The sequence below is a fragment of the Miniopterus natalensis genome, chromosome 14 (assembly GCF_054644295.1).
Source record: "Miniopterus natalensis isolate mMinNat1 chromosome 14, mMinNat1.hap1, whole genome shotgun sequence".
Lineage (NCBI taxonomy): Eukaryota > Metazoa > Chordata > Mammalia > Chiroptera > Miniopteridae > Miniopterus > Miniopterus natalensis.
Genome location: NC_142094.1, coordinates 35,697,957 through 35,770,045, shown reverse-complemented (window position 1 = coordinate 35,770,045; position 72,089 = coordinate 35,697,957). Strand labels below are relative to the sequence as shown.

General features: G+C 42.3%; 2 protein-coding genes across 2 annotated transcripts; both read left to right on the top strand.

The window, feature by feature from the left end:
* The first annotated feature begins 14,111 nt into the window (after window positions 1-14,111).
* LIPA (lipase A, lysosomal acid type) lies at window positions 14,112-42,019 on the top strand. The gene is made up of 10 exons (XM_087824431.1): window positions 14,112-14,215; window positions 17,022-17,134; window positions 18,078-18,195; window positions 26,883-27,081; window positions 28,167-28,276; window positions 28,545-28,681; window positions 32,433-32,579; window positions 33,406-33,477; window positions 39,642-39,713; window positions 40,536-42,019. Exons 2-10 carry the CDS (start codon window positions 17,030-17,032, stop codon window positions 40,767-40,769), a joined length of 1,194 nt encoding a protein of 397 aa, XP_087680557.1. The 5' UTR covers window positions 14,112-14,215; window positions 17,022-17,029; the 3' UTR covers window positions 40,770-42,019.
* Window positions 42,020-48,938: 6,919 nt separating this feature from the next.
* On the top strand, window positions 48,939-50,287 carry CH25H (cholesterol 25-hydroxylase). The gene has a single exon (XM_016220754.2). It carries the CDS (start codon window positions 48,939-48,941, stop codon window positions 49,749-49,751), a length of 813 nt encoding a protein of 270 aa, XP_016076240.2. The 3' UTR covers window positions 49,752-50,287.
* The last annotated feature ends 21,802 nt before the right edge of the window (window positions 50,288-72,089 follow it).

Sequence of the window (72,089 nt, the reverse complement as noted above, 5' to 3'; positions counted from 1 at the left end):
GCAGGGATTGTAAATTTTTTTTAAGGGCCAGATTAAGAACTGTTTTCAGTGTTGTGGGCAACATGGTCTCTGTCTCAACTACTCAGCTCTGCTGTTGGAGTGCAAAAGACACTGCGTGTTCCCATAAAACTTCTATACAAAAGCAGGTGACAGACCTTTTTGATTCATGAGATGTAGTTTGTGTATCCTTGCTCTGTGGCCCAATAAATCCTTCATGTTCAGAGAGCATCTTGAGGAAATGGCCCCTAATGCATCCACTCTATCTGTTTTTACTTCAAGTTCATGTTCTTACTACAAATGACCTACAGCTCAGGGATATCTCATTGAATACCCCAAACATGCCATCTCTGTCTATACATTGGCCAAATACTTTGACCAATTTATTAATAAAGCCCTACCATTTGTGGCTTTCTCCTCACTTTAGCAGGCTCCTTGCAGCTCCCCACTGTACAATATTTTTCTTTGCAGACCTCTTTCCTGGGTGTCAGAAGTGTTAGTAGTCATCAGCAATGTTTTCTTAGAGTCTTTATTGATACTTTAAAGAAGCATGGGTAAATTGGGTTAGACATGGTTTCTTAAGCAGGAAACAAAATCACCAACCATATAAGAAGACTTGGTGGCAAATTACTTGCTAAGGTTGTTTATTAGGTGTGGTGTGCTGTGAGGATTTAAATAAAGAGGTGATCACATAGCATTCTACATGGCATGAATGTTTAGAAAACTTTGCTGTAGAGGCAGCTCTTTGATGCTCATTGAAGGATGCTGGGATGTTATTGGGGTGGTAGCAATGCTGGAGACTTCCAAAGATTTGCATGGTGATACAAGAACAATGCAGGCTTTATTTGGGGATCAGAGAACATTTCCTTAGGCCGAGCTTCATGTTACATATGATTGTTTAGAGCCAGAGAGAAAAGTAGGAAGCAAATATGGGAAACTGTGGGTTATCCATGAAGGGCATTATAAGAGAAACTGCCTTCATAGGGTGGGTAGTATGGCTAAACCAGGAGGAGCAAAGAGGTTTCATCCTAAGCACTGACTTCCACATATGACAGTGAAGAATTGAAATGGTTTAATAAGAAGGATTCTCAGGTCATGTCTGCACAGTGGAAAAAATTCTGCCATCAATTTGTGATGTCTGCCATGGCCACTGGAGGCAGTAGTGCTGTACATTCCCCAGGTGTTTAGATAAGTGATCTTCATGGGCCCTTCTAGTGACAAGATTCTAATAATTGATGCAACTGAAGAACATGTGTTTTTGTTATTTCTTTATTCTTTAGGTTACTTTCCATTTTTATTTTGTTGCGAGTATAATAGCCATGGAGTTGATTTGGTCTCGAGTATCTTAACTCACTAAAATTCTGTTATAGTATGAATGTGCAAGAGAGACGGAATCTATTGGGAAAAGGTCAATTTGAGTTGAATGAACTGTTTGAAAGCACCTGTATTTTTCTCTGAGATTACTGTATGTATTGCATTACCTTCAGCAAGTGGTCTAGGAAGAGAAAAAGGAATCATGTTGCCCATGGCCACTCCATTTATTCTACTTGCCACTGAAAGAGACCTGCTCACACAGGCACCGGGACTCACATCTTAACAGAAACTTCTGGCAAAAAAAAAAAAAAAGCAAAGGAAACATTTATTTCCTCCAAAAAGGTTCTGGAAGGTAGTTCTTGTTTCAGTTGCCAATGAAAGAAGCCTATTTTTCATTTAACAGCTCAATTCTTCAGGTATCAGAAATGTTAGAACAATAAAGTCTACAAAATTGTGGACTGGGTGAAATTGTGTGCACGAATATCCTTTGGGTCATTCAAATTCCAAATAGCAAGACGTAAGTTTTTGTCTTCACATTTTTCTCTAGTGGTACTAAGTTCTTTCAGAATTAAAACGAGACTTTCAAAGGGTCCACTTAAAGTCAAATAATAAGGTATATCAAGGACGCCATTGGAAAACCTCAGCTTGTCCCCTCCTTCTATATCCTCCACCCCTCCCCACACCCACTTTGTGCTTCAGAAAACAGAATAATGGCCAATACAAAATGCTCTTGGCAAAACCCACTGGGTGTCGTACACGAAAAGAATCTATGTAAGTCCAGTTACCTGGATGCAGGAATCATGAACGCTCACCTTCCTCGGGGCTCGTCTAAGCAGTGTGGGAGCAGATTTAACTGTCAGCTTAGAATGCTGCTTCCCCAGGATGGGAGAGGCCTGATGGGGTGAGGGAAGAGCTCCAACACTTAATTACATTGTGTGTGTCCGCCCATTTCAAAATCTTGTGTTCACTAAGAACTTGTACAGTGTGCTCGACACTGCTGCACAGATGAGACCTGAGGTGTTCTGAAGCCCTTTTGTCAGAGGACACCCAGCCCCCTACACTCCATCTCTCTCTTTCCTATGCCAGGGGACAAGATGTCCTCTCACACTGAATCCTGAAAATGTGTCAGTTTATGTTTCTCAAAAAAAGAGAAAAAGAAATGAGAAAATGAATATGAAAAAAAAAAAAAGCAAAAAAAAAAGCTTTCCCCCCACAAAAGAATTTGGATTCCAGCTGTTAGTTTAATTAAAAAAAGAAAATTCAACTCATTCCACACTTAATTGTTAAGGAACCCCGGTGTTCTGAGACTGTGGGTAATTTTTTTGGGTGTTTTTTGGTATTTTCTAAAATTTCTGTGTGTTCTTTTTCAAATAAGAAACACAAAAGAAAAATGGTGGTGTTTTTTTTAAAGCACTGACTTCTGCAGAGCCTGGAGAAAAGGCAGCTTCTGTGGAGGAGGAAGGTAGACTGGCCTCCACAGACCAGCTGGAAGGGCAGGTGAGTAGGCCAAGCTTGCCCCCTAGTGGGACAGCCTGTTAGCTCCCTCAGCTCCTCTAAGGCTCCCTTGCAGAAAAAGCTTCTTGACATCAGTCTTGGCAATGACTTTTTGGATATGATCGATCCATCTTGGCAATGAATTTTTGGATATGACACCAAAAGCACAAGCAATACAAGTAAAAATCAACGAGTAACACTACATCAAACTAAAAAGCTTCTGCACATCAAAGAAAACAACAAAATGAAAAAGGCAACCTGTGGAATGGGACAAAATATTTGCAAACCATATATCTGATAAGGGGTTAGTACCCAAAAGATATAAAAAAGCCATACAACTTGATAGCAAAAAACACAAACAAGCTGATTAAAAAATGGGCATAAAATCTGAACAGACATTTTTCCAAAGAAGACAGGCAGATGGCTAACAGGTACATAAAAAGGTGCTCGACGTTAGTAATCATCAGGGAAATGCAAATAAAAAACCACAGTGAGCCCTAGCCAGTTTGGCTCAGTGGTTAGAGCATTGGCCTGTGGACTGAAGGGTCCCAGGTTCGATTCTGGCCAAGGGCACGTACCTCTGTTGCAGGCTTGCCCCAGTTGGGGAGGCAACGAATTGATGTGTCTCTCATATCAACGTTTCTCTCTCTCTCTCCCACTCTCTTTGTAAAAAAAAAGAAAATCACAGAAATCATCTCACACCTGTTAAAATGACTGCTATGAAAACAAAACAAAACAAACAAAATGAGAGATAACAAATGCCTTTGTGAATGTGGAGAAAAGGGAACCCTGACACTTTGTTGATGGGAATATAAATTGGTACAACCATTGTGGAAAATAGTATGGAGGTTCCTCAAAATACAAGAAATAGAACTGCCATGTAACCCAGCAATCTCACATCTGGGTATATATCCAAAGGAGATGAAGTCACTATCTTGAAGAGGGACCTGCGCCCAATGTTCACTGCAGCATTATTCACAATAGCCAAGACACAGAAACAACCTAAGTGTCTATTTATGGGTGGGTGGATAAGGGAAGTGATATATATATAATTTAGCCATAAAAAGAAATTCTGTCAATTGTGACATCATGGATGGTCCTTGAGGGCATTATGCTACATGAAATGAGACATAGTGAAAGGCAAATACTGAATGATCTCACTTACATGTGAAATTTAAAAATATCGGACTCATAGAAACAGAGTAGAATGGCAGTTGCCTGGGGCTCAGGGGTGGGGGAAATGGTGAGATATTGGTCAAAGGGTACAAACTTTCAGTTGTCAGATGAATAAATTCTGGGGATTTAATGTACAGAATGGTGATCATAGTTAACAATACTGAAAGTTGCTATGAGAGTAGAGCTTTAATTTCTCACCATAACTACAACAACAAAATGGTAATTATGTTAGGTGAAGGATTTTAGTATGCACAGACCCAGGGAAAAGCTCTGAGATGGAAAATCTACCTCCGTAAGTGGAGGGCAGGGAAGGACTAAAGAAAGAGGCTGACTTTTCCAGTCTGTTAATTAATAGAGTTTATCAAGGAAAACTTACCTACAAGGCATGTCTTGGGGGCGGGGGCGGGGGGGCGGGCTACAAGACAAAATAGATTCCCAAAGTTCTTTGCAGGTGTCAAATAATTACCTAGGGCAAAAAGGGGGTAGTCATGTATACTAGTATGTGAATGCTACCAGGTATGGGGCATTTTACACCCTTGACCAGATTAGTACAATGGTCTGTTTCAAGAACCAGCACATAGCAGGAGGTGACAGACACAATGAGCATCAATTATGATCAGTCTCTAAGTGGGGTTTGCAGAAAGCAATCTTTGCTTGGCCCTTGTCTAGCTTGTGGGTCTGGCAGCAGTCACATCATGAAATAGTCTCTCCTCCACAGATGTGTTAACTAACCAAACTAGTAAATATTTCCCAATACATATGTGTATCAAATAATTTTTTATTATTTTTCTTCTCCTTCTTAAAGAAGACCCTTTAACATTTCATATAATGTTGGTTTGGTGGTGATAAACTCCTTTAGCTTTTTCTTGTCTGGGAAGCTCTTTATATGTTCTTCTATTCTAAATGATAACTTTGCTGGGTACAGCAATCTTGGTTGTAGGCCCTTGTTTTTCATCACTTTGGATATTTCTTGCCACTCCCTTCTGGTCTACAAAGTCTGTCGAGAAATAAGCTGACAGTCTCATGGAAGCCCCCTTGTAGGTAACTAACTGCTTTTTTCTTTCTGCTTTTAAGATTCTCTCTTTGTCTTAACCTTTATCATTTTAGTTATGATGTGTCTTGGGGTGTGCCTCTTTGGGTTCCTCTTGTTTGGGACTCTTTGTGCTTCCTGGATATGTATGTCCATTTCCTTCACCAGGTTTGGGAAGCTTTCAGTCGTTATTTCTTCAAACAGGTTTTCAATTTCTTGCTCTCTCTCTCTTCTGGTACCTCTATGATGCAAATGTTGTTACACTTGATGTTGTCCCAGAGGTCCCTTAAACTATACTCTTTTTTTAATTGTTTTTTCCTTTTGCTGTTCTAATCAGTGTTTTCCACTATCTTGTTTCCCAAATTGCTAATTTGATCCTCTGTTTCATCTAATCTGCTGTTGATTTCATCTAATGTGTTCTTCATTTTGGTAATTTTATTGTTCATTTCTGACTGGTTCTTTTTTATTTTCTACCTCTTTGTTGAGGTTCTCAGTGAGTTCATCCACTCTTCCCCTAAGTTATTGAGCATCCTTATAACCAGTGTTTTGAAGTCTGCACCTGATAAATTGTTTGCCTCCATTTTGTTTAGTACTTTTTATAGAGTTTTGTCCTGTTCTTTCATATTTGTTTGTTCCCTCATTTTGGCAGCCTCCCTGTTTTTGTTTCCATGTATCAGGTAGATCTGCTTTGTCCCAGTCTTGGCAGAGTGGTGTCCTGTGGGGCCCAGTGGGGCCCAGTGGTGCAGTCTTCCAATTCACCTGACCTGGTTGCTCCTGGGTGCCTTCCTGTTGTAATTGATTATTGTTGGCCCATTAGTAGGTAAAAATGGCTTTCAGGCTGACTGTTTTTGAGAACTGGCCATGACTAAAGCTGACAAGCTGTTTGTGGAGGTTGACCCCATGGAATGTTATTTGTTTTAGCAGGGCCTGGCACCTGCCAAATCCACATTTTGGGTGTATCTATTGTGGAGTTAATTGGGTGATAGTCTGGTGCGATATGAAGCTGGCTATCAGGTGTGTTGGTTCTGGGGCCTCTTGGGAAGGGCTCCAGTTAAGGCCAAGGTCAGTCGCTGCCTGTGCCTGGCCAGGAGCCATCTGATAGGGGTTACACAGTGATCTGTGGTTGGTAGCTATCTTTGCTGGGTTAGAAGCATCTGGGAAAGGCTGTGCTGCAAACCAAGGCCAGCTGCCACTAGTACCAGGCTTGAGACAACTTAGCAAGAGATACAGGGATGCTGAGGCCAGCTGAGGCTTGTTTGGGGTTTGTGGACATTTGAGAGATTTTAGAAAAGTCTGAAGCATGAGCTGAGGCTGGCTGTTTGTGTGGAACAGACACTGAAAGAGGTTCTGGCCAGACATGTGAGTTGGATGGAGTGGGGTCTAAAGGGATTACCAGGGCTGGGTGATCAGAGTTAGCCAGGTTAATGGAGACTCAGGTTTGATGCATGCCTTTGCCTGCTGGTTTTGGAGGGAGGTGTGGGGGAACAATGGTGCCTGCCAACACTTCTGCTGGGCCTCCTAAGCTGTGCGGGGGGAGCGAGTGCTCAATAAGAAACAATGGCCTCCTTAGCACTTCATTCTCAGAGAGAGCTGCCCCTCCAGCACTCACCCTGAAGCCAGACAATTTGGTTCCCCCCTCTATGTCCCTGGCACTTTTTGAGCTGCTGTCCCTTCACTGGTGAGTATTTGTGAGTGAATGGATCTGTGCTGGGATTCTCTAAGAGGATGTCTGGGTCTATAGCAGCCCTGTGTCTCACCTGCATGGAGTCTCTGCTGATTTCCACAAGCAGATGTTGAGGGGATTCCTCTCCCCAGCACTAGTGCTCTAGGCTGGGGAGCCCAGTGTGGGGCTGGTACTTCTCACTCCCCAGGGAGGACCTCTGCAGCTGAGATACGCCCCCTCAATTCTTTACTGCTACTTTACTTCTCTACCCCTCCTACCAGTCTCAATGTGGCTTCTTCTGCATGTCTTTAGTTGTAGGACTTCTGCTCCACTGGTCTTCAGGGCATTCTCAAGGGTGGTGGCTCTATAATTTAGTTGTAATTTGCATGTGGTCATGGGAGGAAGCAAGCTCAGTGTTTGCTTGTTCCACCATCTTGACCAGACTTTGAAAACAGAATTTTTGATGGCTGAGAGTCTTTAAAGCTATGGGGATGAATTTCACTAATGTGCTTAAAAATATCACTTGGGAAGAATTTTAAAGAGGCAGGGGTAGGAGGGTGAAATAAATAAGTCACACAAGGAAGACTAGACATAGCAATGTATCGATCAGTGAAGGAGAAAACCTAAGACTCCAAGTGGGGTTTGTTTATTTATTTATTTATTTATTTATTTATTTATTTATTTATTTATTTATTAACATATGAAATCAAGCTTGTTTTCAATGAGCTCCAGCAATGACAGGTTTTCAATAAATGTAACTGGTTTTATATCCTTTTTGTCACCAGTGTTTCCCAGATCATGTTAGTCCGGAGTCAAAACCAGGGTCATATTAGAAACAGGAGTAACAAAACTCTGTTCCTCTAACTCCATTTCTACACACAAAAGCAGAATTCAGCTCTGCCCTAGCCCAGCCCTGGCCCCCAAATACGTCAGGGAGCTCTAAGGAGTGTGCGCAGAGTATCTCCTCCCTGCTCCTTGTGCCATGGCCATGCTCCTGCCACTGCTCCCTCCAAACCCTAAGTCAAGCCTGGTCCTTGGCCAGGCCACCAGCTCCCCAGGGAAGCAAAGGTTTGCGTTAACTCTCTGCATGCAGCCAAGTTACCCTATGTGGAAACTATTGACAGTGGAGCTTTAGCACACTTGTGAGTCCCCATTCTTCAAGGCTCTGGCTCAAGTGCCTAGGACAAGGAGGGACAGAAGGCAGATCTAGAACACAAAATACTCCCAAAGCCTCCCCTAACCTTGGACTAAATTTGTGTTCTCCCATTCTCTCTCCTCTTACTTCCAGTTCTTTCCCAAAAGGCTCCTAGTAATTTCTGCAATGGCCCCCAGGAGGGTGCACGCATTCGGTGACACGGCATTAACAGTTGGTCCTTGAATGCCCCAATGGCATGGTGCAGTCAGGGAGACGCAGCTTAGCACAGCTTAAGTCTGTGCTTGCTTGCTATTTTCTTTTTTCATTTTTCTTTATTCTTTTTCTTCACTTTTTTTACTCATTTCATTTTTAGGTTGTATTTGTTTAGTTTATCTTTATTTTTGTCTGCCATCATGTTTTGATTCCATTATAAAGAGCAGCCCATCAGGTGAACTCTGACCCGGTTTTCTTTGGAGGTGATTCGGACCAAGCTCCTCACCAGCTTTTCCCAGATGTAAACTGACCTCCGCCCACCCTGACTCCGAGCACGGCAGGGAGCCTGTGCTGCGGGGCCTCCGGGCCACCTCTGCTGCGGGGAGGCTCATGTTGGCAACAGTCCGCTCGAGACCATCGGCACCGGTGGCACGTCCTGGCTGGGAAAAGCGCAGCCGTGAAGATCACTGGGGGGACCCCGCAGGACTCCTGCAGCCTCCAGACTATCCCGCAAAGCGGGAACCGTGAAGCCTGGGATCAGCCCCGCAGTGAATCATCTAAGTGACGGAGGAAGGACTCTGCTGGGGGAGAGGCGTTTGCCTACCTGGTGACTCAGGGCAGCGGGAAAGGCTCAGGACAAACTCCGCCAGTTAGTGTCTGCTGTGCAAACTGTCACAAGAATATCGTATGTAGAGACTTAAAGGCAGAAAACCTGCTCTTGGATGCTGGCGTGAACACCACACTGGCATCAGCAACAAATTCACCTTTTCGGACAAGCCAGATCCCTTCTGTGGCAGCCCCCGATGCTGCCCCGGAGCTCTCCTGGGGTCAAAGTAGGACCCAGTGGGTATATGGAGTCTGGGGGTTAGTCTGTACACACTGGTGTACGGATTCACAGACCTTCAAGGAGCTGTGGGAGCAGCTTGCTAGATGTACCTAGACTCACAGGCAACATCTATGAGTCTCCAGTCTCTCAGAATGTTTAACACTAGCCCTTGCACATAATGAGTGCTCTACGGATATTCCATTGACTCAGTGAACATTTTTTTTTAAATGTAAAAGAAAAATAAAATAATGCAAGTCCTTGAGAACGAAGGCACTCTTTCTGTAGCTCTCGGTTCGTGCAGTTTAAGGCTCTTTACACCTTGTTCAAAACTGGCTTTCTGCTTAAGGATATGTTTACTGTTAGCACTCCTTTAAACCACCTATGCTTCTCAAGTAACTTCTGGTTAATCATGACTTTCTGTGTATGCTTGTTTATTGCCTTTGCAAGGTATGTTTGGCAGGGTTAGAGGACAGGAATAGTATCTACCATGGTAAACAGGAGGAATCTCAGGGATCAAGCTGTTTCCCTGAACATAAAACTAACCAAAGATCCAAGCATATTGAACTTGTTATCTCTGGTTATTTGGTAGCAATCCACCAAAGATCTTGGGTATAAATGAAACATTTATAGGTAAAGTCCAATACCAATACTAATAACAATAAAATTGTGAGACTATTTTTGTACATCTCAAATCGAAACAATGATTCCTGGATATAAAATGCTTAATAAGTTTTTGTCATAGTTTGAGAGTTTAAAACAGGCAGACTCATGATGAGTGAATCAATGTAGGAGGGTGGGTTGGAGGAATGGAGGAACTGGATTAGGAAATTGAAGTCTCAGACAGAAGTGTCATTCCTAAACTGGTGCTTCTAAACAAGTTTGTCAAATGCAAGATGATCATGCGTGGGGGTTGAAGCAAGAACTGCTACAGTTGGGCTCAGTTTCAGTACCCACACCACAATCATGATAATAAACATCATCACTCCCTTCGAAACTTTCTTCGTTTTCTGTGTAATCCATCCTCCTCTCCCCACCCATCACCCCCAAATTTCCTTCCCAAGCAACCACTAATCTTTCTTCTGTCAATGTGAGTTAATTTATATTTTCTAGAATTTTCTGTAAGTGATATAATAGAGTATAGATTATTTTTGTCCATTTTATTTTTCTCAACATAATTACTTTAAGAGTCTTACATGTTGCTGTGTGCATCAATAGTTCATTATTTTTTATTGCTGAGTAATAGTCCGTTGTATGGATATACCACAACCTGTTTACCCATTTACCTGTTGATGAGCATGTGTGTTGCCTCTAGTTTTTGCCTGTTACAAATAAAACTACAAAGATCATTTGTGTGTACAAAGAATTTTTATTTCTTTTGGGAATTTTTATTTGTAGTTAGGAGTAGAGCAGCTGGTTATATGGTAGGCATATTTATAACCTTTTAAGAACCTTTCAAATTCTTTTCTGAAGTGTTTGTCTCATTTTACATTCCCATAAGTAATGTGTGAGATTTCTAGTTACTTTGCATCCTTGTCAACCCTTTAATTTTAGTCACTCTCGTGTGTAGAATAGTGACATCTTATTGTGGCTTTATTGTACATTTCCCTGATGACTAATGATGGTGAACATACTTTCATGTGTTTATTTGCCATCTGTATAACTACTTCGGTGATGTGTTCAAATCTTTTGCCCATTTTTTGATGGGGTTTTTAGTCTTTTTATTAAATTGTAAGAACATATTATTTTTATAAAGCTTTTAAAAAGAGCTTTATTGAGCTGTAATTCACATACTATACAGTTCACCCACTTAAAGGGCATAATTAAATGACTTTCAGTATATTCAGTGTTGTATAATTATCACCACAATTATTTTCAGAACACTTTCATCACCGAAAAAAAACCCCTACACCCTATAACCGTCAACCCACATTCTCCCCATCCCCCACCACTGTTCCTAGGCAACCACTAATCTACTTTCTATTTCTATAGATTTGCTTATTTTTGACTTTTCATGTAAACGGAGTGTTTTGCTTTTTGTTTTTGACTGGCTTCTTTCACTTAGCATGTTTTTAAGGTTCATCTATGTTGTAGCATGTATCAGTACTTCATTTTTTTTATTATGCAATCATATTCCGTTGTGGCTATCTCACATTATTTATCCATTCATCAGTTGATGGATATTGGCTTGTCTCTACTTTTTTGCTATTATGAACAATGCTCCTATGTACATTGATGGACAATTTTTTTTTACGTGGGCCTAAGTTTTTACTCTTGGGTAGATACGTAGGAGTAGAATTGCTGTGTCATATGGCAACTGTATATTTAGCCTTTTGAGGAAGTACGGACGGTTTTCTGAAGCAGCTGCACCATTTTATATTCCCACTAGCAGTATATGAGGGTCCCAATTTCTCCACATCCTCACCAACACTTGTTATTATCTGTCTTTTTTATTATAGTCATCCCAACGGATATGAAGTGGTATCTCAGTGTGATTACAAAGTATCTGTGGAATAACAAAACTTTTTAATTTGAAAAAGTCAAATTTGTTGATTGTTTTTTCTTTCATGGGTTGCGGTTTTCATATTCTATTTAAGAAATCTCTCTCTCCCCCCTCCCCCTTTATATCCTCACCCCCCACTGCAGCAGTCTCCCCTTCCCCTCACGTCCCGCCCCCCTCCCCTCACCTCAGTCTCCACTTCAGTACTTCCTTAGGCTTCCTGAATTCTCATCTGCTCTCTTCATTCAGAAAAACCAATGGATTTTGCCTAGGTTCCCCTCTCAATGAACTGCAGCCTGGAAATTCTCTCGAGTCTGCTATTTGGGGCAATTGCAGGGCTCACTTCTTTTGTTTTCCTTTACTCAGGAATGGCTCTCCTATACTTTCTGGTACCCAGTGTTGCATACTTCTTTTCCCTAGTTGTTTAAGGCAGGGGAGTAAATCTGGTCTTTGTGACTTCATCTTGGCTGGAAGCAGAACTGCTATTTGTAGTGTTGTTTCAGTCTCCAGTCCACTAGTCTGGCTTATAAAGTGCCCACCACAAACTCTCTCTCTCTCATACATACCCACACAAAACACCTTGTACCCCCTGCCTTCTGTAAAGCTTTATAATAAAAGTATGGCTCATGCACTGTTCACTGTTAATTACAATGGCCCAATGCAGGACACGGGGAAACTCCCCCGTACCTGGGTGAAGGAACTTCTTGGTTGCATCTTCATTTATTTCTTCATTCCTTCATAGATGACAGCCTGGATTTAATTTGCCTGGCTTGCATTTTGGGCCAAAACACTTCCTACCTTTGATTTGGAGCAATCAATTTAACCTTTCTAAGCTTTACCTGTTAAATGAGGATGTGGAAGTAGCTTTGAAGATTGAATGAGACACAGTGTAAAGAGTTTAACAAGCCCAACGCCTGGCATTCAGAAATGTTGCTAATCTGATGCTAATTTCTCAGTGCTTACCTCACTCAAGCTATCACTAGTGCTGGCTCAGGCTAATAATTTTCTCTCTTGAATTTTTTTTTCTTTACTTGGTGCCAAGTACAACACTCTCAGTTCTCCTCCAACTTCTCTGTCTTCTCAGCTCTTTCATCTTCTGAATCTCCAGGTGCCTACTCCATAGGAGATCTCATCCAGTCTCATGGCCTTAAATACTGTCTCTAAACTGATTATTCCCAAATTATATCTCTAGCCTGGAATCTGCCTTAGAACACTAGACCTAAATATCCTAGTGCTGATTTTTGCCATTCTGTCTCCAGATTCATTCCCCCTCCTTCCTCTGCTCTATTTTGTATTATGGAGGGGTCCGATCCCTGCAGGCTGCATTTCTTAGGCTCCTGGGTCAGCCAGCTTCAGGTTACATTTGACCCACAGGGTGGACTGGTGGGAGACTGAAGGAAAGGAGCAAGGAAAAGGCACGGTGTTTTTTAGCTCTCCCCTTTCATTTTTGGGCAGTGTGTCTGGCAGAGGCTGCTGCTCAACATTACCACCTGTGATCTCTGTAGACATTACCTTCCCCCAATGCCTGAGCCCTTCCTGCTGTTGCTAATCTCTATGGGGCCTGCCTAAATCCTGTTGCATTACCTGTGTAACCATTTCCTCTGTTTGGAACACCTAGAGTGGTTCTGTTTCCTGATGGGGCCTTAGCTGATAGAGTTCTCTAACAGGCAACCCCGTTTTACTAAACCCATTAGCAGCATCCTTGACGCCACTTTCCCTCTCGTACCTGTATCCAACCACCAGCAAATCCTGTTGGCTCAACTTTATGAACATACCTAGAATGGAATATTTTTCTCCACCTCTATTACTCTCACGATCCTAATCCAAGCCATCATTAACTCTCACTTGGTTTATTGCAGTAGACTTCCAACTAGTCTCACTGCTCCCATAGTTTACTCTGGCAGTTAGAGTGATCTTTCTAAACTCGAAACCAGATTATGTTGCTTTTCTGTTGAAAACTTTCCACTGGCTTCTCACCTTGTTCAGAAGAAAAAGCATGGTCTTTACCATTGGCCCCCAAAGGCGGCCAACTACCTCCAGGACTTCTACCACTCTCACCGAGCACATTCTGTTCCAGTGACACTGACCTCATTGCTCTGGCTAGAACCAATCAGGGATATTACTGCCTCAGGGCCTTTGCACACGCTATTCTGGCACCCCAGAGTGCTTTTCATCCAGTATGGACATGGCTCTCAATCACCTTCCTGTTTGTATTTAGATGTCACTTCAGAGAGTTCTTTTCTGATTATCTTACATATAACATTGCACCCTTTTCATTATGCCTTTACTCTTTTTTCTTTCTACTACTTTATATTATATAGTTATTTATTCATGGTGTGTCTCTTCTCATTAGAATGAAAGCAGGAGGGCAGGACATTGGTTGGCCGCTGTACCCCTAGTGTCTCAATAACGCTTGGCATATTTACTAGTAAAAATAAAATGTACAGCAAGATTGCTTTGCAGCAGGTGCAATGCTGAGTGCTTCACGGGGCGCATATAATTTGCAGCAGACGCTGCGGCCGGGCAGGAGCTCCTGGCGCTTTGCTGAGAGACCCGGCGGGGGCCGCGCGGGTGGGGCGGGGCTCGGCCGCGGCCGAGGAGGCGGAGACCCGGCCGCCGCGCCGCTAGGGCCCGCCCACGGCGCATGCTCCGCGGGGCGCGGGCGGTGTCGGGAAGCGCCGTCTCCAGCCGGGGCGGAGTCACCGCCGCGCGCCCGGCGGCTCCGATTCGCGGCGCTGGAGGCCCGAGCGGGTGGCGGACGCCCGCCCCCGGGTCGGCCGGTCTCCGCCCCTCCGAGTCCCATCTCCTAGCCCCCGCCTCCGCCAGCGGGCACTGCAGCTTCGGACCGAGGCCCGGGTGCGCGTCTCCAGGTGAGTGCCGGCCCCGCTGCGCCGCCAGGTGCGGGCTCCGAGGGAGGGTCGCGCGCCGCGCCCGGGGCCTCGGCGCCGCAGGCCCGCAGCATCCTCTGCGCTTGGCCCGGCTCGTCTCGCCTCAGCACCTGCGGGTGGCCCGCGGCGCCTCCCGGTGACCCGGGAGTAGGGAGCCCCGTGAAGGTGCCTGCCCCGCCCGGTGCCCCCCGATTTCCCGGACAGGCGCGGTGGCTGCCCAGCCAGCTGCCCGCAGCCTCCCGCCGGCGGTGACAGGAGGATTCGTGATTCCCGGCTCCCCTTCCCCGCTCGTCCTCTGCTCCCGTTAGCTCCTCGGGCAACCCGCCTCCCCTAGCGCCCGTGGTAGCTCGTGGCTTGGTCCGAGTGGACTTTAGCATTGGTCCTGGTGAAAATTAAGGCGACGCTATTTAACCAGTTGTCACTTTGCTTTCAGGACTTAACTTGGGTGAACCTCAGTATCCTGAAAAAGGGATTTAAGGGGACTGCATAGAGTTGGTAGAGGAGTTAACATCGTAGGTCCTAAGACCTCATAGCAAGAGATTGTTATTATTATTATAAAGCTAAATGACGAGCTGCTTTGGAGCTTTTCTTCAGCCATTGAACTGTTGGACTGCCCCATTCCATGTTGCAAAATTTGTATTGTGCATCTTAATATGCCAGTGGCACTTGGTTGGGCCTTGGGGTTCAAAGTTGAATAAGACACTCGCTTCGCCTTCAGTCTGGGGGTGTACTGAGGGCAAGTAAGCACTTAACTGGATTGTTGCAACATAGAAGGTAAGTGAGATAAAGTGGCTAAGGGAGCCCGGAAAAGCACTGGGAATCCAGCCCTGGAATGTTGCCCGAAAGGGGCTTTTTCTTCCTTTACACTTGTCAGCCTTCATCCCTGTAAGAATCACTTGACTAGCAGGTTGAGAAACTTGCTTAGTGTTGTGTTGGAAGGAAAGCTTAGCTGGGGGGTATTTCCTTGAGTAGCTTCAGCTGTTACCCCTCGGAGACGCCTCTGTGGACAGCTGGTCCAGGCTCTGCAGGACAGGTGCTGAATGGAAGCAGCTCCTGCTGGATGCCTCCTTGTTTTAAATTGTGGTTTTAACCTTTCATTTTTTCTTTTCAATCTACTTCATATTCCCTAGTAATAATGGAGTTTTGGGAGCTTGTATTTATGATAAAAGGTAGCCAAGGACTTTACAGCCCTTCTCACTACTATAAAGAAATACAAACTTTTGAGTAGATACAAGTGGGCTTGCTTTGCCAGTGCAGACCCCAAAATAACATTCCCTCTATCTACAGGCTCGGGGTTCACCACTGCTTGGAGAAATAAGTCCAGCACCAGCAAGAATTGTATTAACAGGTGTCAGTCTACTTTTGCAATCTTCCGAGAACCAATTTCTTAAGATTTGTGGAATACAGGCCTACATTGGAGGTATTTTGGCTTTGGTTCCAGACCGAATAAGTAAAGCTCTCTTGCCATACTTGATAAATTGCTGTGGTCTGGTACCAAACCCGCACTACCACTGAGGTATGCCTATACCCAATTTAAGCCAAGTCTTAAAAACAGCTGTATTGTATTATTGACATACAATAAAAAGACACTTTAAATGTACAACTTTATAAGCTTTGACTATGGACACACTTGTGAAGCCATTAGTAAATTCAATTTAATAAACCTATCCATTACCCCCCAAAGCTTCCTTGTGCGTAGCCCTTTGTATCCCCTTCTTTCCACTTCCTTTCCCCCCCAGAGAGCCATTGATCAACTTTCTGTCAATATAGATTAGTTTTATATAAATGGAATCATATGTAGTTATTTTTTTTGGGGGGTGTCTGGCTTCTTTCACTCACTGTAATTAGTTTGAGATACCTCCATGTTATTGTGTTCATTGTTCTATATTGCTGAATAGTATGTAGATACCATAATATGATTATCCATTCACTCATTTGGGGCATTTGGGTTTTTCCTGTTTGGGGCTATTACACACAATCTGTTATAAACATTTTTGTACAAGTCTTTGTATGGGCATACACGCAGAGTTCTTTATAAGTGATTATATTTAATTTAAAAAAATCTAGGAACCTGGGCTGTAGACCCAGCCTTGCCTCTAACCATCTGGGTGTGTTTGGGAGAGTCACTTCACTTTGCCTTTAACATCCATCCCCAAGTCTTTGCCATGCTGGGATTTTGTGCCCATCACTGCCTAAAACTAGATGGTCTTTGTTGATGGTTGGAGGGGCTCAGAAGGAGAGAGAGATGATCTTCTTTCCCTCTGTTTCTCTTTTCATTCATTTTACTTTTTTCTCTTGGGTGACAAATTTGAATCCTGACATATAATTTTGAGCAAGAATGGAAGTGAGTAAATAGTGGGGGACAAGAGCTAATACTCGCTAACTGAAAAATGTTTAAATCACAATTATAGAGAGGAAAAGGTGGGAGGCTAACAGGCTTGGGACTTTTGAGGATGTTCCTTTTTCTCAACCTACTTTCTTCCAAGTCCTCTCTTCTGTTATTTCTCCAGGAACAATTTCTTTAACCTTATGATGAAGTGGTGAGTGAGTGTGCTAGGTCACATATTAACTGGGGGTGGCTGTTGGGGAGGTTTCCTAATAAAAATGAATTCCTCTTTTTTTTTTTTTTTCTTCCAGATATGACTGGTATTATTTGTTTCATATTTGCCCTTCACTTAACTTTTACTTGCCCTAAACCTGGTCCCAAACTTTTTATGGGAACATTAATCTATCAACATAATTATGTGTTGTGAAATTTGGACAAATAACAATAGAGTGTTTTATACAGAAAGAAAAATGCGGCTCTTGAGTTTGGTGTTCTGTTTGGCACTTGGGATCCTGCGTACCCAGACATCCAGAGGGAAGCAGGCAGTTGTGGATCCTGAAACAAATATGAATGTGGTAAGTTTCTCAAAGTCACCTGCTTTTAAAATGCATATGACGAATGTTAAGTATTTCCTTAAGTTCAGTTATGTGGGCTCCATGGAGCCTCAAACTCTAATCTCTTTCTGTCTCATAGTGTTTTTTATCTTCTCTGAGTCTTAGATTCAGTTTGCTAGACTTTCCTACCAAGTGATGTGTATTTTATAGATTGCATCCTATTGTTAAAACTGTATACTTCCTACTGAGATACATGATATTTAAGCATCACTAAATTTGTTTAAAGAACAATAAAAAAGTGCCAAAACTTTGCAAGAATGTTACCAAGTACTGTTTTACAATACATCAAGCAAGGATTGCGATCAGCCATGTCCAGGAGGCACAGTTTAATACAAAAATGAAAATATCTCAAAAAATTTTGTAAGAACAAACAAGCAAAAATAATCCCTTAAGTAATTAAAACATCTCAAAGTTTTTAATCTTAAGTAAGCAATAAAGTCTGGAAATACCTGACTTATGCATAAAGTATTGGGAAAATAGAGATTGCTAAAAAAATAAAAAAACAGGATAGGACCTCTTAAAATAAAGATAGTGGTAGTTCACAATATTAGCTGGCACATTTAGAAAAGAAAGAGAGAGTGTTCATTTGTACCTGGGAGCCAGGATGGAAACAAAGAGGCCCAAAGGTATGGTAAAATTAGTCACAATTGTAGAACATGCCAGAATGAAACCAAGGTTTAACCAGACACCTGTGTGTAGAACACATGGATGAAACAAGTGGAGGATTTGTCTTGTGACAGGTGTGCTACTCGATGCAGCAGGCTAAAATTTCAGTCACAACTGATTTCTTAAGCAAAGCCAGGAGAATGCCATTGACATTGCATCTTCTTTGCCTGTAAATACGGGAGATCTTGTCAGATTCTGTCCATAGAATTTTCATTATAATTATTTTTTTTCTCCATAGAGTGAAATTATCTCTTACTGGGGATTTCCTAGTGAGGAATACCTAGTTGAGACCGAAGATGGATATATTCTTTGCCTCCACCGAATTCCTCACGGAAGGAAGAACTATTCTGATAAAGGTATGGGTGTTTTCTGTGTCCAGATAGGACAGCTTGGAATTTGGCCAGTCTTTGTATCAGTAACCAGGTTAAGGATTTTCTAGAGAGATGACTTGAAATTGTTAAATATCAGAATAAGGGTCTGATTTTTAGTCAATCATCTCTCCAGATGTAGCTTAATCTTTAACATTTTCTGTTTCTAGAAACTTTCCTTGGTTGGGGTTAAGGTAACAGGATAACTATCTCTTCCTCAATTAAATTTTTATATGAGCAGAAGGGCCTTCTTTGCCTCAATTCCTTCCTAAATTATCATTCAAAGCAAACTTAAAAACCTTGTGTTAATGTGAGCTTTATTTCATGATCTGTTTTTTTTCTTAATATAATATGATTTATTGATTTCTTCTCTCATAAATTCTAATTATAATAAGGCTTTTAATAATGCTTAAAATGGTTCATGCTCTTTTTGAAATTTAATTTCTAATTCTCGAGATATTTATGATTTACAGATACATGCTATTAAGCTTCTTTTTAATAAGCATGTTATAAAAATGAGTAGTGAGCTGGAGTGAGGGCTGTTTTTTTTCTTCTGCTCAAACTACACAAAACATATATTTTATTCCAGAGTGATAATATGGTCTTGGTTTCCCTTTTTTTTTAAAGTAAATCCTGTATACTGATTTCAGATCCCATATATAAAGAAAAATATGTATTGCTATTATTTCTCTTAAAAGTGGTAGTTGACTAATGTAATTACTAATGTGAGTCACTGTGAAAAGATGCAGGGATCCTCAGTAAAAACAAGCTTAGAGAATGTGCTTCCTCTTCTGTCTTTTCACTACCTCCAGGCTTTTTTGTCCATGCATTTAAGCAGATAGTGCCACATGCCCTACATGTATGTATTACAGCTATTGCAGGGGAAGGTGCTATGTGCTGAATATGAGGAAAGTGAGCATAAGTCTTGATTTGCTCCCAGGTAGTAGGAAGAAGAGTTAGGAGGCCTCATGCCAGGTCTGTGTCAGCCCCTAAGGGCATGTGTGGTTTCATACCTGTGGACCTTGGGTTCTTCATCTGTAAACATAGTCATTTGGCTGGGGTGATCTCAAAGCTCCCCTTCAGTCATTTATCATGGTTATATGGGCTATAATCTGTATCCTTTTTGTTTTGTTTTGGCAGGGGTATGGGGCAGTGGATACCCTTGGTCTTCAAAATGGGGAACAGAGGCTGAAAGTACCCTAAATCTGGTCATAACCTCAGGTCCCCATCTTCTTCCTCTGTCCTGCAGAGGCCTCCCCACAGGGGATCAGTGGTGTGTATGTAAGACCTGCTGCGAGCTAAGCTCAGAGGGGAGTTTTAAGGAAATCTTTGGCAATTGGCTCAGTTATCTAAAGGAATCTGTGGTTTTCCTGAGCACTGCCCATGCTCCAAGGCAGAGGCTCTTCATTGTCTCACTCATATTCAGGAACAGTGTTGCAAGTGTTCCTTTGGCTCATTTAGGACAAATAGACAAAGAGAATTCATAAGGTCTTTCACACAGAAGTTATCTTCTTCTCGTTCATGCCACTTCCTCTCCTCCTTCCTCCTCTGTGACTAACACCATTGTCCCCCTAATGACCTAGACGAGAAACTGCAGAAGCACCCCTGACTTCCATCTTCCAGTGGCTGCCAAGTCCCCTCCAAGCTGCTCATGTGATGCGGCTTTGGCTCATCTCTTCCTTCACTTTGCCAGGAGACCACCCTACCTTCTTCTTCTTCTTTTTTTTAAAAATTTTTTTTATTGATATTTAGAGAGAAGGTGAAGAGAGAGAGGGAGAGAGAGAGAGAGAGAGAGAGAAACATTGATCGACTGCCTCCCGCACACTCTGACCGGGAGTTGTACCGGCCACCTTTTGGTGCAAGGGATGATGCTCCAACCAACTGAGCCACCTGGCCCTACCTGATGTTCTTGTTACAATTTCACTGGATGCCTAAGTAAGTTCAGAACCTAAGTAAGTTCAGAGAGAGGCTTGAACCACTTCTATTTTTAAGGCTTCCCATATATTAAAAGAAGAAAGAATTTCAAAACTGGAATATGAAAATTCAGTCTGCTTATCTTTTAAGAAATTAGTGCTTTTATTTATTATTTATTTTATTTTTTAACCTCACCCAAGGATATTTTTTCCATTGCTTTTTCAGAGAGAGTAGAAGGGAGAGAGAGAAAAAAAAACATCGATGTGAGAGAGACACATCGATTGGTTGCCTCCTGCACACGCCCTGACCAGGGCCGGGGATTGAGCCTGCGACCCAGGTATGTGCCTGTGGCTAGAATTGAACCTGGGACCCTTTAGTCAGAGGGCCAATGCTCTAACCACTGAGCAAAACCGGCCAGGGTAAGACATTAATGCTTTTAATACACACAGAAATAACACCATAACACCATAGTATAAGGACTTGTACCATTTATAAGTCTTTGTAAGATACATTGAAACATTACTCATTTATGGGGGATAAGTGAAACTGTTCCTCTTCCCCTTTTCAAAGTGTTTTTTCTCGTGTTTTTTTTCTTTTTCGTTTTTGGCTGTACTGTGGTGCTGCCATGCCCTGAATTTACAGCTGTATGGTGAGTGTCCTTCAGTTTGTCACAGTGTCCTCTCTGGTTGTGTGTAGAGACTCACTTGGAGATTATTGGAGTCTTTATGATCACAGGGCTTAGCCACATGGCTCCTATACACATGCTAGCTGCTCTCTTTTCTGCCAGCCTCCCTGTTTTCACCCATCTTATGTAGTTTTGCAGGATTAAACTACTTAGAGCCCAGTCATGATTATGTGATATTCCCATTCTGCAGTTTACAGGGACCTGCTAAATGAAGATACATACCTTTCCTTAATATTCTGTCCTGGGTGCTGCTCATACTGTTCACCCACATTCTGTACAGCAGTAGGCCTTTGATGTTCACCATGGGTACGATTCCCCAAATTAGTGAGAACAGTCCTAGGCTCTGGTGTGTCGGTGCCTCCATAGAGTGGGGTAGAGTACTTCTTTCATAAGGCTTTCGAGGAGTGCCTAAGAAGTGGGTTACCAGCTGTGTTTACCCATCATCTAAGAAACAGTTATCATTTATCAACTGCATAGGTTTAAATTGGCACCATAGCCATAATAGGAATGATATAATTGAACTTGTGTTTATGTTAATAAGTATCAAAGAACTACTTTCAGACACACAAATCCAAATGAATTCTTTCCTTTTTGTTAAAGTCCCCCTGGAGTTCACCTGGTGAACACAGCCTCTGGAATGCTGCTCACCCTGCCCACTGTTTTCATTTCTGTATATATTTTAAAAAGAATTCTTTTCACCCTTCCAAGCCCAGCTTACCTGCCAGCTCTCCCTGATTACTTAAGCAGGAGGCAGACACACACTTTGCCCGGACTCCCAAATGCCTTGCCAGTCCCCCTCTGGTGGTGCTTTTCTTATTTTGCTTTGGGTTGACTTATTTTTGTACTTCTCTCTCCCCATTGTCCCTCCCTCAGCCACTCTTTGAAGGCAGAAACTGTGTCTTTGTCATCTTTGTTTCCCTCAGAGCAACTAGTAGTACCATGTCCACTGCATGGTCAGCCTGAGTGGCAGTTATCCAGGGCAGTCTTCAGAATTGGGGTACATAACTGGATGAAGGCAATGAGTCTTCTCTCTAGTAAAATAACACACCTGTGTGCACACAAGTTTCGTATGTATTTGTAGCAAGTTTATGGACCCAGTAAAGAATGCCCTGATTTAGACAATCAGTTTGCTGTCTGGTCAAACTTCTACTAACTAGGCAGCTTAGCGAGCTTGTTTAGAATCCTCTTGGTGACTGTGAAGGATGTGCATGCTCTCTCTCAATGTCTGGAATACTTTTCTGTCACGTGTTGAGTTACTGCTGCTTTGCATTAACTCCAGGAGGAAATTGAAATTCAGAAATTCATCATTTATGGGGAAGTGGTCTGTTTTTATCTGCTCAGCCTTATTTCAGAAAGTCATGGGATGTTAGCACTAGAAGGATCTCAGAGTCCTGCCCGGGCTGAGGATTTGGAGAGCTTTCATTCTGAACATACTCTCCTGCAGATTCCAAGGTAGAATCCTTGGGTTTGAGAACCTGTGTTCTAGATCAACACCCTCAATTTACTGGGTGAGACAGCCAAGTTCAAAGAGGAAAAGGGATTTTCTTTAGGTCAAAGGGTAGCGGGTCAGGCAGTCTGAGTCAGTGCTCTTTAAACTAGAGAACCTGGCCTATGTAATAAGTATTGAGCAAGTTAATCCCATGGCAGAATATTTATATGACTTGGCTAAAACAAGGAAGTACTTATAGGCCTTGACTAAAGTATAGGAACAGAACAAGGCAGACTTACTCTTTGCCTAAGTGGAAAACAAATTGTCCAATAAGGCAATCATCAAATAAAGCACCAATAGTATCTGATCGCGTTCTGGGATATGAATAGCTGCCTTCAGCATGCACAGACAAGTTTTGTGAACTTTGCCTTGGAGACAACTCCCCAGGGGCTGCCCTTTGAGGGCTGGACATATTCCCCTTTGAACACACCTATGGATGGTGTGTTCAGAAGGGTGGAGGGAGAGTGTCAAAAACGGCTGCATCAGAAGAGTGGAGGGAAGTGTCAAAAATAAATATTTCCAGGCTTCCCTAAATCAGAACCAGGGCCAGAAATGTGTATGTTTTCTCAGTGCCCCAGGTGGTTTTAATATGCAGCTAGTTTGGGGAAATAGTGCTTGGCTTACTTTGAAATACCTGGAATACTTATAAGCACACCTCCCCCACCGCTTTGTTTTCTAATGAATTTTTCTTTGAAGTCATAGTTAAAAGCAAGGGCTTTAGAATGAGGCTGACTTGGGTTTCCATTCTGGCTCTCTGCTAGGTGAATCTTCTAGGGCAGGTTAATTTCTGGTTCCAGGAATCAGTTCCCTTACCTTTAACATGGGGTGGATCTTAACAGCTCCTTTGTAACAGTATAATTTGTGTGAAATGAAGTATTTGCATGATCAGTGGCTGTTAGTCACCCAGGTGCCAGAATAGGGTTTATCTTTTTTTCTTTTTATTTTAAATACATCTTTATTGATTTCAGAGAGAGGAAGGGAGAGGTAGAGAGAGAGTTGGAACATCAATGATGAGAGAGTCATCATTGATCGGCTGCCTCCTGCATGCTGCCAACTGGGGATCGAGCCCGCAATTCAGGCACGTGCCCTGATCTACTGGATCCTAGGCTGATGCTCAACCACTGAGTCACACCCGGCCAGGCGCTAGGGTTTATCTTAAGTAGTTGGGGCAGGTTCAGGAAGCCTCCCAGGCCCTGAAGTTTTTGGTGATCTAGAGCCAACAGGGATGATTGAACCAGCCCTTGGACTTTGGGTTTGTTCAAGCCGGGGGCCTGAACAAGCTGGGTGTCCAGCTTCCTTGAATTGTCCAGTCTCATGGATGACTATAGAAAGGTCAAAGTGAGGGGTGATTCGGCCTTTGCGTTATTCACTGTGAAGTGGTGGGAATGCTTTTGTACCTTAAGCTAAGTCCTTGATGCCATTTCATCTAGAACCTGCCTTTGCAGAGGAAAGGGGGCCCTTATGCCCCCTAGCCTAGCTTCTAAGAGATCCTGAAAGACTTTTGGTTATGATAGCTCCTTCCAGACTAAGGTGGAGCCAGTCCTCTCTCTTTTCTTTAGGCCCAGGGGCCATACTGCTGCCTCTGAGTCCTGGTTCAAGATCGCGGACTGTGCAGCTGTGCACAGATTGCTTAGTCATGCTGTGCCTCAGAGTCTTTATTTGAGAAATGGGGATAAAAACTAGTCCCCAACTGTATTAGTTCCCTGTTGCTGCTGTAACCAATTACCACAAGCATAGTGCCTTAAAACATCACACATTTATGATCCTGTAGTCCTGGAGGTCAGAAGGCCTAAGAGCAGGGTGTTGGCAGGACTGTGTTCCTTCTGGAGGCTCTAGGGGAGAATTTGTTTTCTTGCCTTTATCAGTATCTAGAAGCTGTCCACATTCCTTGGCTTCCTTCTGGTTCTTCTTTTGGTCCTTCCTTGTACCTCAGCTGATTTCTCACACTGTTTTAGAGCCTGACCAGGCACTGCCTGGTAGAGAAGGCCAGTCACATGGGAGGCAGGAGGAACTTCCCCATCCACGTGGTCATCTTCCTCTCATGAGACTGTGGACCCAGCAGATTAGTTTTTGGAGCCTGAGTAATCCCCTTCTCACTTCCACCCACGTTTGGGCCTAATCAGGCAGGCAGTACTTTTATGGGCTGCTTCCCTTTGCTGGCTCTGTGCTAACTATTTAGGTGACCATGATAACACCACTTGCCTTCTCCGGTCCAAGATGCATTTAGGCCTGCCTCTCAGTCTCCAGCCCTCCTACAGCCATTCTGGGACAAATAAACTAATTGTAGGGCACAGCTGGGGAAGAGCCTTTTTCTTGTCATTAGTTTGTTACTCAGACACACCAGAGCTTAGGTGCTGGAGTGCATGGACCAGGCTGGTCCTTGGGAGAATTGCCTGAGCGGGTAAGGTTGACTATCATGTCCCTGACTCCCATTCTTTATCCCTTCACCTGCCAGACCAGTCTTCCAAGCGCTTGGTCCAACTCCCTCCAAAATAGCTTCCCCTCTTTGGGCTGTTATTTTCTGAGGGCTTTCTGTGTGGTCTAGAATGATTTCTCTCTGGCTAAGCTTCTTTCCTATAGCAAAGCAGTTACAATGATGGACCCTGGTATCAGACATACTGGGATTCATATCCCCACTCCCCCGCTTACTAGCTCTCGGTCAACAGTGATCAAATTACTTGACTTCTCTTAACCACAACTCCTTGTTTCTAAATGGGAATAGTACAAACTTCACAGGATTTTCACCACAGTGCCTTAGTGCTTATAAGCATGCGATAATAGCTAACTATTATTTCAATTAGCTTTTCTCAGCAAAGTGAGAAGAAATCTGATTAACAGAAAGAAAAGTTTGTCAATTTACTACCCATCTGACTATCCAGTGAATCAGTCTTCTCAGTTTTCTTTGATATTTTACACTCCTCATTTGCATACATCATTGCTACATGGCTGTGTTGCAGAGTAGTCTATAATTTTGTACTTTACTCTTTTTTCCCCCTTCAAGGCTATGTTATAAGTTTTTCTATGCCGCCACAGTCCTTGTCATTATTGATAGCTTAATTATTGCACCAGTTAGATTGCAATGAATTATTTGACCACTCAACCATTAGCTTATTTCCAGTGTTTCACTATTATAAAGAATGGGAAGGTCCTGGCTGGGTTGCTCAGTTGGTTAGAGCATCATCCTGATACACCGAGGTTGTGGGTTAGATCCCTGGTCAAGGCACACACAATCAACCAATGAATGATTAAGTGGAAAAACAAATTGATGTTTCTATCTCTCTTTCTCTCTCTAAATCAATAAATTAAAAAAATTTAAAAAAAAAGAAAAAAAAGAATGGGCAGAAGGCAAAGGGAGTTCTTATTTGTTCATTTTGACCTATTTGTTGGTCACTATACCAGACACTTAACTATCTAATTTATTCCTCTGAACAGCTCTTTATGGAACTGAGACTCAGACAGGTTAAGCAACTTAACAATGTGATCTAATGTTTATTGAACTCTTACTGTGTGTCAGGCACTTTGCTAAGAACTTTTCATATAATATTTCATAACTCATTACTCCCTGTAAGGTACATATTACATTTATGTGCTGCAAGGGATGATATAAATCTCAGGGGATGTTGAAAACTGTACCCAAGATGGCATATCAGAACTAGGAGATGATGGATTTGAACCCAGGTGTGTCTGACTCTAAAACTCATGGTCGTTATGATGTCAGCTCCATGAGGTGTTTTTTTTCACTTTTTTCTGTTCTCTGCTGTGTCCCCAGCACATAGCTGGGATGCTTGGCACATAGTTGGTGCTCAATAAATGCTTGTTTAAAGAATGACTGAATGTTTTTGACACTATGTAAGCAGCTGGAGGTTAGGTTTCTTTGACTCCCATGTCTTTGTTTTTTCTACTATGTCACTGTTTCAGGTACAGGTGAGTAGAAGATAGTTCTATATAAATATATATGTGTGTATACACATATGCATATATTTGTGTATATATTTATGAATTTGTGCATAATAATTTTTTTTCTTTTGGTTTCTTTTGTTAGGATACATTCTGAGAAATCTACTGGAGCAAAGTATAGAAACATTTCATATGTTCTTAAAAATATATTAAAAATATTTCTGATGATTAAGTTAATGTGTCTTATTACTAGATATGCAAAGATAGACCAGTTTCACTGTTACTTTGCCAATACTGTTTATTTTTTTTAATTTTTATTTTTTAAAAATATTTTTTTTATATCTTTATTGATTTCAGAGAGAGGAAAGGAGAGGGAGAGAGAGAGACAGAAACATCAATGATGAGAGAGTCATTGATCAAGCCCACAACCCAGGCATGTGCCCTGACCGGGAATTGAACCCTGATCGCCTGGATCCTAGGCCGACGCTCAACCTCTGAGCCATGCCCAGCCAGGCGCCCATACTGTTTAAAAAAATATTCTTTACTCATGTTATATAGGAGTACATTGCTCCCTCAAGATTTTAATTTGTTTCTAGTTCATTATTTGCTTTGAGATCTTTTGTGCATTATCTGTATAGCAAGATGCCATGTTTGTTTTGAAGCTAACACCTAAACATAAATATTTTTCAGGTCCCAAACCAGTGGTATTCCTGCAGCACGGCTTGCTGGCAGATTCTAGTAACTGGATCACAAACCTACCCAATAGCAGCCTGGGCTTCATTCTGGCAGATGCTGGTTTTGACGTGTGGATGGGCAACAGCAGGGGAAACACCTGGTCTCGGAGACACAAGACCCTTTCAGTTTTCCAGGATGCCTACTGGGCCTTCAGGTATATCTGATTGATAGTAGCCGTAATGCAGACACACAGGGTGGCAGATAGATGGGTAACTCAAGGTCATGTGAGAGAGGAAACTGATGGATCATGAAAGATATTAAACCTTTTTAGAAATTTAATAAATAGCAGTAAGGTAAACTTTAAGTAAATAATTACATTTAGGAATTAAATTCAATTAGGAATTTTTAGTTACTTTGGCATTCCTGGTGGTGTGGGAGCTGCTGGGTAAATTGTGTCCCAGAACCTTCTCCCTTCCTTCAGAAACACACATTCTAAATACTCAATATTCTATGGGCAGAGGTTTTCCTCTTCTCTTTTTTACTCTTGGGTCTACCAGTTAATCACTGTGTGACATTGGGCATGTCACATAAGCCCTCTGTGTCTGAGTTTTCTTTATGTAAAATGGGGATAATACCTGTCTTCTAAAGTTATTGGTGATTAAAGGAGAGGACACGGAAGGAACCTGGTACATCGTAAGTGGTGGCGACAATTGGCTCATCCATCTCTTGATGGCAACACTCACATGTGCATGGACCCAGGGCTCTGTGTTGGTACATCAGGCTATGGATCCTCCAGAATTGCTTCCCATTGGTAAAACCAGAGCTTACCTAAGGACCTGAACTGCAAGAATGAGAGCTTTTATCAATGACATGTACAATGACATGTCACTTTATTTGTAATAGTGAAAAACTGGAAACTACCAAATGCCCATCCACAATGAATGGAGAAATCAAGTGTGGTATATTTACACAATGAACAACCTACAACTGTGTGTGACGGTTTGGATGTAGCCCAATACAGAAGAATACATATTGTGTTCTCATTTATAAAAAAGTTCAAAAATGGGTAAAACTAATTTATGGTATAAAAAATGAGGATAATAGTTACCCTTGGAAGCACGCTTCAAAGGGGGCCTAGGGAACTTCTGCAGTCCTGGCAATTCTGTTTCCTGTGCCTTCTCATGGTTTACCCAGCTGTGTTCAGTTTGTGTTAAGTCATCAAGCTGCACACTTACTGTTTGTGTGCTATTGCATTTGTATGTGATGTCTCAATGAAAGAGTTCCATTTTTGGATTACAGTTATGACGAGATGGCAAATTATGACTTACCAGCTTCAATTAACTTCATTCTGAATAAAACTGGCCAAGAACAATTGTATTATGTGGGTCATTCCCAAGGCACTACAATAGGTATGTATGTAATAAAGATTGGAAATTGATATAATGTGTTATTATAGAGTTTGCATTTGTTCTGAAAAGTGAAAAAAAAAATGTTAGCTCAAATAAACTTTTATTTATTATTATTTTTAATACCAAGCTGAAATAATGATTAGGGCAAAGGCAAAGAATTTTGGTAATATTTTGTCTTCTCTAGAGGGTGTCACGCCCAACTGCCCTTGCTTTTTCAGAGAAAGTTCCAGACGATCAAATTTCTGTTACTTTTCTTTTGTTCCCACAGGTTTTATAGCATTTTCACGGATCCCAGAGCTGGCCAAAAAGATTAAAATGTTTTTAGCCCTGGGTCCTGTGGCTTCAGCCCAGTTCTCTATTGGCCCGATAACTAAATTGGGACGATTTCCAGATTTTCTCCTTAAGGTACTTAACCCCCCCCCCCCCCCAATTGCCCTTTCAGAATCTGTGCTTTTTCTCCTTTATGTTTTGCTATCAGTGGAAAATGGTATTTCTTCTCCCCATGGCTTTTCTCCTCTCCTCTTCACCCTTACTTCCAGATCCTGGGGAGTCAGGGAAGGTTTATCATTAATTCTGCACCTGAGCCCCATGTTCTCATGGTTAACATATCACTGCAGATCTCCACTGAGCACACACAGGGAGCACAGGAAGTCTGGGAGAAGGTAGCTTGAAGCTTGGTGGAGCTGCCTTTTATTCTACGCAGTGAGTGGTGCATTGGAGTAGGCAGGAGAGCGGAGAAAAATGCACTCTTCCCACGTGCCCAGCCCTCACCACACCGAGGGTGATCTAAACACAAGCCAGTAACCTCGTGGGGACCTAGCCCTAGAGCTGTGTGACGCCCCCAAGCTCTGTTCAAGGAAGAAGCAGCTTTTATGAGCTGGAGTTGAGAGCCAGCTGAGGCCAGATGGTCCATTATGCATGCGCTATATAGTTTTATGTAGGACACGTTTCTACACACACCGATAGGAAATCCTATTCAGGAATATATACTACAAATCAGCTATGGCCCATCTACTGGCCATTTAAGAGATGTTCACAGGAAATACAGACTGAACCCTGAGCTTAGAATCTGATTCACATAAAATGGGTTTCTCTGCATAGGTTACCAGACATGCAGATAAGATGTGACTTTCTCAAACCTAATTAACTTGTAATGCCTTGGGTAATAGAAGCATCAATTTTCATTATAAACAATTCAGAGATTACAGATAAAGTGCCCTTTAACTACCTTAGCTTCCCTTAGTGCCTTCACAAAACTAAGCACAGTGCTCAGTTTAGTGTCTTTTCCAATAGACCTTGTGTGTGAATTTCTGGAGAGAAACATATTGCTTTGTTTTAATGTAGACAGTATTCAGCTGTGTATGTTGTTCTGCAGATTACAGTTTTCACTCTTGAAGAGCTGTGATGTTAATACATAAAACTCTACCACACTGTTTTTAACTGCTGCATAGAACGTCTCCATTATAAAGAACTGCTCCTTATTAAACCAGACACCTCTGGTTAAACCAGACCTCTGTGGTGGATATTGAGGTTGTTGCTAATTTGCTGTTGCTGCATCCTGTGCCCTTTTTTACTGAGAACTGAAACTGCTTTGTCAGAGGAATGTTTTCAATTTAATCCTTGGAATTTGTGATTTAGGAGCTTTGTAAACATACACACTCCCCCTCCCCACCTTGGAGGTGTTTTGTTAAATCTGGAGTGGGGTCCAAGATCTGAGGTTTTGCCAAGCACCCTACATAAGTCTAATGTAGGTCAAACAAACTGGTACTTAGGAATTACTGTTCCAGACATGGGTGTCTTATAATATCCTGGGAGAGTGACAAAGTGAAAGAGTGTATGTTCATAAAACCTTTGAATTTGCTGTTCTGGGAAGTATGTATTGCTTCCATGAACGTTGAGTGTCATAACTCTTTCTCAGAATACAAAGGTATATATATATATTATAATACATCAGAATTGACATGGGCAGGCCTGTAAATGTCAGGTGAATTTTCCTTTTTTGTAATACTGTACTTCTTTGATGTAATTTTCAGTGGAGTTTTCATAATTTTCAGAATTATCATTCTGAAGTATAAGACAACTTCGCCCCCTTTGTCAGTCAAAAGGAGAGCTTGGCTTGTTGTGATTTAAGTTGCTGATCGTATTAACTTGTTTTTAGTAGAGAGCCTTAAAAAGATATGTTTATCACATGTGACTATTATGTAGACTGAAAGCCAGGAAATTTAGAAACTGATGCCTTTTCATGACCCGTGACCTTCTCTGTATGTGGTATTTACTTCCTGATTCTCCCCAGCTAATTTTAGTGTGGCTAATCTGGGGGAAATGAACATTCAATGAGGCCTGGTATCTGCCTTTAGGTATTCATTGCTTGCCTTGTAGAAGGCAGATCTCAAGCTGTAGCAGACCAAATTTGGCCAAAGAGTGTTGAATATGGCCTATGCCCTGTTTTAAGTTAAATTAGTTGCACCTTTTAAAAAATTGGAATATTCAACATGGAAACCTTGATAGTTATTTTTTGGGGGAAAGACGAAGCCATGTACCACAAAGCAATTGCTCACATTACGCTGCACATAAGCTTCCTGGATCACCAGTTCTCAGTGTTCCCTAATCATCACTCTGGGCAGGGTGGCATGTTCCACATGCTGTTTTATCATTTATGTTTACATGCCTGCCTGTGTTAGTTTGTTAGGCTGTGAAGAAGAATCTGTTCCATGACTTTCCCTGGCTTCTGGTGGTTTGTCTGGCATTCTTTGGCTTGTGGAAACATCACCCCAAGTCCTGCCTTTATATTCACATGGAGTTTTCCCTGTATGTGCTCAGATCTCCCTCTGTCTCTGTGTCCAGAGTTTCCCCTTTCTAGAAGATCACTAGTCACATTGCTTAGAACCCACCCTAACAACTTCACTTTAACTTGATTTTCTCTGAAAATACCCTATTTCCTCCAGATAAGGTCCCATGATGGCATACTGGGGACTAGGACTTCAATGGATCTTTTTTGATGGGGGCACAATTCAACCCATAAAATTGCCTTTGTTGGCCTGTGAATTTTTCACTCCTGCTTGTCCTCTTAGAGGGTGGGCATCAGCAAAAGTGTAAGCTGTAAAGGGACACATTTGGGTTTGATGTAGGGAAGATCTTTCTGTTATTTCCTGGTGCAGAAGTACATGAAGATCTGCCCTGAGGTCAGTGATTGCCCCGAAATACCTGGGCACAGGTTCAGTGGCTGTCGGTTAGCACTGATGTAGACCAGGAGTCAGCAGACTTTTTCTGTAAAGATCCTGATAGTAAATATTTTTGGCTTTGTGGGTCATAATGGTCTCTGTTGGCAACTACTTAACTCCACCCCTGTAGTACAAAAACAGCCAGAGACGATGTGTGATTGTTCCAATAAACTTTATTTACAAAAGCAGGCAGTGCTGGTAAAGGAGGAACGGGGAGTCATTGTTTCATGGGGACAGAGCTTCGGTATGAGATGTTGAGGGAGTTCTGGAGATGGAGAGTGGTGCTGGTTGTACAATGTGAATGTACTTAATGCCACTGAACTGAACACACTGCTGACCAATCACAGTTTTGACTCTTTCTCAGAAGTCACTACTAATCCACGAAAGCCAAGTGAAACTCTTTGGGATTGGCCCTGGGATAAGTGATCATTAAGGCCCTTTCCCACTGTAAAAGTCTGCTGCAAATTTACTTGATTTTCTGTCCCCTTTTCTTCATTTGAAACTTTAAATACACATATATAACATCTGCTATTGCTTTAGTAAACAGAGGGCTTAAGTATTACAGATATCTCCCTTTTTTCCCCCATTGACCCCCTCCACCTGGCTCCCGCCGGCAACCCCCTCCTTCAGGCCTTCACTCCGCTATTGTCTGTGTCCATGGAGTATGCATATATGCATATAAGTTCTTTGATTAATCTCTTCTCTCCCCCAACCCCCTTCCGTTTAAGATTCCTCAGTCTGTTCCATGCTTCCATGTCTCTGGTTCTATTTTATTCGTCAGTTTATTATACTGATTAGATTCCACTGGCTACCATTTCTCCCCCGAGGCCATCCGTGGAGACATTTGACACATGTCTCTGCTTCTGAAGTGATCATGGGTGCCCGTGTATCAGGATGAAATGCTGAGGTGTTCTTGGGTTTCTTTTTCTTTGCAGGACTTATTTGGGACGCAACAGTTTCTTCCCGAGAATGCATTTTTGAAGTGGCTGAGTCTGCATGTGTGCAGTCATGTCGTCCTGAAGGAGCTTTGTGGAAATGTCTTTTTTCTTCTGTGTGGATTTAATGAGAGAAATTTAAATATGGTATGTATGTTTATAACAAGACTTGCTTTAAACTTTCAGTGATTTTATTTTATCTGTGAATATGCTTATATGTGTTGGAGGATGCTGGAGAGGTAGGAATGACATCATTAGAACTCTGATGGGTCTTTCATTGAAGAGGCACAAGAATCAGCTTCAGCAGGTGCCTGAAATACCATGTGCTGCTCTCCCCTGGCCCGCCGTGGCCAACTTCCTGCATTGTCCTTACACGGAAAGTATTGAATGAGGAGATCTGTCATCACTAACATCTTGATATTTATATTTATTCTAGTGATTTGTTTCTTTTAAAAATTATTATAATTGTTTAATTTTGGAGTGATCATTCACACATATGTGTGTGTACCTTTATTTATTTTAGAAAATATAACCCCTTGGCCAGCAATATGCTGATGTTTCTAAATATATTTGTAGTTTGTAATGTTGCCTTTTGAAAACAGGTTTTAATATTCTGGAATGAAGGTTCTAGGGATTTTTTGAAGTCATAATAATTTTTCTTGTTTCTGATGATAAAAGTAAGGTATAATTGTTATATAAAATTTGGAAATTCAGAAAAGCATGAAGAATAAAAATGAGCAGTTATTGCAATCCATATAATCCCACAGTTACCCTGTTTTTATGTACTGTGTGTGTGGTTGTACATATTTTTCTATGACATATTTGTAGTCAAAGAATTTTTTCCTGCTCTTAATCTCATATATTTGAGATTGTGGCTCTGTGGCTTTTAACACTTTGAAGTGCAAAATTTATTATTAATGCCTCTTTAACACTGTTTTAAAAAATTCTTTATTTCAACTTTTTTCTCCCCCAGTCTAGAGTGGCTGTGTATATGTCACACTCTCCTGCTGGGACTTCGTCACAAAACATGATACACTGGAGCCAGGTAGGCATTCCAGGAATGCAGTTGGGGCAATTTGTGTGAAATCAGCGTTAGAAAGATCTGTGTGTCCCATGGAGCACCTCTCTATGAGCCCTTCCCAAATGGAAGGACAGTCTTCTTACCAGTCTGAGCTGGTGTGCGTCCCCAGATTCTCCGGCTCCTGTCTTTGTGTGTGTTTTGCTTTTGTTACCCTCCCTGGGACAAGTGGTACTATGTGTGAGTTCACCAGATGGCTATTGGGGTTGACTTTTTTCCTTTCCTTTTCCCTCCTCTCTATCAGTTTTTCATTAAGTCCCAGATTTATTTTATTTCTGTGTTGCTTCATAAAACAAGATTTTTAGAGCTGCTTTGGAGACAGAAGCTGCTATTTCAGCATTAACCCATGAGCATAATATGCTGAAACAATAGTGGAAAAACCAGAGCTAAGCCAATCATGGAGGTAAATGGGAGCCGCCAACTTTTAAAACAGTTTGTTTTATCACATATCACAAAAGTAATGCATGTTCATTCTGGAAAATTTAGAAATTACACAGGCAAAAAATAATAAAAATTCTCAAGATTAAAAATAAAATTGTTCTATAATCCTACACAGAGGTAGAAAATGTGTACCCAGGGATTTGAAATGTCTCTGCATTCTACTCTCTACGTCTTGCTGCATATCATTTCAGAAAGCAGTGGTTAAAGATATATGTAGAAATAATAGTTGTAGAAGTAGATTTATTTTCTTTCACTTACTCTTTTGTAACGGCTTTTTTTTCATCTAACAAAATGTCAGGGACTTATTTCTACCTTAGGACCTATTTTTGTACAATTTTTCTCCCTAACTTTTTAAATATGAAATAACTTACCATTTAAGCTCCAAGCCAAGATGTGGCAGGTGGCTGGATAGCAGTTTTCAAACACTGGGCAGTCATTGCCTGCATCAGAATCATGTTAGTTGCTTTAAAAGTATACCTTTTAATAAAATATTGTTTAAGAAAAGTAAGGGTGTCACCAGCAGAGGGGTTGTTGCCCCCACCGTCCCAAGGATAGAAATCAAGAGAGGAGGTGAAACCGATTCAGAAGAAAAGAGGTTTACTAAAAACTGGCTGAGAGGAAAAAGGGAGAGGGCAGGAGCTCCATGGGTGAAGGAGGCGCACACGGACAGAGAATGGCTCCCGGCTCGGCCTGTCTCACGGGGAGTAGAGTTCGAGGCAGAGCTGTTGGATTGGCTACAATCCAAGCTTTTAAAAACAGACTCCTGGGCCCCATCCATAGAGATCCTAATTTAACTGGACTGGAGAACCTCTACTTTTATTTTTTTATAAACACCTTTATGGAAGTGTAAGTGACATACAGTTTTTAAAGTGTACAATTTAGTATGTTTTGGCATAGGTATATGCCCACGAAGCCTTCACAGCAATCAAGACAGTGAGCCTATCATCCCCCAAAAGTTTTCTCGTGCCCCCTTTTAATACCCTCCTCTTCACCCTTTCCACCTGTCAAACACCCACCAAACAACCACCGATCTGCTTTCTTTCATTATAGGTTTGCATTTTCTAGAATTTTGTATAACTGTGATCATACAGCATATACTTGTTTTTGTGTGGCTTCTCTCAGCATAATTATTTTGAGATTCATCCCTGTTATCGTGTATATGTGGTTCATTCCTTTTGCTCCGGAGTGGTAAGGATTTGTATTTAAAAAAAACCAACTATGTCCAGTAGATTCTTTGCCGAACTGGATTTGGGAACCATTGATCTGGGATGTCACTCATACTTTAGTATCCTTCCCCAGTTGTTGGGAGTGCTGGAGTTCACCCCTCTCTGGGCTGGACCCTAGGGAACCAGGCAGGACTGTGCCTGAGGCTTTTAGCAACTTGTAGTGACTGTAAGACCCCATGTTACATGTCAGTGACTGAGTGCTAGAGTTCCCTGGGGCTTAGAGGAGGGCCATCTGGAACACAGGTAGTTGATTCGCTGAAGAGCACGCCTTTACCTCTCAAGGAGTGTCCTGAAACCTTCAGAAGTTCTCAAGTTCACAAATGTTCATTCAGGCCTCCTGCTTTTCTACTCAGACACATTGCTATTTATGGTCACTTGTTTTCTTTGTACACCCTGTCACCAACATAACCTACCTTTTGGAACACGTTATGCCCTCTTACCCAATGGACAATTTTTAAAAAGACCCAGTTTCTTTCACCGCAGGAGTTAGTGCACTTTCGTGGAGAAGGTGACCTGCCGAGTTGAGGGCAGATGCTAAACTGCCCACCTCAGTGACTGGGTAGTTCACGTGCAGCCCACGTGTGCTGTGCCACGTGCCTCAGCCAAGAACAAATGACCCCCAGACTTCACCTTTCGGGGGCCTCTGGGAATGTGGCTGCCTAGGCTGTCAGACCACCCTGTTGTGTATTACAGGACAGCGTTACTCCCCCGTCTGTGTGTCACAGTGGGTGTGCAAAGGAGCTCTTGGATCTGCAGCAGTCCCAGCTTCTGTTCTCGTCCCAGCCCCTTTTATCTAGCAGCTGGCTGGGGTCAAAGGCCACAGACTGAGGCTCAGAGCCCTGCTCTGGGGCCAATCGTGGTTTTAGGTTCTAACCACACTGGAATGTGCCTCGTGAACATTTCCAAAGTCCAAATCCACTGCAGAAGGCAGCCCTGCCCTTGGCTCTTGTGCTCGCTGAATCTTTTGTCAGGAGTAGCGCTTCGTGCAGCTGTCCCCTAGGACCTTGTCCTTGGCCCGCTTTCCTCGGTGTTGGCCGGGCCGCGCTCCGCCTGTCAGGTGCGCCCTGGAGCAGGCTGCCGGGGGCCTGGGCTGGCCGGCTGGGGGCTACCATTTGGTGTGAAGTTTAGGGGTTCATGCGGTAGGAGTTTGGAGGTGCTCTACAAGCTCATTTTATTCATAGTACATTCAGAAGTTTACTTTTTGTTCCAATAATTAGCATTCTATTTCTAAAAAACAGTTCCAAAACGTAGTTGTTTTTTGTTTTTGTTTTGGCATGTAACTGTACAAGTTTATTTTTTTAATGTTCCCTACTTTTTAAAAATATATATTTTCAATTATGGTTTACATTCAATATTATTCTATACCAGTGTCAGGTATACAGCATAGTGTTTCGACAATCCAAAACCCAGTTCTTTACTGGGCTTTAAAATTTAGCTTATAAATCTTACTCTCTTTATAAACCTTGACAGGTAGGTTTTGGAGACACCCGTATCCCCAGAGCCAAGCCTCCTTTCGCCCCTTTGCTGACCATGCCCAGAGCCCAAGTACTGTCTCCTATTTGAAGAAGGCTGGTCCTAACCTATTTTTACAGAGTTGTTCAGAAATACTTTGGGTGATATAAAAAATTCAGGTTCTTGGGCCTACCCATGACCTGTTGAGAGTTCAAATTCCTGGACGTATGTCCCTGGGATCCACATTTTAAGAAGTTCCTCATATGATTCTGATGTTCTCTATTGGTTGAAACCTAATATTAGCTTAAAAAAATAATGTACATTAGGTAGGCTCTTTAAAACATTGTAAAAAGACAGTTAGTATAATTTTCATTATACATGTAATATGTGTTCATTATGAAGTTTAAAAACATATGAAGGACAAAGAAGAAAATAAATCACCCATATGTCCACCACCAGGGATAACTACTATTAGAATGTTGGTATATTAGGGGAGGTTAGAATTTTTCTTGCCCGGCCGGGCGTGGCTCAGCTGTTGAGCGTCGACCTGGGATCCAGGCGATCGGGGTTCGATTCCTGGTCAGGCCACATGCCCAGTTGCAGGCTTGATCAATGACTCTCTCATCATTGATGTTTCTGTCTCTCTCTATCTCTCCTTTCCTCTCTCTGAAATCAATAAAAGATATATTTAAAAAAAAAAAATTTTTTTTCTTTACCCTCTTAGGGTTTCTGACTGAGACTGACATAAGACAACAGCATACGAATTTTATTTACATGTACGTGGGAGCCCTCATAAGAAAAATGAAGACCCAAAGAAGTAACTAGGCCTAAGCACTTATATACTAGGTTGAACAAAGAGTAGCAACTGTGGGAAAGTAACTAAAATAAATACAGGAGACTAAAAGAAATGAGTTATTTTAACCAGGCCTTTTTGTACTTTAGAAAGATTGAACCTATTGACACTTTTATTACCATTCAAGACATAAAAATAACTTTTAAAATGTCACTTTAAAAAGTATCCTAATACTGTATTTCCTCCTGATCTTTAGTCACATGTGATTATTTTATAACTGTAACGATAGAGCTTGTTCACTTTCATTTTCTGACATTTTCCCATTTCATATTATTTATAAACATTATTCATATTTCTCTTTCTAGTTTATTATATTTATATTTACAAAAGTGTCATACTGTTGTGTATATTGATGTACCATGATGCATTTAACGAAATATCTATTACTGGACTTTAGCTTATTTCTGTGTTTTTGTTACTATAATCATCTTCACATTTCCTTCCTTCTGAGATCCCCTTGCAAGTGGCTATGACACTGAGCACAAAAGTCAAGTTTAGAAATTTATTCTGAGCCCTAGGCAAGTTTTTCCTGTGGATCCCATACTCACTCTGGGTCTTTATATAAATGCTGAATGACATGTGTGAGAAAGTGATATACCGTCTACCGTGACAGAACAGCTTGCATCAATCAGTACTTTTCACTTTCAGCTAGAGCTACAGCACAGATACACTAGCAGGTGCTGTAAATCCATATTTTGTTCTTGTTAAATATGCTGCAGGTATTTAAAATCTGCCCTTTGCAATGGGCAGAAGCAGACGCTAACATTTCTCCTCTAGAAATTCCCCGTAGTTTCTAATCTCACACTGTCTTTTATTACATCAGACATTAGAGTTTTATTCAGTTGATAAGAACTGAAACCTCACATAAATCAAAAGCAGCTCTGACAAAGAATGTTTAGGTTTTTCCTCTTTACCAGATGCCACCCTCTGGCCAAAACTTGAACAGTTCATTTGACTTGCCGATTTTGGATTTAATTCTTGACATATTTCTAACTTGGGGATATAGAGGAGGTATGAATTTGTATCATTAAAAATTTTAAAAATAAATGACTTTTTGTTAATACTTTTACATCATACTATCTATGCATAATTTAAACTTTATATACAGTATTATTTCATGACTCTAGTATCCTCAACTAGTCAGAATTGTGCTGGTGTGCAGTACAATTTGATTATACTGATACTGGTACTCAAGAAGTGTTAAATTAATAAAATCATTAAGCCCAGCCAGGCATGGCTCAGCAGTTGAGCATTGACCTAGGATCCAGGAGATCTCAGTTCGATTCCCAGTGAGGGCACATGCCCGGGTTGTGGGCTCGATCCCCAGTAGAGGGCTTGCAGGAGGCAGCTGATCAATGACTCTTTCATCACTGATGTTTCTGTCTCTCCCTCTCCCTTCCTTTCTCTGAAATCAATAAAGATATATTTAAAAAAACAAAAAAAATTATTAAAATATTAAATAATATAACTAGTCAAGTAGAGTGGATATATAGAAACTATGGAGATTATATATGCATATGTAAATATCTTACTCCATATATAAATAGACAATGATTCTATTAATCCATATAAATATGTGATATATAATTTTTATATTATAATACGTTATTAATCCATATAAATACCTATTAATACACATATATATTAATCTATTTGTTGTATGTAATATATATATCTTCCCCAAATAAGATAGTTACCTCTTTGAAAAGTTTAAGGTTCATATTTCAGTAAAAAATGTCAGTATAAAGTTTATCCAATGAGTATAACCATTGATCTAGTACAGTGTGGGGCAAAAGTAGATTTGTAGTTGTGAATAAGCAGAGTTTATTCTTGTATTATTTATTATTATATTATTTTGCATATGAACAACTGTAAACCTGCTTTTGCTCCACCCTGTATAATTCACATTGTGTGTATAGCTGCTTTATTGTCTCATGCAGTAGCTACTTTCCAGTCATATAAGGAGAAATTGAGTCACGTAGTAAAGGAGAGTAAAATAATGTCATTTATCTTAAATTACAGTTTGGAAATGAAGAGTAAATCTGGGTATTGGTGTAAAATTGATTTCTGGGGACTTGGCTAACTCATGGAACCTGTGATGTTATCTCAAACATCTGTGCCAGATAACTTTCCCCCCCCCCAAATTATCTTCTTTTTAGACTTACAAGTTGAAAAAGTTTCAAGCCTTTGACTGGGGAAGCAGTGCCAAGAATTATTTTCATTACAACCAGGTAATGTCTTCAAAGTCTTTAGAATTAATGGGCTCTCAAAATGCATCAAGGAAGCCAGCCATTATTAGGATTCTGGCTGGGCTCAGGGGCTGTGGAAATATTTGGGAGAGTTGACTAGATAGTGTTTCAGTTCCAGAACAACCCAAGCTATGTGGTTGGCTTTGTCGACTGGGCCTTCCCTCTTTGTTACTTCCATGACCCTGTATAACAGCTGTCACTATTACTGTTATATATGACTCATCATGATCAAGAACACAGAGTTCAAGGTCAGACAAGCCTAGGACTGTTACCTGGTAGCTGGAATTCTTGGCCAAATTACACTCTCTAAGCCTTTCCTCTCATATACCATAAATTTATCATTTTTGAGTGTAAATACTTTAAAGTGTAAGGCACTTCACCATATTTTACTTATTTGATTCTCACAACTTCCCTGTGATGATTAAAGACAAGGAAACTGAGGCTTAGAGAACTTCAGTGACTTGTGTTGTACCCCAGAGGGAGGGAAAGTAGGAGGGTATGGACTCCAAAGCCCCTTTCCAACTACTTGGTTCTGTTGCTTTGAATCGACTACCTGGGAGTACACCTTCCTCCCAGGGGATTAAAACACTTGTTACCATGCCCAGCCTGTTACTATAGTAACTGTTCTTTCTCTGTGGGTTAGGTTTCTTTTTGTTCTGGTAATAGCGACTTGAAAAGTAAACAGTGATTTCCAAGATTTAGCCTTTTATTCTCAATGAATTAATTGGTGTTTAATGGAGATTGTAGACTGTTTTTGTGAATTAAAACAACCACGACAAAGCTCTCTCTGGGTTTTTCTTACAGACTAACCCTCCCGCTTACAATGTGAAGGACATGCACGTGCCTACTGCTCTGTGGAGCGGCGGTCAGGACTGGCTCGCGGATGTCAACGACGTCAGCATCCTACTGACCCAGATCACCAACCTGGTGTATGACGAGTGCATTCCGGATTGGGAGCATCTCGACTTCATCTGGGGCTTGGATGCCCCTTGGCGGCTCTATGATCAAATGGTGAATCTAATGAAGAAGTACCTGTGAAAGCCGGATGGAGAAATCTACCATCAAATCAATGATGGAATCATGTTCAAAATATGTTGACTTCATTTCTCTAAAATACTTATTTTTCTTTCCTAGGCCTTTTGTATTTTTATATTCAAGAAAATTATGATGTTGAAGATGCCCATTTCTCCAGTTAGGGTTAGAAATGCACTCACTTTTTTGTTTGTTTAATCATGGCCAAATGTGCAGCTCGTGTCTCAACCGTAGGGAAGTTTAAGTCTTCTAAAAATATCATTGACTTGTGAAAGGTCATAACCATTCTGATTATCCATAAAATTTAAAATATACTGTATTGCTTTTTTTACGCCCATGCAGGACACATTGACATCTATGTTGGAATTTTTAAACTGTGTTGTTCATTGGTAAATAATCTGACACTGACTTGAGGACAGCTCAGTATATAAGTACCCTGTTCTCATCTCTTGGCCTTAAAAGGCTCTCCAGGGGAATGGCCCTGCATTTAGGGATGTAAACAACACTGGCACTTATTCATGTTCTCACGCACTAAGTGCCAAGTCCAATCCAGTGACACACCGGTTGTTTTAGTTATAAAGATTCTATAATGAATTTTATCAAATCTATCAGCAAGTGTTTAAATTGCTCACATGAAGCAAAATAATTTTCTGGAGTCCTCAGAAATAAATTCCGCTCATTAAAAAACAACTGTATTTTAAATACTTGAAGACTGATAATGCAGCCATTCATATTCATGAACTCTTCACTGTGAGGCAGGTCATAAACCCACTTGTTTGAAAAGAAAGGTCCTGTGGAGAGGTGATACCACTGTTTTTCCTGAAATTAATGTACTCTCTTAACCAGCTGCTCTAGCTCAGCAATGAGACATGTGAGGCAGAAGCCTTGAGGCTGCCCATGAGGAGTGTCCTAATTCATTTCCACACAAGAGAAATGTGACTATGAACGCTTTCAGATTGCAGCTCAGGGAATCGCTTTGTTTTTTAGTTTTGTATGTGTACATGTTTTACTCCTGATTTGTGTTCCTGTGTCAGGAAGCCCGTGTTCACTTGCTTTTCTTATAGCCTTGTTTCCTTTCAGTACTGTCAGGTGGACAGAATAACATTGATACGTGGTTCTGATACAGTTACTCCAGCTGCAATAATAAACAGTACTTGGCATTGGCTAATATGTGGAGACAGCATACTACTACTTTGTAATATATAAAAAATCTCATTTAAACTTTTCAATAAAACTCGGTGAGCCTCATAGACTTGACAGATTGTGTGTGTGTGTGCCTGTCTTTATTTAATAGCCATTCTCTACTTCCCTTTCTCTTTTGGTAAGACTTAGGCTTTTCTTTCCCATCTTCCCACCCTCTTCCTTACTCCTTTTATACCTCATGGATCAGCCTCTCCAGTGGGGAGCAGAGAGTAGTCTCAAGCCTAAAGATCATTTGGGACAGTTTGGAAACACTGGCCTTCACTGTCACCCTTAGGGTCCCAGAGTGAGGCTGAGTGGGGTTAAGCAGTGATTAACCCCATCTGCAGGTAGTGGCCTGTTATAGGCAGGACCATGGATTCAAGGACTGTCCATCCAACTCCCTCCATGAATAAATGACACGGCCGAAGCTGGCAGAGATGAGTCATGCTACAGGGCCCCCCAAACCTAGATCTGGGGGTCTACTGTGATCTCTCCTACAACTCTGTGAACTTGACGGCAGAAGATACATATCTTACCCCAAACATAACATACAGCTTCAAATATAATGAATCAGTAAATGTGTGTGGACTGACAAAATGTGTGAAAAACGTGGACTTTGTCATTTAGCTGAGTAAAATTAGATGCACAGGTAACACCTGGGACTGCACATTTGGTGGAATCTGTTTTTTTTCACGTCAACCACAGAAAGGAGTAAAACTACTAGATGCAAAGGATATACATCCCCTTAGACCAAGGCAAACTGGTTTGGTCAACCAGGTACAAGATTCTTTGCTAGGGCTAGAAAGAAAGGGCCAGTGAGTAGGAGTTTTTGTTTGTTGGTTTACACCAGTAGCGGGAGAGAGCTCACTGGAGAATGGCTTCACTGCCACAGGTGGCTTGGTTTCTCTTGCTTTGGTTGTGCCCATGGAGCTTCCCATAGATGACCTTGAAAACCAGTGATGGGAAGTGCCAACCCCCCGGACCACAGAAACGAGCAGGGGCTTCATTCTATAGCGCCTACCTTTTATTGGAGTGTTTTTCTTTCACCTCCTTTCCAAATCTCAGGATTTTTCTTCAGTGTGTGGGTCTAGAGGTGGGAATGCTGCACAGCCATTCTTGTCGCAGTTGGGCTACATTGTACACTTGCCTTTGTTGGTGGCCTCTTGCTCTTGACAAAGCTGCATAGGCTCTTTATAGACTTAAAAAATACATATCTTTATGACTTGGGCTGTGTTAATGTAGTTTTGTTTCATCCTTGGCTGAGAGTATAGAACAAGGTTGGCGCTTGTGCCTCAAGAAGTTCAGTAACAAGTTTGTAGGAGCTCTGACTGTGCTTATCAACTGCGTTTAATGTATGTTCTATTGAGCAGATCACAAAGATGTCCGCAGACCTCCGCGGCAAGGAAAAGGCTAGTTAATATTTGCCAACTTGGAACTCCAGGATACTGTATTTACATGGGAAAGCCACCAGATGGAGTCACAACTGAGAACCAAGTCATTTTTTTTATTCGCCATAAGAGGGCACTCTTGGCTTTGCTTCCAAACATTCTCAGAAGGAGGCTTTCTCCAGTTCTTTCGTCTGGGGAGAGGCAGAGAACTGCTGATTTATTTACGAGCCAGTTTGGAATTGGAGGGCTGGTAAGCTCAATCATGTCTGTGGTCATTTCTAGGATTATGATTAATCCTGTCTAGTGCATAACATCTGAAAAGTGTTCTCAAGGAATAGCTATGCCCTGAATGTGACATGAAAATAAAATAAACATTTGCCTAATAGAGTAGTCAGAACCTCAGACGTGGGGGAGAAAATGGAAATATCTTTAACCTTAGGCCTCATACTTACAAAGGACTAACCTTTAGACTGTTGATATTATCTGCAAATAATAAAGATTATTTTATGTTTGTGGGTATTAAAGGTCTTAATTTGTTCAATGTAAACATTTAAAATACACTGTACATTAACTCTTGTCATTTATTTTTTAATGTATGGAGAGATTTTCAAAATGTGACCCCTGTAAGGCAACACTAGGTTATAATAATTCTGATTTTAAAAAAATTGTCAGTAATTCATTCAAGAGCATTTATTGAGTATTTATTGTATTGTTCTAGGTGTAAATTTCAAGTTCAGTTCCAAACTAAGCAGAAAACTCCCTGCCCACATGTTTTAGTAATACTAATACAAACACTTTGCATTTTACATTGTGCCTTCTGGGTTTTTTAAACCTTCTCATAAGGCTTTGATCTTTGCAACAAGCCCTTTGACAAGTGAGGTGAGCATTTTTTCTGCCTTAGAGGCAAGGCTATGCCTTTTAATGGAAATGATTTTATATGCTTTAAATATTTTAAAGAGGTTGACCAGAGTTCCAATATCAGTAGAAGCACACACATATGTGACCCAGATGGATAAAAAATATAGAGAAAGCATTTAAAACCAAATATGTGCCAGCATCTGTGTCATATTCTTCATCAGCCTTCCCTTTTGGCATGGATAAATAATGTCTTCTGAGTCTTCTGTAAACTGTACTATAAATGCAACTTCAATGCTCCATCCCTCTTCTGATGGAGAGGCACCTATCTTGAAATGACACTGACCAGGTTTTGCTCTCAGATTGGCTGTAACTTGCTATTTAACCCTCGCTAGTCTTGACTTTTCTGAGGATGAGTCTTCATTTTTACAACCAGGGATTAGGTTATCTATTCTCTCTGAGTGTTAATGTGTTACAGTTGCATGACATTGCAACACTTCTCATCTTTGATATCCAGGAATAATTGTTTTGGTTAGATAGATGCTAAGACACTCTCACTTAATTTTGGAAAGGAACAACCATGAACATGAAAGTCACACATAAAAATAGATTATGTCATAGGTTAATGCAGAAACAGGTGGGCAGTACTATTAAAACATGTGGGCAGAGAGTTTTCTGCTTTGCCAGCTACATGTTTTGTTTTTTTGGGTTGGGGCAGTATCCAGAGCCTTTTGGTGAATTGGTACCAAATAACTTTTAGATCATATCAAACATCCATAGAATTGGTTGTTGTAGAATTGGTTGTAGATCATATCAAACATCCATAGAATTGGTTGTTGTACCAAATAACTTTTAGATCATATCAAACATCCATAGAATTGGTTGTTGTACTCTCAGAAAAGTGATTTCATCTCTGGGATAGGTAGAGAAGAAAGGATTCCTGTACCCTAACCCTGTCAGAAAGATCTTGCCAAGATAAAAATAAGGCACAGGAAGTCAAAATCAAATGCAGAAGCACAAGAAATAGTGTGGCCAAATTCCTCATAACATAAGAAAGAAATCCCCCCTTTTATGCAAAACCATTCCAGGGGATAGGTGGACCTAGATTACATAACCAATGCTCAAAAAAAAAATTCAAATTTTTTAGCTTCAATTTAGAGCCAATATTTTTAAGATGTACATTGAACCCACAAGTAACTTTTGAACACCCATTATGTGCAAGTTATAATGCTTGGCACTGTGGGGGGAAAACTCTAGAAGATTGGATCTGTACCCTAAAAGACCTATTCATCAAGCAAGCTGTTAAATCAATTTTGTTTAAATTAAAAGTGTTTAAAGGTGCATGTTTGCCAATTCAATAAATGATACCACTTCAGTCAAGACTAAATAGGGTTTAATTTTATTTGGCTTCATTAAGTGGTTGTTCTGTTTTTGGTGGCCCAACAGCTTGTGCCTATGTTTTCAGCATCCTCTGTGACATGGAGTGGACAACTGATGAGATTTAACTGACCATTTGTCCTGAGATGGTTGCATTTGTGTATTGGGCACAAACTTTTGTCCTGGTGGCTGCATGGGTTGGAAAGGCAGAAACGCTGGTGGCTTCTCTTCAAAGTGCTGCGAGGAAGAGGGGAGAGCCTGGGCGAACCAGGCTGAAGCCGCGGCTTCCAGGTTTGCTGCACAGGACTTTATGGGGAATATCCTAACAGGCTTAGCGATAGCCCTGGCCAGTTTGGCTCAGTGGTTAGAGCGTCGGCCCACAGACTGAAGGGTTCAATCCCAGCCAAGGGCACGCATCTCGGTTGCAGGCTTGATCCCGGTGTGGGAGGCAACTAATCCATGCGCCTCACATCAATGTTTCTCTCTCTCTCTCCCTTCCACTCTCTCTGAGAAAACAATGGAAAAAATATCCTTGGGTGGATGGAGGAACCAAAGCAGGAGAAGAATGGGTTGACTGGAGCTAGAGGCTCCAAAGAGGCAGTCCTGACAACAACCTAATAGCTAGGTCCAAATTAAGCAAAACCTGCCAATGCCACCCACTTAAAAAATCTGTGAGAGCATCCATCCAAAGCATCAAAGCATGGTAGCTGAAACCACAGAAAAGAACAGCATGTGCCTGTCAGAAATTTGAAGGTTGGCTTAATTTCTGCTGAGGGCAAGTCTGAGCGGTATTTTACTTCTGAGCAGAGTCGAATTGTGAGTCTGAGAAACTGAGCTTTGACGGACCCTTTGGAGCAGTGAGGAGCCCAAGAATGAAGGCTCAGTTAGTGGCATGTGCTACATTAAATAGTGTGGTGTAAGTCTCAAATAAACCTTTTTATTTTATTTTTTTAAATCATAAAAAAAAGAGCAAGGGAAAGAAGCCCTTCCTCTTCTCTCTGAGGTGCTGCTTGAGCCACACAAAAGGCAAGAGCAGGGTGAGATCTACCAGGAATGGAAAGGAAGAAAGTTTCTGGGCTGCACTAAAAGTGAATTGGAAGGAGCACTGGAAGAGGGGGAAGGTTCGAGAGGAGACTAGAAAGGACAGATTTTCTAACGGGAAGAAACCCATCAGCAGCAAAACCAAGGGCCTGCATTGCACCTATCTCTGCTACCATTCAGATAGCCAAGGCATTAGAAAACGCCACTTTCTTTCCTTTTTGGCATTGGCTATAAAGAAGCTCAAAGCTGCTTCTGAACCTTTATCTCATCAAGACACAAGCAGAATATCGTAATAATCTTATGGCACACTGAGGTTTATTTTATTATTATTTCTTTGAAAGGCTGCAGTATGGCCAGAGGCTTGGGGCTTCAGCGAATGGGCACCTAAGGAATATCTGTAATCCATCAGTGGCAGTTCAGAGACACACCCTAGCTGGGAGGTTCTGAATTCTGAACTGACCTATTATGGGTGTGTGTGTATAACATCCTGTGTACCCCATATATATCTTACAGTATTATATATCAACATATAATTATATATTATGAATTGGCATATTATATACCATGTATATAATATACATATATTAGGATATGTACATATCCTAGATATTATATTTCTAGGCCCATATATTGGTCTATATTTTTGTTGCAATTACTTCCTCACAATATATGGCTTTATATCTTTAATTTCTTTTTACATAGTTTTATTAGATTTTCATTGCAAACTTCATTGTGCTTTAGGTAAAATGTGAGGTGTAAATTTAAAGCAATGTGTCTTGTTTTGTACGCCAGGCACTACGCTTTTACTTCTGTAAGGCCTCAGCAAGCACAACAGTGCCCACTTCCACGGACTGCGTGAAATCGCTTCAAGTCAGACACTGAGCTGGTGCCGCGCAGGACTTACATGGAGGCTTACTCTCACGATTTTCCTACTTCTTGCTCCAGTGGACCCGCGAGATAGCTACTGTTTCCCTTGGCGCGGGGTAGATGCGAAAGTGCAAAGCTGGGAGGCGCGAGAGGCTGGCTCCGACCTCACAGGCACAAGAGGCAAACCGAGGGTCCCCGGCTCCCAAGTTTTTGTCCAAACCGATCCCCTAGGCGGTCCCTGTGTTCCCGCTGCCCGGGGCCATCGCGGGCTCCCCCCCGCCCGCCGGGTCCGAGGGTCCCCCAGAGCTCTCTTCGTACCGACCTCTTCGCCCGCAGCCCCCGTCCAGTCACCCCCAGTCTGCCGCGGAGAAGTAGGGATGGCGCGGGCCGCGCGGGCCGGCTCTGCGCCTGGGGTGGTTTGGGGGCCCGGCGGGGGTGGGGGGGATGGGGATGGGGGAGAAGGCGAAGGGCTAGCTGGCGCCGCGAAGCCAGCCCGGGGAAGGCAGGGTAGGCGCAACATCTGTTCACCCCGCAGCTCGGCGAGGCTTCAGAAACGCGCGCACGTTTCCAAACAGAACAAAGCGGGCGCTTTACCGATTTTATTGCTGCCTGAAAGGCAGCGACTTTTTGGCCAGATGTGGGCGGGCGCTAGATGGTAAACCCAGAACTTTTTTTTCCCCTAAACGGTCCCCCCTTCTGCGCAGAGTCCCGCCGTTCCCGTCGCTGGTCCGCGCGCCGCGGCAGCGCCGCCGAGACAGGCCCGGCGCCCGGGGTTGCGGTTTGCTCCGGGCGGGTCTGCGTGCGGTGGGACCCGGAGCTTGCGGCGAGGGCAGGTGCGCGCTGGGGACTGGAGCCGGAGAGGTTCCGCCCGGCCACCGCGTCCGTCCGATTCCCCGCGCCGGCGGCCGCCGCGCGCGGCCGGGGCCCTGAGGAAGGTTAGCGCGCGCTCGCGGCTGGCTGAAGCGGCTCAGGGCGCGCAGGCGGGAAAGATCGGAAATACGCAAGGCACCGCACTTTAAGAAGTTTTCTAACGTGAGGTTATGCTTGTGTTTGCACAGACGCAGCTGTATGTATGGATTTAAAAAGACAAGTAATTCGGGACTGACTGCAGAGCAGCCCTTCCTGGTGGTGATGGAAATATTCCCTGTCTTGTTTGGGGGTGGCGCTGACACAGATGGACTGAGCTGTCCAAACGCACAGAAACTCTAAAGATCTGCGCATTGCATCGTTCGTAAATCGAGCGTCAGTTCTACATGCGTGTGAAGTTACTAAGTGCCATTTATGTTGCATATGGAAAAGCCCACGGAGCGCAGCTGCCGGGGTGTATTTTAGCAGCTAAGCGCGGCTCTGCGGGCTCATTTATTTAAGCAAGCTCGGCGCAGCTGACGTCATCCGGGCGGGGCTCAATGCTACATAAAGCCGGCGGGCCCCGGCTGCGGCAGCGGCTGCGGAGCACAGCCTCGCCATGAGCCGCAGCAACGCCTCGGAGCTCCGCGTCCTGTGCAGCCCGGGCCAGCTGTTCCTGCAGCCCGTCTGGGACCTCCTGAGGACCCGGGACGCCCTCACCCAGTCGGCCTTCTTCCCGGTCATCTTCTCCATCACCACTTACGTGGGCTTCTGCCTGCCCTTCGTGGTGCTGGACGTCCTGTGCCCCTGGGCGCCCGCGCTGCGGCGCTACAAGATCCAGCCGGACTTCGCGCCCACGGCGCGGCAGCTGCTGCCCTGCCTGGGGCGCACGCTCGGCCAGCACTTGGTGTTCGTGTTCCCCCTGACGCTGCTGCACTGGGCCCACGGCCCGGCGCTGCCGCCCCCCGAAGCCCCCGAGCTCTTGCAGCTGGTGTGCCACGTCGTGTTCTGCCTGCTGCTCTTCGACGCCGAGTTCTTCGTGTGGCACCTGCTGCACCACAAGGTGCCCTGGCTGTACCGGACCTTCCACAAGGTGCACCACCAGAACTCGCCCTCCTTCGCGCTGGCCACGCAGTACATGAGCGTCTGGGAGCTGTTCTCCTTGGGCTTCTTCGACATGGTGAACGTCAAGCTGCTGCAGTGCCATCCGCTCACCGTCCTGGTCTTCCACGTGGTCAACATCTGGCTGTCGGTGGAGGACCACTCCGGCTATGACTTTCCCTGGTCCACCCACAGACTGGTACCTTTTGGGTGGTACGGGGGCGTGGTGCACCACGACCTGCATCACTCCCAGTTTAACTGCAACTTCGCCCCTTACTTCACGCACTGGGACAGGATCCTGGGAACTCTGCGGGCCGCCCCCGCCAAGTAGCGCGCGCCCCTCCCGCGCGGGGGTGGCCGCGGCGCGCAGCGGGTGCCGCTCGGGGACCAGGACTATCGCGCGCTTCATACTTGAATCAGAAGAAACACATCTGAGCTTTTTTATTTTTATATTTTAGTAAGTAATTTATTACCTGCTGGAAATTTATAGATAAAAATCTGATGTATTTTTTGCAATCTGATGAAGTAATTTATATAATTTTTGTATATCAACAATTGTATACTTGGTGTTGGATTCTAGCTCACTTCGAGAGCCTTGGTGTCTGGATAAATGTAGACATTCATCACTGGCATATTTAAATGATCTCCAAAAGGATTTGTTTGTAGGACGAAGAATTTCCTATGTTTGAAAGTGTTCTAGAATGAGGCTAAAAACCATATTTTTTAAAATGGAGAACCTGATGGCTGATGCTAGAAACAACTAAACATGTCCCTGCTGGACAGTGACTGAGACTATCGTATTTTTATCTATGTTTTCACAGAATTTTATATTTATATTGAAAGAAATGTTATTTATGCTTAAAATAAAAAAGCAGAGTATACACCAAATAAGTACTGACTCCTGTTTCACTGGCATTTTGAGTAAAACAAAACACCAAAACAGTAAGAGAGAGCTGGGATGGCAGATATCTGTCAAAGCCTTCATCTGCCTCGCCTTGGAAAGGGGGAAATCTGGTGGTGGGGTGTCCGTGGGGGTTATAAGAGAGAAAGAGGCAGGAGAAGGGGTCTGTTTTGGTCTAGAGATTTTAAAGAGGCAAAAACACTAGTGTTTTGAATCTGTCTTGACTGATTTCTGCCTAACAGGCAACTGAAAGGAATTACCCTGTAAAGTTTCAGAGAGATTAACACTGAGCAACCATGTGACTGTCTGGAAGGAGGGTGGTGTTGAGGGGATGAAGAGAGCGAGTGGAGTGCCCTGCTTTGCAAAACTGGTGAGTCGAGTGTGTGCATTAGAGGGCGGATAGATGCAGGAAGGGGTTTGGAGTACGCCCCGTCTTCGTGAAGCCATCCAGTGCAAATGACCATCATACGGGTCATCTCTGCAATCTGGGATTTCTGTATATTCACGGACCTTAAGTAAGACAAACATAGGAAACTGCATATCCCTTTCTCAAAGGGGGGGAAAAAAAGTGAAATTTGAACCCTAGATCCTTGATTCCTCATCTATGAAAGGAGATTGCGTCTCAGATGTTCCTGAAGATGACTTGTGACAGTAAATGTCCCTATTACTGCCCCTACACCTGTCACTCATCATGTACCCCATCCAGCTGCTGCCTAATTGTTTTAATTTAATCTTTGAGTGTAGTTGGATAGGGTAGAGTTAAAAATCAGGACAATTTAGACAGAAAAGTATAAAGAATGGCAACTTTGCATGTAATTCTAGGCTCACTAGAATATATATAGTTATATATATATAAAACTATCTCATTTAAAGGTGAAAAATCCATCTAAAAACCTGGTCTCCACAGTCTGCCAAATGAGACTCCTCCAAATCTTTAGCGAAATGCAATCAGAGTGCCTGGCAGCTCATAGGCATATTCCCACATTCCCTCCCAATGTTTGTGCTCTCTTGGCTTCTTTGCTAAAGGCCTCTCCCCCCCGTCCTTAGCAAGACTGTGCTGGGACTTAAAGACCAGATTGATGTATAAGAGTGAAATCCATGAAATTAGATAATGAGCCGTAAGGGGAAAGTGCTGATTGGAGGTCGTAGGTGAGTATCATGATTAGCATGCTGAGTGGAGAAGGCAAACAAGGATGAACAGGCAGGTGTGGAACATCGGGTACAACTATTTGCTGTTTTGAGCAGCTCCAGGCACGCAAAGCTGCCTGCTAATCTTGGATAATGACAATTGATCACAGCTCACTCTCTGAGGATTTTAACAACGTGTCATGTTGCTTTACCATATCAGGGACTTTTGCACTTGGAGCAAATTGTACACATAGAAATTGAGTTTAGACTTTCTAAACTCAAACAAATTGGATGTCTTACCAGTTTTTAATACCTTGGGAGCTGGAAGTGGGGGAGCGGAGAGGACAAGCAATTTTTCAGCTAGTCTGAGAGCCTAATAATAATAACAGTAATGATGATGATAATGAAATGGTTCATGTTTGCATTCACCGTCATACACATTGCTCCTTACAATGCTCTAGGGGATGTAGAATAGTTGTCATTATTTAAAAATTTATTATTATTAGCAAATGTTATGGATAGAGAATTGGTACCTTCCTAGGTTAAGTGGCTTGCTCCAGATTGTAAAATACTGGAAACTGGAGCCAGTTCTTAGGTCTTGTAGTGTACACCTTGCCTCTCCTCTGATGATGCTTAAGATAATCTCCATCTTTCCAAATGCTAGAAAATGCAAACTCTGCAACACCAACAAATGGTCCTTCCCCACTATTCCTCCCCTCCAACACAGTGTCCCCCTGGCCCACTACCTCGATGTGGACTTCCCTGGGTTCCAAGTCTCTGCTTGGCAGGAGAGAAAGCCAGGAGAAGTAGGCCTAGGCCAGTCTAAGTGGGACCTGGGAAAGCATGAGGCAGGTCAGGGCTCTGTTTTCTGTGTCCCTCCCTGCACATCAGCTAGAGCACAAACACTTAACTCTGACTCCAGGATTTAAAAGCTGAGTGACTCTGGAAAAGTTACTTAATCTCTCTGTGCCTTGCTTCCTTGCCTATAAAATGTAGATAATCACAGAATCCACCTCATAGAGTTGTTTTGAGAGTTTTTGAGCTACTACTCGATGGGTTGGAGGTGTTTGCTATGATTGGTGCTTTATGACCTGAATACCAGGACTGCAGATCAAGAATGCAGCCTTCTGTCCACAAACATGTTTGAGCTCTCCCGTCTTACAGGAAACAAGGCATGTTTGTTTTGTTTGACAAGCTGCTTTCCTTGTAATCCTCTCAAAGCCAAAGTGTTGGAAAGAGAGACTGCAAAGTGCCTGACTCTACTTCCTCACCTTGAGTCATCCCACCTCTTCCTGAAACTCTCACCCTTTCACTGCCATCTTCCTTTCAAATCCACTGATTCTCCCACCCCCGCCTTTACCATTTCCTTGGCTTTTTTTTTTTAAAGGTATTTGTTTTTGCTAACCAGTCTCTTCTTGGAATACGGTTCTTGCTTGGCTTTAGTGAGATTTCTCTAAAATTTCCTTCCTAATTCAGTTTCTTCTTCCTTCAGGAGCTGTTCTCCTCAGCAGGGAGGCAAGCTTCAACATGCGTCTCTTTTTATTAAGAAATATTTATAAAGCGTGTAATAGTCGTCTTTCCTTTCATCTTCAAGTGCACCTTCTCCGTCTCTGCTTGCATTCTGTTCTAAAACACACACATAGATGAGGTATATGCACACATATACCATTGCATATGTGTGAACAGACACGATATATGTATGCACACGATGTATACACTATTTATGTGCATACCACACACAAACTATATACCCACACACTATAACTACACAGGCAAGCGTGTATATATTATATATGTACATATGCACATAAATTATACATGTACATACATTACATGTGCTTGCATACTTTATACACACTATATATGTATATAAGCATTATATATATGCACTTTATGTAGGTATATCAACATTTTATATACACAGAGAAAAACTATATATCTATATCCACCATATGCATACCACGTCCCCCTCTCTTTCCACACCCACACCCACACCCACCCCCACCCACCCCCACACACACACATAACACACCACCGTTTATCTCTGCCCCTATTACCATGCCTTGTTCTTGATAATGATTGGTTTCATGTTGCATGAATCCTGGAAGCAACAGAAACACACCTTTGCTGTTAATCATGTCTTTCTTCATCCGTCCCATCCTCCATCACTAGTTTATCCTAGCTTCCTAAATAAGGCCATGCTCCCAACCCATATCTCTGTTCTAGAGAAGTCCACAGTCTACTGCAAAAGAGAGTCAGCAAACAAATGCACCTAATCTAATGTAGTCGGTGTGATCATGCAGGGTATTAATGGGTGGTTAAGGGAGCTCAAAGAAAGATGCGTCAGTTGAGCCACAGAAAACATGAAGGATTTATATGTGCTCCCCAGGCAGGTGAGGGCCCTACCCGCTAGAAGAAACAGAGCTGCAGAGTCAGAGAGGGATGAAGGAGCTTGACACACTTGAAACCTGGTGGAAACGCAGAGCACTGTGAAAACAAGGAAGGAAAGTCAGGGCATGTCGTCTTGCCTCCTGAGAGACCATTGAGACTGCTTAGGACTGCCTGTGTCACCTGCCTGTGTCACAGGGTTTTGGGGAGGTGGTATATAAAACTGCTGGGAAACAAATGTTAGGGCTGGCTATTATTTGTTGACTTCTAACGAGTACATGGATAAATGCATTAAGAACTGGACTTGGAAACGATATGTTAAGGAGCTTAGGCTGTGTTTTCTGGGCAATGGAGGGGGTGAGGTGGGCGTGCCGCAGATTTTAAGCAAAGAAGTGATGTGACTCCATCTGATTTGAGAAGATGATGGGCAGCCGAGAAGGGAGGTAGGGGTTCCCGTGAGGAGGCCGTGGGGAGTTCTGCCTGGATTCCAAACCTGGCTTCCAGTCCTGGCTCCACTGCCTGTGAACTTGTGACCTTGAGCAAATCACTTAATCTCTCTGAGGTTCAGCTTCCTCATCTGTAAAAAGAGGGGGGTAGCACCTGCCCTTAGAACTGTGGTAAGAAATAAGCAAGAGAGTGAGAGAGTTTAGCACTCTGCCCCGCACACAGCAAACGCTCTGTAGACAGAACCTTGTTTGTTATCGGTTGTTACCAAAGGGTTACGGTTACAGGTGAGCGACAAAGGGGTCCCGAAACAAGTGGAGATGAGGCATAGAGGGAGGAATGGGTTTCTGTTGGATCATAAAAGTAACACATGCTCATGGAAAAATTTCAAATGCTAGAGAACAGTGTAAAGTAAAAAGTAACTTCCATCCCCATTAATGAATTTATTCCCTTTGCAGATATAATCAAAGTTAGCCCTTTTTTTGGTACCAAAGCAGAAGTCAGTCTTTCAGTGTGTCTTTCTTCCTCCCCTTCAGCTGGGACGCAATAATTTGTTTTTACAAGTTAAAAAAATAAAAGCAAGTTAGTGTGAACAGAAATTCTTTAGACACAGGCCCAAGGGCCTTTCGTCTCTAAATAGTTTTTACTTATTTCCCTTTTCTAATATCTTTTGACCACTGTTCAAAACAAGAAGAGAAGCTTAAGTTGTCTCTCTTCCACAGTGTCTGCGAAAGGACTGCTTGGTACTGTGACTGTCCTGTGCCTGAAAACAGCAGGCCCGTGGCAAACTAAAGCTTTCCTTTCCCTGCAGCGGGAGGATCCCTGGCTCTCCTCTTCCCACACCTGCTTCATTGGCAGCTCTTACAGCAGCTTCACTCTCTGCCTTCTCTACTGGAAGGGAGGCCTCTCAAAGAAGAGGCCATGTCTTATAGATCTTTGATTCCTTCAGGGATCTTACACTTGGGAAGTGCTCAGTTACTGTGTCTGGAGTGTAGGCTCTAGGATTTGGAGCCTGAAGAAGCTGGGGTTGAGCTACCTGATTTTTGTTTGGGGGAAATCATCGAATCACTCTGAACATCAGTTTTCCTCTCTGTGAAATGGGTAGAGGTTGGGGTCATAATAGCTGGCCTTGCCTACTTCCTCAGGCTGCCATGAAGATCAAGTGAGATAGCCCAGCCGGGCGTGGCTCAGCGGTTGAGCATCGACCTAGGATCCAGGAGATCACGGTTTGATTCCTGGTCAGGGCACACGCCCGGGTTGCGGGCTCGATCCCCAGTAGAGGGCGTGCAGGAGGCAGCCAATTGATGACTCTCTCATCATTGATGTTTCTCTCTCTCCCTCTCCCTCTCTCTTCCTCTCTCCAAAATCAATAAAGATATATTAAAAAAAAGAAAAAGATCAAGTTAGATAGAGCAGCAGGATGAGCGTGACAGTGTGGAACTCAGGCATCTGCGAAGCTGTAACGGCTCCCTCCCGGCTCCCTCCACCTCTGCCAAGCTGCTGCTCCTTCATGGCTCCCTCAGTCCGGCCACTGCCTCTCAGGCTCCGTACCAGCTTCCTTGCCTTGTATTTCTCTCCTCTGCACTGGCTGGTTCCTGCTTCCCTGCTGACTCTCAGGAGAATACGAGAGGGGAGGGGAGCCTCAGAGGGACCCCAGTTAATGGAAAGTGGCCACAGGGCAGCACAGTTTGCAGAAGTAGCAAGAGCAGTAGTGTTTGTGCCAGAGTCAGAAGTAGTGTCAATCTAAGACACACCAAGGACAGGCTCCAAGCCAGGAGCAGCAGCCTGCTGCATAAATAGAATTTGGCAGTGAAGGGCTTTTGAAAGAAGGAGCCTCTTGCAGTTGGACACTAACTAGAAAAATGTCACCCCTTACTAGGCAGTTTGAGTCCCCAGTTTGGTGGAGAAAAGGAAGACTGGCTCATGCTTGGCAGTGGGTTTGATTAGCCTGAGACAGAGCATTGTCGAGGGAAGGTAGTTGACACCTGTCAAGGTCAGAGATTCTATGAATGCTAAGGCTGAGACACCACTGTCCAGTTTCCTTATTTTATGAGCAAGGAAAGCGGCTCAGATGAGAGGTGACTATCCCTTAATCACACAGCTGAGCTGGAACTCAAAAGCCTGTGCTTTCCCTGCTTCTCCCTGCCGCTCCCCTCCCAGGCTGCGGGTCCTCAGAGCCACTGGGTGCTGTCTCTTGCTAAGTAGCAGAAATGTGGTTATGGGACACTATTAGAAATAATCAATATTTTAAAAATCATTTGCATGAACACAACATAAACAGCTCTGCTCATTGGTAACAACTTGAGAGAAGTGTTTATTTCAAATTTTGCTAAGATCTATCCTGCCACATAACTTCGCTGGTAATTGGTGTGGACTTTTATTTTATTCCTGTGAACTCTGAAACTCTCTGTTTAGAAAATGTTTTAAAAAGCATCCATACGAAGGAATACAACCATTCAGCAACAAGCAGGAATGAACTATCAATACGAGCAACAACAAAAATGAATCTTAAAATAATTATGCTGAGTAAAGGAAGCCAGACCAAAAAATCATGTACTATATGGTCTGTGTATTCTATGATTCCATTTATATAAGATTCCAGAAAATGCAAATGAATTCATTGAGACAGAAATGTAGATGGGTAGTTTTTTGAGGGAGGGGGAGGGCAGAAAGATGCATTACCAAAGGGCACATGAAGACTTTTATGGAAAATGGATATGTTCATATCTTGACTGTAGTGTTGGTTTAATAGGTGTACACATATGTGAAAATTTATCAAATTGTGCACTTTAAATATGTGTACTGTATTGTCTATCAATGGCATACTAAATAATGATGCCAATGATAAGTTAATCCAGGGCCTCATGTTCTAAATTTTAGCTTTGAGCTGCTATAACAAAGTACCATAGATTGGGTGGCTTAAATAACAGATGTTTATTTCCCACTGTTCTGGAGTCTGAGAGACCCAAGATTAAGGGGCTGATAGATTCAGGGCCTAGTGAGGGCCCCCTTTTTGACTTACAGAGAGCCTTCTCATTACGTCCTCACATGATAGGGAGAGAGAAAGCTCTGGTTTCTTTCTCTTCTTATAAAAACACTAATCTTCCCATGAGAGCCCCACTATCATGACCTCATTTAATCCTAATTACCTTACAAAGGCCCTGCCTCCACCATTGGGGGTTAGGGGTTCAACATATGAATTGGGAGGGTGGGTGAAACAGAAACATTCAGTCCATAACAGTACTTGTAAAGAATATGTGTTCCGTTGGGTGAAGTGTTCTGTAATTGTCAATTACATCAAGTTGATTAAAGTGTTAGCCAAGTCTATATTTTTATTATCTTTTTACTTGGTATTCAAATTATTGGAAGTGGGTGTTTTAAATCTCTGATTATAATTGTGGATGTGTCTGTTTCTTCTTTAGTTTTATCAGTTTTTGTTTCATGTATTGTAAACTCTGTTATATGAGCTATAGGAACATTTAGGATTATTAAGCACTCCTAATTTATTGAGCACCTACTATGTGACAAGCATTCTTTTCCATACATACACTTCATTGTTAAGGGCTTATTTGGTACTTACTATCTCAGTTTTAGAGAGGAGAAAACTGGCACACAAAGTGGTGAAGAACCTTGCACAAAGTTTTCCATAGCAGGATAAAACCCCAAGCAGTTAGATCTCAGAGTCCTCAGTTTTGACTAAAATGCTATTTCAGTTGTGGAAAGGGGAGGTCAAACTTTGGACAAGGTCAGGGTAAGGAATGTAATTAGATTATAAGCTCCTTAAAAATTCTGCATTTTGTTGTAGTTGTTGAACTGGTTCACATCTTGGCATATCACACACATCTATTATCAGATGAGAAAATGAGACATCTTTCCTACCAAAATAGAAGTAATTTATGTTGGAGCCAATGTTTAAATTCCACATGTTTCTATTCCTTTCTCTTGGTGCTTGGTGTGTGGCCTAAGAGCTGATTGCTCTCTTCTGTCCTTAAGTTGTACAAAAGCAGTTCCAAGGTAGCTGATGAGAAAAAAGGAAGTATCTTAAATAAAATTTCATGAGTCCATAAAATCCATTGACAAAGATGCTGTTTGTTTCTTGCTCAGTGACTCAGAGATGAGACATTGGACTTCCAATCAAAAGGAGAAAATTTGTGTGTGGCTTTCCCACTTACTGTGATTTGGGGAAAGTAACAACTAATCTGTAAACCAGATCTATTAATAGTACCTACAAAAAGGTTATTTTGATCTAATACATAAAACACTACTTAAAGGGGCAGTCATATCAGAATTATTATTGCTCTTTATAAATAAAGGAGGCCTCCTTCCTGTCGTATCTGCTTGGCAGGCTGAGTCAATGCTAATAAAGCTATGTGCTATACCATCTAGCTTTGTGTAAGTACACTCTTAAGATGTTCACACAGTGACAAAATCGCAGAGCGACGTATTTTTCAGAACGTATTTCCATTTTTAAGCATGTGGAGCGTGATTGTAGTTGTCAGTTACTGAGTCCCTTCTGGGTATCAGGCACTTTTATCTACATGATCTCACTTAGCCTCCACTTACCCCAGCAACCTTGTGGACACTGTCCATGATCACTTTTTTATAGAGGAGGAAATTGAGACTCCGAAAGGGTACATGACTTGCCCATGATGGTGTCCAGAGTGTATCCGGACACCAGGATATGAATTCAATCTGTGAGGAAAGTCTGTTTCTTCCATACACCTCCCCTCTTTGTTCTCCTCCCTCCCTGAAATGCTAGAGAGGCTCTAGGGTGTACAGCTATGCAGGTTGTACATGGAACAACTCCAGGAGTGTCATTTTCATACGTATCAATGTGAATGGTGCCCCTTGGAGGTATGTAGAGCACAACTTGCAGACATGTAGGAGGAGGCCCTGGTGCAGCCAATGTGTTTTATTCAGAGAGGAGAGAAGATTTTGTTGACAGCCACATGGTCACCCATGATGTCCTCTTTTCAATCATTCTTCGAGGTGCTTTCCATGCTTTTATAAGTCTGAGTACATGACCTGAAGCAACAGGACCACACCACCTCTCTCCATGTGGATATGCCTGCATTGGTACCATTCTTTGGGTATTTACCTTCCATGTGCCCCTCCATGCCTGCCACCTTCCAAAAAAATGCTGTGAAATAAATTGTGTGTAGCTTGATTTGGTAGTATGATGCCAAAAGGCAGGCAAAAGTGAGCTATTTTCTTTCAGTTCATCTTGGAAGGTTTTCTTCATGTACTTATCTGTGCTTAAGCTGCTAAATGTCTTGGAGGCAGTCTTCCATGAAGCAAACCCTTTCATGCCTCGTATTTTGGAAAATGCAGCTTAGCATTGCCCTGTGTCTTTGGCTGGGCCTTTATGCATATACAAGAGTAAATACATGTACAGGAATAAGTTAGAGGACATGAGTAGTTTTTATCTGGGCATGTTTTCTTCTCTAAGCCAACTCTCTACATGCTGTGGTCCACAGAGTTCTTTCCCTACCAGCTAAGCTTTAATAATGGTGTTTGCACTCAGGGAGCTGGAGGCAACAGAAACACTTTCAGTGGCTCTGAGAAGGGTCTATGGTCGGGGAGGGGTCCAGTTAATGACTTTATTTAATGACCTCACTAATAGTTACAAATAGAATATTATACTTCCCTTACATTTATACAGAGTTTTATAGAATGCTCTTACAGTCAAGAACTTTGACCCACATCATAATCTTGTGAGGTCAGATGGATAGGTAATTTTATGTCTTGGGAAACAGAAACCTGGAATATGAAACTAGAGATGTCAAACAAGATGTCCAAGTTCACAAATCAAATCAGAATCTGGAACCATATTGGAGCTTTTCATCCTAGAAGGCCCATAGCAATCACTGTGTCTGTTTGGAGGTCATGCAGACTTACATCCTTCGCTTTTCTAAAGTCCTAAACCCAAAGATTCACTACAACAATGTGGAGAACATTTAAAATCTCTCCAAATTATTTTAGTGATTTTAAACTGATTAGAGTTGAGTTAGCATTCCAGTAGATTAAATCCATGTCTTTGTAAACTGCCTTCTCCAGAAATAGCCCTTTCTATAACCCTAGTCAGCTACAAGTGCCAACATAAACAGTAAAGGGCAGAACTCCAATTGCTGTCTATTAAGAACTACCCCAAGACCAAGCAGATATTCGTACCCCATGTAAATATGTGGCCCCTATTGCTGTACAGAGGTATAGGGAGGTAGACGCACAAACAACCCGGCCTACTGGATTGTCACTCAGCCAGATTCATTCTCAGGGACTCAGCAATACCTTTATCCCCTCAGAAACCCATGCTTACACCCACTAAATGGCCCCTTCTATTTCCTGGCTTAAAGTGTGGTCTGGGGGGGCATGACATTTTTGTATCTAAATGTGCATGCTGATAGAAGCATATGCATTAATGTATATCATTAGTTGATGACAAATAAAAGGCCCTCCTTTTTGTCTTTTAACATCTAGGTTCTTGTGAACAATTGAAGTAACCTGAAGCTAGGCTCTTGATGTGAAAGGCAAATATTATGTAGAAAATAGAAATACCTTCTAATTCAGTGAAAGCAGGCACTAATCCACAGCTCAGTGAGGAGTTTAGCAAAGAGATCAGCTTAGATCAAGATCAGAGCAAGTTGGAATGAGAATGCAGGAAATGGGAGAGTTAAGGTTTGTGGTTTGGAATTTCCTTGCATGGCTTGACATGGTTTCAAAAACTTCTTTTTCAAAGTGAAATGCCAAGGCAGTAGTTTCATGGAAGGTTAGTATTTCTAACTGCCTCCAGCTCCCTTGAGGGCAAACACCTTTATCAAATCATATCTGGTGGGAAGTTTATGACATGTCAGCACTAATTTCGGATGTCCTCTCCAATTAACCAGAAACATCCAAAGAAGACAAGAAGGGGAGAGTGGAATACAGCGTTAAACTTTGTTAGAGATAAATGCTTGAAAACATATCTATTCTAGGGTATTTGACAAAATTCCTTTCTTGTCTTGAAATTTCAAGTTGACATATAATAAGAAATAAGTAGGGAAAACTGGAGCTTTTATGGTTGAAAGGCAGGTAGTTGTGCGGAGCCTACTTGATGGGTCACCCACACACCCCCCCAGGGAACATCTGAGACACTTCAGAGCATTAAGGAACATAGTGAAAGACCAGTGGACTAGGACATTTCTGAATTTCTTTGTGGGGAATTAGGTGGTTGTTCTGCAGCAATTGCTAGAGGAGAACAAAAAGAAAGGATTAGACTGTGAACCCTTTGATTGGCAGGATCCTAACATATTTATTTCTATATTGTTGATGAAAAGCACAAGACCTGTCTCATGGCAGGTGCTGATTAATTTAGCAATTTTTAAAATAAATGACTATATTTTAAAAAATCTGTGTTTGAGTGACAAAAGTACCTAAAACCAAGAGAGCACAGGAAAGTAAGTATGTTAAGGAGAATCAATGTTGGCCTATGTGACTTGATGTCCTCATAATTGCCGATCTGGAGAGGTCCTTCTTGGTATTTGGTCCTAATAAAGAATGAAATACGTAACCCTAATGAATCTTTCAGCGTAATGAAGTTTTGCCTTGATATATTGTCAGGTCTAGTTTATAAACACCCTGAAGTAGGCTTTAAGACCCTGTAAAACTATGGTTCTCAAATTTTTGAATACATAAAAATCACCCCAAGAAACTGTAAAAAAACAGATTCCTGAACTGTACCCTAGATATTCTGATTCAGCACGTCTGGGAAAGAGACTAGGAGTCCTCATACAAATGACGCCTAGGCCACCTTTTGAGGAATCTTGGTGCCCTCGACGAAAGATGCAGGAGAGGAAAAGTAACTGCTTGTTCTTGGAGGTGATAACTACACTTCTAGATTCTGTGGATTCTAGGCAAACTGAGAATCTCAGCGCCAATCTTAATGACAATCTTAGAACCATCCCTATTCTCCAGAGGTCCTCAGAATGGTCACTTCCACATGGCAGGCTTTCCAGCTCACCCCCAGCTGTGGGGCTTGCAGGGGTTAAGGCCTGAGAAGATGACCCCAACTGCAGTTGTAGCCTGAATTTGCTCTTTTGACACATTTTAAAATTTCCCATTCCTCCCACCCCCACCCCTTTGGCAACCATCTGCTTGTTCTCTTTATCTGTGGGTCTGTTTCTGTTTTGTTTGTTTATTTGCTTTGTTTTTTAGATTCCACATGTAACTGAAGTCATATGTTATTTGTCTTTCTCTGCCTGACTCCTTTCACTTAGTACAATACCCTCTGTGTTCATCCATGTTGTTGTAAGTGACAAGATTTCATTCGTTTTTATTGCTGAGCAATATTCCCTTATATATACACCACATCTTCTTTAATTGTCTATATATTAACAGACATCATGTTTTCCATATCTTGGCTACTGCAAGCAATGCTGCAACAAACATAAGGGTACATACGTCTTTTTGAATTAGTGTTTTTCTTCTTCAGATAAATACTTAGAAGTGGTATTGCTGGATTGTATGGCAGCTCTATTTTTATTTTTTTGAGGAATCTCCATATTGTTTTCATAGTGGCTGCTCTAACTTGCAATCTCACCAACATTGTAGGAGGGTTCTCTTTTTTCCACACCCTCTCCAGCACTTGTTATTTGTTGATTTATTGATGGTAACCATCCCGACAGGTGTGAGGTGATACCTCATTGTGGTTTTAGTTTGAATTTTCAGGATGATTAATGATGTTGAGCATCTTTTCGTGTCCATCGACCATTTGTATGCCCTCTTTGGAGAAAGGTCTATTCAGGTCCTCTGCCCATTTTTAAATTGAATTGTTTGTTTTTTGGTGTTAAGCTGTATGAGTTCCTTACATATTTTGGATATCAACCCCTTATCAGATGTATAATTTGCTAATATTCTCTCCCATTCAGTAGATTGTCTTCTCGTTCTGTTGATTGTTTCTTTGCTCTGCAAAAACTTTTTAGTTTGATGCAGTCTCATTTATTTATTTTTACTTATGTTTCTCTTGCTTGAAGAGACATGTCTGAGATTTTACTGCCTATGTTTTCTTGTAAGAATTTTGTGGTTTCAGATCTTATAATCAATCCATTTTGAGTTTATTTTGTACATAGTGTAAGAAAGTGGTCTAATTTTATTTTTTGCATGCATCTGTCCATTTTCCCAATACCACTTATGATAAGATCTGGTACAGAGAACACAGATGCAAGCATATCTAGATGACTATAGAGCCAACTTGGAGCTCTGATTAAATAACTGCTGCTAATGAATTCACCCATTGTGGAAGGTCCACGGTCATGGGAAGGGTCCAGAAGTGTGTTCTCTCCCTGGCACCTCAGTTGTGGCAGTTTGCAGCAATACTTGTGGAAGAAAATGCATGTGCATGTGTGTGTTCTGGGAAGGATGGCGTGGTTCTTGCTCTTGTGGGAATTCCAGCTAGACTCTCACCCTGCAGCTGTCTGATGTGATAAATTGGAATTAAGCAATGAGAGTATAGCTTCTGGGCTCTGTGGAGACAGGAAAATGGCAGGAAGACTCATAGCGCTAGAAGTTCCTTCTAGATAACTGTTGACATTTGTATGAAATTTGGCTTTGACAGCATTTGCCTTCCAACTCTTCTCATCAATACTCCACAGATAGACACTTTAAAAAAATAAAGTCTCTACAATAAGAAGTCACTAGGAAACCAATTATTTTCCTCATCGAATAATTTTACTATCTGCTTTTTACCACTAAAATTACATACAAATGCCTACATTTATAGATACTTTAAAAAAGGATACAGTTTGTCATATATCAAGTCTAAAATATATACACCAAATTTTTTATGGAAGTACTTAGGTGAATAAAATTAGAATTTTTTTCTATGTTCTTTTATATTCAATTTCTGAAAAACATAAGACTGTATGATTTCTATGTTAAGAGAAATATAAATGTCATTCAAATACAATGTCATGATAATTGTTAACAATTATGGAGCAAGGGAAGAGTTGTAATAATTGACCATTGCATTTCACCTGGGGAAAGAGGAATGTGAGACTATGACTGGGTGAGGCTCCTGAAAAGTGGGAGGAACATATGTATTAAAGATCTTGGTCCGGTCAAAGGACTGATGGAGTTAGGTATAAATATAGGCAGTGGGGTGGTAAAAATGGGATGGTTGAAATTAAATTTTGGTGAGAAAATTTATTCATAATGGCAATTTTCTAGGTTATGACTGTAGAAGTGAGTGACTAAGGTAGTGACTAAGATCGCTGTAGGACAAGAGGTCATGAAATTCGGAGATCAGGGGATTAGAAAGATTATTTGGAGAGATTTAGAGAGAAAACAGTGAGTCAGGGGTTAAAATCTTCAAGGAATGAGAAGGACTATCCCAGAGATCTTTAGATGACTGTAACAAGGTTGGATAAAGGCTGATGCAATCTGATGACATGAGAATAAAGCTAGGTGATTTTAGGGAGGAAGGAGGAAAATTGGTTGAAAGTAGCATTGAAGCGCAAGAAAGGCACCTATACTCCCATCATTACATCCAGTATGCGGGTCGGAAGGGCAGCATTTAGGACGACTGCAGGAGAAGCAGTGCCCTCAGGAGACAGCCACGCTTCGCTTAGGACACGGAGGTCAGTGGAATCTTCCCCACCGCAGGCTGTGGAAAGGAGATTTTGCTGCTGCTGGATGGTGAGTTCAGGCCGGCTTGCGTATTGGCTTAGGTGGGATGAGAGGGGTAGGAGACGGGGTCGAACAGGCAGTGAGGATTCAAGCACAGCACCGTGAAGACATGAGTATTCTCCTTCTGTAACAAACCATCTGGTCCTCTTTTATTCCAAGTCTCCTGCACATTTTTAATACACAAAGCTAGAGCGTCAAACTCCACATGAGTAATGTAGCCACCAGAAAGAGCATGAGAGACTCGGCATCCAGAAGCTCTACAATGAGTGAGAGGGGAAAGGAATTTATAGAGATTGCACACATGTCCCAAGTGCAAACCTCATTTACCACAATTCTCTTTGTAAAAATTATGCACAAAATACCGGCAAGACATTGATATTTCTGGAAAATGTTTCTTCTCCAAAAAAAGAAAGAAAGAAAGAATCATAGATTGCAAAACAAGCTAAAGAAAAATGGTTTTCTGAAGAACTTGTGTACGAGTGATAGAAACATCAGATAAGATTGAAGATTGGCCTGCTTCCAAATCTTCCACTATTTGTTGTGAAATGTGACAAATGCTATTAAAACATTTTCCCAAGAGCATAGGCTAGATTGTGAAAACAGATTACGGATTGTCCTGGGACTACTGAATAGCACGGTCTGAAGAGGTTAAGCCAGTGTTGCCAGTTGCCAGTCTTGCACTGACTCCCTAATTCCTCCCTGTGTGGTGAGGGGCCTGGAGCAATGATAGCGATTGGGACCCTCCATATCCCTCTGTGTGCCCTCTCCTTTCAGCTTCCCATGTACAGTCTCTCCCTAGGGTCCTTCAGTGGGCATTGGTTTCCAGAACAACTTAGTCAGGCCTGGGTTACCTGAGCCAGGTTGTCTGTCTGCATCACCAGCACCCTTTATTAAGGAATTTAAGTATGTCTTCACAGGGGCCACTGGAGACAGGAATCAAGTAGCAAGAGGTCACAGTTCTAACTGCCCCTAGCAAACATTCCTGTGCTCTGATCTGAGGTTAATGATCTGAGATGTGAAGTTACCTCTCCTGACTCTTTGTACAGGGTGACACTCTTGCTTCCTTGGCCACTGTTTGAACTTTCTCACAACTGATCTTGGGATGTGTGTGTGTGTGGTTGTGTGTGTGTGCTCTATCTGATCCAAGGGTTGGAGGCAAAGTGCCAGAAGCTTTCCCTATGGCCTCTTGATGTTCTTCCCCTCTGGGAAAATAAATGGAACAAATATGTAGCCAAAATGCAAACCAGGATCCTCCTGTACCTTTGAACTGGCAGTCTCTTAGCCTGTTCGAGCTGCTATAACCAATACCACAGACAGGGTGGCTTATAAACAACAGAAATATCTTTCCCAGGGTTCTGGAGGCTGGAAGTTCAAGATCAAGGCACCAGCATGGTTGGTGAGAGCCCTCGTCTTGGTTCATAGATGGTGCCTTCTTGCTATCTTTTCACACAGTGGTAGAGGTTACGGATCTGTCTGGGCCTCTTTTACAAGAACACTAACCCCACTAATGAGGGCTCCACCCTTTTGACCTACAAACCTCTAAAAAACACACCTCTCAATAACATCATCTGTGGGATATATGTTTTCAACCTCTGAATTGGGGAGAGGATACAGATATTTAGGACATAGCCTTTGACCTAACATTTTTTGGAAAGACATTCTGTTTGTCCTTGGAGTAGATCTGAGGCTGTGGTCTGAGACACGTCTTCCCCACATGCCTCACCACAAAGGATTAAGACTTCTTAGGGGTAAGAAAAAATGAACTTGGAGCAGCATATGGTGTTGGTAATTCACTCATTTTGTGTAGCTTCTGGGAGGTGACTACTCTTCAGGCAGGGAATTTATCTTCCAATTCCAGCTGTTAATGAAAGAAATACTGAAGGTCATGGTGAGGTTTACTAAAGATAGACCACCCTGAGGTGGAGAGCAAGATTCTTCTTGTTCTGCTTAAATGTAAGACTTGAAACCATAAAACTCCTAGGAAAAAAACATAGGCAGTAAAATCCCTGACATTCTCTTAGCAATATTTTTTCTGCTATATCTCCTTGGGCAAGGGAAACAAAAAATAAAAAATAAATAAATGGGACTGCCTCAAACTAAAAGTTTTGCACAACAAAGGAAACCATCAGCAAAATGAAAAGACAACCCACTGAATGGCAGAAGATATTTACCAATGATACGTCTGATAAGGGGTTAATATCCAAAATTTATAAAGAACTCATACAACTTTACACCAAAACAAACAAACAAACAAACAAACAATCCAATTTATAAATGTGCAGAGGACATGAATGGACACTTCCTCAAAGGGGACATATGGATGGCCAATAGACATATGAAAAGATGCTCAGTCACTAATCATCAGAGAAATAAATGTAAATTAAAACCACAATGAGATATCACCTAACACCTGTCAGAATGATTATCATCAGTAAATCAACAAACAAGCGTTGGCAGGAATGTGGAGAAAAGGGAACCCTCATGCACTGTTTGTGGAAATGCAGTCTCTATGGAAAACAGTATGAAGGGCCCTCAAAAAATTAAAAAGGAGCCTGTCGGGTGTGGCTCAGCAGTTGAACCTCAACTTAGGATCCAGGAGATCGAGGTTCAATTCCCGGTCAAGGCACATACCCGAGTTGTGGGCTCAATCAGTGGCTCTCTCATCATTGATGTTTCTCTCTCTCTCTCCCTCCCTCTCCTTTCCTCTTTCGGAAATCAATAAAGACATATTTTTAAAAAATTAACAAGGGAACTGCCTTATGACCCAGTGATTCTACTTTTGAGTATATATCTTAAGAAACCCAAAAGACTAATTTGAAAGGATATATGCACCCCTATCGTCATCGCGGCATTGTTTACGTAGCCAAGATACAGAAGCAACCCAAGTGCCCATCAGTAGACGACTGGACAAAGAAGATGTGGTACGCATATACAATGGAGTACTACTTGGCCATAAAAAGAAATGAAATTTTACCATTTGCAACAGCACGGGTGGACCTAAAGGATATTATGCCAAGGGAAATAAATCAGGCAGAGAAAGACAAATGCCATATGATTTCACTTATGCATGGAACCTGAAAAAAACAAAATAAATAAACAAACAAAACAGAAATAACCTCATAGATACAGAGAACATTTTGATGAAAGCCAGATGGGAAGGGGTTTGGGGGGCTGGGGAAAAAAGGTGAAAGCATTAAGAAGTACAAATTAGTAGTCACAAAATAGTCATGGGAATGTAAAGTACAGTATAGGGAATATAGTCAATAATATTTCAATAACCATGTACGGTGCCAGGTGAGTACTTGCAGTATTGGGGGTATCACTTTGTAAATTATATGATTGTCTAACCACTATGCTGTACGCCTGAAATTAATACAAAATAATATTGAATGTAAACTGTGATTGAAAAATATTTTTTTAAAAAAGCAGTGGCAGAATCAGCCAGTGCTGTGCCGTATCGCGCTGGTTGCCTTTACCACAATCGTGCACACCAGCTGCTGAAGCGCTTCTCCATCCCAGCAGCCAGCTGTGAGCCTTGCTGGGCTTCCTTCAGCTGCTGGACTCTGCTTGGCTTTGTGCATAAGGAAAACTAGAAGTTCTTTGGGACTTATTCTCCTTACTTGGGTGTGTGTGTGTGGGGGGGGGGTTAAGGGGGAGGAATGCTCCTCAATGAATGAAATCACAAGGCACACTTCTCCTACAAAATATAGAAGGAACGAGAATGAATTGAGCAGAATCAGCAAGTTAATTTTTGCCTTTTTTCAGCCCTATTTTTAAAGGTAAGACATGTGCGGAGAACAGTTACAAATACATAGAAATGTCAGAGAGGATTTTTGTCTCAATGTCTTCTCCGAATATTGTTGAAAACATCTGACCGAGTGTCCTCCCCTGACTCAAGCCTGAGGATATTCCTGTGCCCCTTTTACTAATCTGCGTGCCTCGGTTGTACTACTGCTCTGGGGTGCGCAGCCCTGGGGTGCGTTTCTCCTTAATGAGGCGCAAACCATAAATGTACGATTCCATCGCGCTTCGCACGCCTCAGGCTCATTCAAACTGTCCATTCTTTGTTGAAGTTCCTGTGACTTTTCTTCTTCCAGAAATTATTTCAGCTCGTTTTCAAATGAAGGTCAGGGTTGTATTGGCTGGCCTCCGAAGCTCCACATATCTTTTGGGGATGAATGAAAGTAGTTAACATTTATTGGGCACTCAGTGTAGACTAGGGAGGGTGCCAAACACTTTAGTATAGCACATTATAATACTTAATCCTGACAGCTGTTTGGGGAAGTTACTGTTAATATCACCCTTGCTTTGCAAGTCGAGGAAACTGAAACTTGAGGATGTTACTCAGCCCACTGAAGGCCACATGGTCAATAAGGAGCCAGAGCTGTGAGTGAAATCCCCAGTGCGTGCCAGCTCCTTGCTGATGTCCTCTATTGTTGTGTGGTTTGCCATTTTTACCCTTTAATATAGCTCAAGATGAATGGATTTGGGAGGCAAGACAGCTATAAACCAGAGAAAATATTATTTTATATCATGTCATACAGAAAAAAAGAAATCTCATCTTTAACTTTCAAAGTGGCAGCTGTTAGATTTCAATATTTATTGAGGAGAAACTATGTTCCTTCCAGCCACATGCAATGAGATGCCACGAGGTCATAAAGATCAAAAAGGAATGAGCCAGAGTGCTTGTCTTCTCTGTGTTTACAATCTTGTGCGAGATCAAGACAGTAAGCTATAAAGGCAATTCTTTCTTGTGCATGTGTATGGTGTGGTGTGTGTGTATGTGGGTGGCATGTTCATAGTGTGTGTGTATGTGTGTGTGTGTGAGAGAGTAGTGTATGTGGTGTGGGGTTTGTGTGTGGTGTTATGTCATGGGGTTGTGTTTGAGTGGTGGGTGTGTGTGTTGTGCTTGCATCTGTGTGGGATGTGTGTGGTGCGTAGGTGTGTAAGTGTGTGCTAGGGCATATGGGCAGCCTCGTGTGCACCTGGGAGAAGTGCTGATGGTGGCAGAGCCCAATTATCCCACTGAATGACCTTGGGATTCATTTTCTTCTTGACCTTCAGACTGGGCTTAAATTTTTAACATGACATGTGCCCTCAGTAACAGAGAAAACCGGAAATGTCTTCAAGGAAATGATTGTGATAAAAGAATTTCAGGAAACATGTGACTAAAACTCACGAGCTTTTCAGAGAAAGCAATGGTAGAGTCACAGTTTACAAGGAAAGCTTAGCTCACAAAGAATGTTCTGGGGCCAAAAAGTGTCTTCAGCTTTTGTGTACACTCAGAGATGAATTTGATGGTATTTCTCTTATGGCAAAGCACTAATAAGTGGCCTTCCTATTAGATTCATTTGGCTGTGTTTTCTCCGAGAGCTCTCCCTGGCCTCTGAGAGTGGTAAAATGAATTACATCCATTTCTGGCGTGATGGAGCACTGACTTCCACACCCTCCTCGCACAGACATTAGTAACCCATTACAAATTTCTTCCCAACTAGGAGCTGGCTGCTAATTTCTGAACATATGGCTCCTTGGCCTTGACTTCGCTTTCAGTCTCTGGCCTTTCAGATTTGTTCTTTTCTGCTGTGTATCCTGGCAGGTGGACAATGGCCATTTCTTATACTCTGTTTTTAATCTATCCTTTTGTCTAAACATCTTCTGCTTTCTTACCTGGGAAGCTTGGGCTCCAATCCAAGAACTTAATGAATCATCACAAACTTTGGGGTTTGCTTCAGTTGAGGTCAACCCTGGCTGTGTTAATATTTGGAGGCCTGGTTCATTATATGTCTCTTTGGTTATGTCTTACTTGCCCGCCTATATTGGTAAGTCTCTAAGGCCATTCTGCAGCTTTGTATTGTTTCTATTTCCCAAAGTGTTTAGTCAGCCCGGATCCTGTCTTACAGATTTCTATGTTCCTCACCATGACTGGCAGAGTGATCAGCACATTTACTCAACTGCAGACATCTCTGTGCACATGCTCAGTGGCTGCCCAATAAATGTTAGTTCCCTTCTAGTTTCCTGGCTGTTCCTTAGACCCTCAAGGTTCGCTGCTCTAACACTCTCCCTCTACCCTGAATTTATTTGTTCTGCATTCCCCCTCTGAAGGACCAGACTCCTTCCTTCTAAGATAACAAGATACTCATTCAAGTCAAATATGTATTAAGTGCCATGGAGCATTCAGTTCTCAGCTAGACATCACGAGAGACATGCACATGCCAAAGACACTGTTTACCACTCAGAAACTTACAGTCTAGCAGGTCAGTCAGCTGTCTTCCTGGGACTTGGCAGAAGATTGGAAACTAGGAATGTAATGAAACAATGAGAGCTGGCAGATTTTGAAATAAGATGCTACCTTTTGTGTAAAAATGCACAGGACAGCCTCTCCCAGCAAAGAATTATCTGGCCCAAAATGTCAATACTGCAATACTGCTGTGATTGAGAAACTCGGCTCTAGCTTGTGTCCACCCTGGTAAGTTCAAGGAGAGAGAAAGATAGGAGCCCTAGAACAATCCACCTCCCTAAAGTGTATAATCAATGGTTTTTAGTATGATAACAGTATTGTGCGACCATCGCCAGTTAGAAACTGCCAAACTGTTTTCCACGGTGGCTGCGTCCTGCTGTGGTCCCACCGGCAGTGTATAAGGCTCTAATTCCTCTAACGCCGGCTCTGGGTGCTTCCACAGGGTGTGGTGAATTCCTGACACCTTTGGGTCCCACTGTGTTCTTCACCCCCTCACCCCCTCACCCCAGCTGGCTTCTGCTCTGCTGTGATTTTATTTCCAAAGACCCCTGCATCTGGGCTCTGGCTCTGGCTGCAGATTTCTGCATAGAGGGAGCAGGCAAATGGAGAAGAGGCAGGAGCAGAACTTACTCTGCTTTTCTCCAACTTAGCCCCTTACAGTGCCAGCCACCCTCCCTCCTGGGTTGCAGTGACACACACACACACACACACACACACACACACACACACACACACACACACACACACACAGAGTTTAAAACAGATTTCTAACCCCCAAGGGATTTCTTGTTTCCTTCACCCTCTGTCCCTCCCACTTCCCCCCCTTTCTCTCTGCTCTTCCCCCCTTTTCCTCCCTTTTTTTCAACTCCCTTTTTAAAATCCTTCTCTTTATCTTCTTTTTTTCTCCTCCT

What these genes read in the sequence shown, in the direction of transcription:
- CH25H (XM_016220754.2), top strand. Translation starts at nt 48,939, where the DNA reads ATGAGCCGCAGCAACGCCTCGGAGCTCCGCGTCCTGTGCAGCCCGGGC.
- LIPA (XM_087824431.1), top strand. Translation starts at nt 17,030, where the DNA reads ATGCGGCTCTTGAGTTTGGTGTTCTGTTTGGCACTTGGGATCCTGCGT. An exon ending in TTCCCAAGGCACTACAATAG is followed by an intron (nt 28,277 to 28,544) that starts GTATGTATGTAA and finishes TTGTTCCCACAG; the next exon opens with GTTTTATAGCATTTTCACGG. An exon ending in TTCCAGATTTTCTCCTTAAG is followed by an intron (nt 28,682 to 32,432) that starts GTACTTAACCCC and finishes TTTTCTTTGCAG; the next exon opens with GACTTATTTGGGACGCAACA.